This window comes from Cryptomeria japonica, chromosome 11, assembly GCF_030272615.1.
Source record: "Cryptomeria japonica chromosome 11, Sugi_1.0, whole genome shotgun sequence".
Taxonomy (NCBI): domain Eukaryota; kingdom Viridiplantae; phylum Streptophyta; class Pinopsida; order Cupressales; family Cupressaceae; genus Cryptomeria; species Cryptomeria japonica.
The window spans coordinates 46,762,515-46,834,603 of record NC_081415.1 but is presented as its reverse complement, the minus strand read 5'-3'; the positions used below and the strand labels follow the sequence as shown (position 1 = coordinate 46,834,603).

Sequence of the window (72,089 nt, the reverse complement as noted above, 5' to 3'; positions counted from 1 at the left end):
GATAGGTATTTCATGTTAATTATTGATGACTATTCTAGGATGATGTGGGTGACTTTTCTTAAGGAAAAGTATGAAGCTTTTGAGAAATTCAAGATCTTTAGAGCAAAGGTTGAAACAAAAAATGGATTGAAAATCAAATGTCTAAGATCAAATCATGGCGGTGAGTTCACTTCTCATGAATTTAATAGTTATTGTGAGACAAATGGAACAAGGAGACATATATCTGCACCTAGGACTCCTCAACAGAATGGAGTGGTGGAAAGAAACAATAGAACCATTTTGGATGCAGCAAGATCTATGATGATGGAAGCCAAATTGCCTCATATCTACTAGAGAAAAGCAGTGAGTTCAACAGTCTACACATTCAACTGAATTCACATCAAAGGTGAAACCGGTAAGACCCCTTATGAATTATGCTTTGGACATACACCTACTGTTAAGTATTTCAGAATTTTTGGAAGTAAATGCTATATCAAAAGACATGACTCAATTGGAAAGTTTGATCCTAGATGTGATAAAGGGATATTTATTGGTTATTCAATTCAAAGCAAAGCATATATATGTTATAACAAAATATTGCAAAGAATTGTGGAGAGTGCTAATGTGAAAGTGGATGAGCAGTACAAAAATCATTTTATATCATATGACAGGGAACCGACAGTGGAAATGATCATAACTGAACCAGTAATGCCTCAATTGGTACAAAAAACTGAGACAATTACACTAGCGCAATCAATAAATTCAACTAAGTGATGATCACAGTAGTGAACCTGAAGTTGAGAAGACACCAAGGTATGAAAGATTAAATCATTCTGAAGATCAAATCATTGGAAATAGAAACAAGGGAGTTATGACAAGAAGAAGACTGACAAATGAAAAGGTATACATCTTATCTCTCAAGTTGAACCGATGTCTTTTATTGAAGCTTGTAAGGATGAACATTGGTTAAAGGCTATGGAAGATGAATTAGATCATATAGAAAAGAATGAAACTTGGACTTTAGTTCCCTGACCTAAAAATAAGAATGTTATTAGAACTAAATGAGTTTTTAGGATAAACTGAATGAGGATGGTCAAGTTGTAAGAAACAAGGCTAGATTGGTTTGTAAAGGATATTCTCAAATGGAATGAATTGATTATGGTGAGACATTTGAACCTGTAGCTAGAATTGAAGTTGTTAGACTATTTCTGGCCTATGCAGCTTATAAGAACTATAAGATTTATCAAATGGAACTTAAATGTGCATTTTTGAATGGTGAACTTGAAGAATAAGTATACATTGAGCAACCTGATGGATTTTCACTAACAAATAATAAAGATATGGTTTGCAAATTGCAAAAAGGTTTATATGGATTGAAACAGGCTCTTAGAGCTTGGTATGCAAGATTGGATAAATATCTTTTGAAGCTTGGTTTTACTAAAGGTGGTGCTGATAGCAATTTATATTATAAGATCACTGATAATGATATTCTAATTATTGAACTATTTGTTAATGATATAATTTTTGGAGGAGAAGATAAATTGTGCATGGAATTTGCTAACAATATGAAGATTGAATTTGAAATGTCCATGATTGGTGAGATGAAATTTTTCTTAGGTTTGCAAATTACTCAAACTGACAAAGGCATTTTTATCTGTCAAACTAAGTATCCGAGGTAATTGTTGAAGAAGTTTGGTATGGATAATTCCAAACTGGTAAGTACTCCTATGGTGACAAGTGATAAATTATATATCAAGGATACTTCTACACTGGTAAATCTGACAAGGTATAAGTCTATGGTTGGTGGTCTATTATATTTAACTCAGACTAGACTAGATATAATGAATGCAGTAAGTATTGTTTCAAGATATCAAAGTAATCCTAAAGAAAATCATGAATGTGTAGTAACGAGGATATTTCAGTATTTGCAAGGAACAACATAATATGGTTTATGGTATTCTAAAAATGATGATTTCACTTTATGTGCATATACTGACTCAAATTGGGCAGGAGATACCTAATGATAGGAAGAGCACTTCTCATGAAGCTTTCTTTCTTGGAAAGAAACTGGTTTCATGGATCAACAAAAAATAGTCATACATTTCTTTATCTACTACAAAAGCTGAGTATGTTGTAGCAGCAACTAATTGCACTCAAGTCTTGTGGATGAAGCAAATGTTGAAGGATATCAGGGTAAATTGTAGTGAACCAGTAGTTATCTATTGTGATAACTCTGCAGCTATTGACATGTCGAAGAATCTGGTATTTCACTCTAAGACTAAGTGTATATAAATAAAGTACAACTTTTTTAAGGACAAGGTAGAAGGAAAGGAAGTCAAATTGGTTTATGTGAACACTAAAGAACAGATTGCAGATATATTTACTAAACCGCTATCTAAGGAATCATTTGAGTATATGAGAGACAAGTTAGGGGTTTCTGCCCCTCCGATAGAGACTTGATTGATACAGTTTGTCATCAGTCCAACATGCATTATCAGATATATTATTCATTCCGGCACTGATGAGTGGTGCTACTACTCAGGGGGAGTAGTCAGCTTTGAGATATAGAGATTTATATTCTTGCTTTGATATTTTTGTTAGATTTATGGCATTGATGTCAAAGGAGGAGAGATATTGATGTAAAAAATAAGAAAAGGAGTTGTATACATTTGGGGGAGAGTTATTGATATTCAGGAGATTGTTGATTTTCTTCCACAGGGGAGACTTGTTTGGCATTTCTTCCATCAATGTCAAAGGGGGAGATTGTTGGCATTATTGGATGAATTGATTATGTGTTGCATTGATGTTTTGTCATTGATGTCAATACTAGCTATTATGGTTTGTTACAAATAGACAGGTTTTGGTTGCCGGTAGAAGATCTAGTGTTACCAACAAAAGGGACTATCTGTTGGACACTTCCGGCATGTTTGGATCTATGGAATATGAATGGTTACATGTGGTATGTGATTCTGGAGCATGTCTTTCTTAGATGGTATTGACTTGGTAATCGTATGCTATCATACACTCTAGTAAACCCTTACCGACACTAGTTTAAGGATTTACTGCCAGAGCTCTCACTGAGGAATCTTGACAAGATGCATAATTGGTGTTGGTGCAACTTCTACATGGATTTTAGGATGCTAAAGATGTTCTTTGATCATGCTTCAACTTCTTGAAGACATTTCTTTGGCATGGTTGTTAACATATTATAACACAATTGACTATGATTTGTGGTATCCCAAGAATGATGATTTCATGTTATGTTCTTATACTGATGTTGATTGGGTAGGTGATGTTGATGACTGGAAGAGTACCTCTTGTGGTGCATTCATTTTTAGGAACGAAGTTGGTTTCTTGGGAAAGTAAGAAGAAAGATAATATTTCTCTATCTACTGTAAAAGTCGAATACATTGTTGCTACTAGCAACTATACTCAGATAGTTTGGATGAAGAAAATACTCAAGGACATCAAAGTTGTTTATGATGAGCCTATTATTATAAATTGTGATAATTCAAGTGCTGGAATGAATAATATATGGTAATTTGATTGATCTATGGATTCTGGTATGAGGATTGGTTTTTTGGTGTTCAGTGTTGTAGTGTTCTAGTATTTTATTTGTTGTGCTCCTGAATGATTATATCCTAAGATACATATTTGGAAGAGTGTTTGGGATGTTCATGTGTATCTTCAATTCATATGGTTCATGATTTGGTGCTCCACAAGTTATCTTTCTAGTCCCAATTGTCATTGTTGAATATTCTTAAGTATTAGTGTGTTGATCGACGAAGATTTGATTAAGTGGTGTTGGTGTAACTATTTCAGATGATTTTAAAATTCTTTTTGGTGTTTCCTAATCTTTTCCTATTTGTTTTTCTGGCCTACATTGATCATTATGCACGTTATTGAAGATCTTATGGGTCTGGTGATTATCTCCATGTTATGCGATATTTTCGGTGGTCTAGTGTGTTGTGGATGATCTTGGTGATATTTCTAGTGGTGTTGCGTGTTCATTGATTTTATTTGGTTCCATGCTATGTTTTCATGGTATTGTATTGGTTTGGTGGTTGATTTATGTATCGCATGATGTAATTTTGTAATTAGGTCTTAAGGGTTGAGACAACCTTGTAGTCAAGGTTGATGATTTGTACAAATAGGTGTTATATTCATATAATTTGGGTATCGCTATTGTGTCTGTATTATCAAAGAGTGGTGTGTGTATGAAAAAGTGAATTCATCTTTTGGTGAGAAGTGTAGAGAAGAGAGTGTTGTAGGGAAGATAAATGTGCTTAACTAAAACTGTCATTAGGCATTTGGAGATGCTATTCTTTCCCTTCATCTAATCCAGATTGTTGTTTGATCTTTATAACACAGGGTTGTATCTCTTCTTATTTTTTATCTATGAGCTCTAGACAGTGTACCTAAATGCATGTGCATTCCCCATTATAATATTTTCACATACTACTGCAGAGTATCATCTTATTGTGGGTAGGTTCCCACTGTGGTTTTTCCCTTAACTAGGTTTTCGTTGTCAAAATCTTGGTGTTATATTTATTATTGTTATTGTGTTTATTTTTGTTCTTGCTACAGTTGATCAAATAAGTTGTTCTTAAATTGTTGGATCCGGTGAAAATTGATTCAACCCGCCACCCCCCCCCCCGCCAGCCCCCCTCTCAATTTTCCTTCATTATTGTTGCCAATAAATACCACTCTTCTTAAAATGGTATTATCCATTGATAAAGATTGTTTCCCGATGGAACCCAAAAATTTTAAACATTTTTAATTATATATTTTTCTAGGTGTGAACTTTTCATGTTTTTAAATATTGAATCTACACTAAAAAATTGTAATAGATCTTTTATCTCATTACAAAGAACTACAATCGATAATAGTTGGCCTTGATCAATTGTATTAAGATTTTTAAATGATCAATTATTTTATTTGAACTTCTATTCATTGACCTTGTACCAATATGACTATGTTGTTCACCATTAAATTTCAATATCTTCATATCTCTCTAGCTTCATTTTCTCTAATATTTAAATCAGCCTCAACTTTTGCTTTAGTTTTTGTATGTTGAGCCCCTACACAAAAAAAAATTCATATATATACAAGAGAGGAATTTTCAATATTTAACAACTTATCAATATATTTTAAAGAGCCACTGTAACAAATTACTAAAAATAATGTGCATGAAGTAACTAATAAATGACCATGACGTATTGGGCCATGCAAACCTTAAATTTTACACATGAACATAAAATAGAGTTACCAACAAGATAACTTGAAAATAAAAAATAATTTCTTGCAATGTCTCCTTCTATCCAGTAACAATAAGATGCACTCAAAAAGTTTATGGCAGTCACATATAATTGCATACATGAACTCAATAGATAAGGTTATATAAATTTAACAATAAACATTTTTTTTATTCCTCGAGAGATTGAAATGTATCATTCTTAAATCTATGATAAATAATTTAAATTTATCAAGAGTGTAAGTTAGATAAGTAGCAAGTAGAACACATAAACTGAAGAATCATATATGTTTAATGTACAAATGATCATGTTTGTAAGATCTAGGAGTCTATTTATCTCTAGGCAATGATAACCTAGATATTTTAAAATAAATTACTAGAAAGTCTTACATGCGTGCCCATTGAGTACATGATTGATGATCTATATAGAAAGAATAAATAATTTGTAACCTTGAGTTCATTAAGGAAAATGATCTATATAAATATATAAAGCACAAGGATGCAATACGAAGACATTATGTATTTATAAATATAGCATAAGTTGGTGATCTTTCGTGGCATGTCATTTATATGTGATGTTTATATCAAGAACATCATTTATGTGTAATGGGATCTTGATCGAAACCATCACATAATTTATATTTGGTAAAATAAAAAACTTCACAAAGATCTAGATAAACCCTATATAAAGAAGCTTAGGTTTTAAAAATGTACATAGGATGTAATATTAGCTCACCAAATGTTTAAAGGATATTGTAACCTTTTCTTAGCTTAATATAGGATTTAATTTTTTAATAAGATACATACACGTACAGGGATAGAGGGGGAAAGAATATATCAAGGTGTGGAGGGAGTGAGACAAAGAGATAAAGAGGATGGGTGAGACATTGAAGATCTAGAGTTAGGTGGAGAGAGACATAGATTACTTTAGTGGCAAATTTTTCACATTGGCGACCTAGGAAATGGCGAATATTTTGTACCAATTGGGGGTGGCCATGTCACCAAAACATTATCAATTTCTGTCAAATTCACGGCCCGGTCGCCATATGTTTTATGTAATTAAATGTTTCTATGTGAGGATTTAGCCAATACAATATACGGTGGACACATGGTAATTTTAATTTTTCGCCTACACTCTCCGAGGTTGCCTTAATAGACGACCATAATTTGCCTATAGGCATATGAAGATTTGTTAGCCAAGAGGACCCAATTCGCCCGACATTTTGCTGATGCGTGTCTCCATTCACACCAAATCTCACCAACTATATTGTATTTGCCAATTATTTGGACTACCCATAATCGCCTCAAAAATTACATAAGTCATGTTATAGTTATGCGAGATTCACCAAATATTTGTATACCATATAAAATTCCCATGAAAGTCGCCATATAAGGATTAGTATAAATACATTCAAAGATCAGACCTATCTCTACACAGTCTGGTGGGTTCTAGGCTCTGAATTCAGATCAATAGCGAAGTTTTAGACCAAGGAAATTCATTGCTATTGATTGCATTGGCAACTGCTAGTGACCTAAAGGTGAGCGATCATATTTTTGAAGTGTTATAATACTATTATGAATTGATCTATATCTGTTTGTGTTGGTAATATTGCATTATAACAGACAATGAAAGATTGTTGGCATTTCAATAAGGATATTGAGAAGGTTGTTGATGATTATGGATATAACTGATGAAAAATGTTTACTGTCTTGATATTATTATTTTGTCATTGATGTCAAGAAATTGATTTTCTAATTCAGTATGATGTTGCCATATCTTGAGAAGTATGATTTGAAGAATATAAAGAAGTCGGTAAAAGACACAAGAAAGAATATGATGAATAAGGTATTCAATGGGCAACTATTACCAAGTCAGACAATGATGAGATCATGATGTTTAGATTGCATTAACATCATACATTTGTTGTAAGTTGTAAGGTTAATACTATACTATGTTACCAAGAAAAGAACCTAGTCAATAAACCCTAAGGAACCTAATCGGTAAACCCTAAGGTTATCGCTATCGGTTAATGAAGGCGAAATGTCTACCAAGTGAAGTTTAGTATTTACCGAGTTGTTACCGAGTTGTAACCAAGCTATAACAGAATGCATTAAATGTTTGCATGCATTATTTAATGAAGGAAGCTGATGAGCTGGAACTGATTAAATGACTAGTATGTCATGCATGGAGTTTGTTAATGAATCTAAGGCAAAGGAAAGTCGGCATGAAGATCTACAGCTTAGATTGAACCGCAATACCCTAGCACAAGTTTCAAGGAATGTATGCAAGTTCTGAGGCAGGCTAAAACATTTTTCAGATCGAAAGATGCATTGAACCTGGACAAGATCGAAGATATGATGGCTATGATTGATCATGGGAAATGTGATCAAGGAGATTAAGCGGTTACCTAATTGTTTATAAATAGCAAACTATTGATAAACAATATATGTGAGCAAGTGTATGCACAGGGATGCTACATAGTGATTACTGAGCACAGAAGCTTGAAGACCTATTTGAATAATAGAGTATAGAAGCCCAGCAGATAGACAAGATTAGTTCTATGTCTAGATTGTATTGAACAAATATGAATCTACTTTAGCATTTCAGATATGAAGTTGGAGATAGATTTTTATTACTGTTATTTTGTGAAAGTGATAGAAAATCTCTTAACCGAGTGGACTTAACAGTCTTATTTGTAAAACCCTCTAGCAAGGTGACATTCTGATTGAGTGTTTGAAATCATTTACCAAGGTCACTTCTAACAAGGTGAAGATCCTAGTAGATCTGAGGGAAATCCCTTAACTGGGTCACATCTAGCAATGTGTTTGTAATCTTTAACAGGATTTGCTTTTAACTGAGCATACTCTAGAAGAGTATATTTCTTAGTGGGTCCGAAATCCCACAGTGGTTTTTCCCTATTTGGGTTTCCCCGTTAAATCTGGTGTTATGAGGTTTATGATGTTTATATGCTTTTGAGTTTGCATGTTTAACAATTTTGGTTATATTATTGAAATATATGTTACTGAGGTTAAATCTGATGTTTTCATGAAAGATTAAGTTTGTATGATTCACCCCCCCTCTCATCTTGTTGGCTATTGGATCTGTATTTACATTAAGTACCAGAACTATCAATTGGTATCAGAACTTTGGACTCCGGAAGAAGAAAAAGTTTAAAGGCACTTGAGTTAAAGATTCAAAGATGTATAAGAGGGATGCACAGAAGCTGAATAAGTCAAGTTTCTCTACATGGCAGAAAAGGGTGAAGCTGCACCTATCAGGAGTTGGAGAATATGCTATATATTATCTGGAGAATGATTTCATTCCACCGAGCCCCTATCCATTGACTATGGAAGAGATAAAAGCAAAGCAAGAACATATCCAAGCAATGATTGAAATAACATCTACATTGACTGATTCAGAGTTTAATGATCTAGAAGGCTGCAATGATGCAAAGGCAATGTAGGATAAGCTCATATCAGTATATGGAGGAGATGAACATGTTCAAAGAGCAAAAGTAGATAGTCTAAGAGGACAACTTGAATCTATGAGGATAAATGAAGGTGAGAACATAACACAGTACAGTACAAGACTAAAGGAGATTGTCAATCAAATCAAAGGAGCAGGTGGAACTATTGAAGAAAAAGACATAACAAGTAAGTTGTTGAGAACCCTTCTACCAGCTTATGCAATTCGAGTCTTTGCAATCAATGAATTGAGGTCTGTACCTAATATGCCAATTTCTTTAGATGCTACTATTGGTAAGCTACATGCATTTGAGTTAAGTAACTTTGATAACAATGGATCTTCGGTAAATAAAGTTGAATCTGCATTTAGTTCTTTTCATCTTGACGAATCTAATGATTTAATGAAAGAAAGTATAAGTACTCTGAAGGAGATCACAGTGGAGAAAGTGAAAGATTTCGTAAGAACATGGAAGAAGTACACAAACTGTATGAGGAAATCAGAAAGCAAGAAGAGTTTGAAGCACTATTAGCCAAAAGGTTACCGAGAGGCAAAGGTAAGTATAAAGGAAAACTACCTTTGAAATGTTTCAATTATGATAAAATTGGACATATGGCTTCTAACTGTCCTGACAAAGAATCTAATGAAAAGAGAGATTACCGAGATGATAGGCAGAAAGATAATCATTACAGAGGACACCGAGATTTCAGAAGAGATAAGAAGACATGCCTAATAGCTGATGAAGAATCTAATGATGCTAAATCAAATGAAACTGATACAAAGGAAGTAGTTTATGTGGCTATTAAAGATGGATCAGATGAAGAAAGGTATGAAGAAAAAGCGCTACTATCTCATATAAGTAAAAATGATTCTTGGATCATAGATAGTGGATGTTCACATCATATGACAGGAGATAAACACAAGTTTGTTATGTTAGAAGATTATGGTGGAGGCTATGTTAGATTTGGTAATAATGCACCATGTCTAGTGAAAGGTAAAGGATCCATAACACTTCTTGACAATGCAAGATGCAATGATGTTTATTGTGTTGAAGGTTTGAAATACAATTTGTTGAGTGTAGCACAGCTAAACAACATAGGTTACCTAATAGAATTTCAGAATGGAATTGTCAAAGTTCATGACAAGCATGGAAAGTTAGCTGCTACCAGGACACAAACAAAAGGTAACACATTTCACCTTGACTCAACTCGGAATAAGTGTTTATATGCAAAGATAGATGATACCCAGTTATGGCATAAAAGGTTTTTTCATGTAAATTTTGATAATTTGATCAAAATAAGTAAGAAGCACCGAGTAAGAGGTCTACCGAGTCTTGAAAGGCCTGAGAATGCTATGTGCCAAGGATGCCAGATGGGTAAGATGACAAGATCCAGCTTTTCAAGTAAGTCCTACACTTCTAAGGGAATTTTAGATCTAGTGCACACTGATCTTTGTAGTCTTATGAAAGTTCAAAGTTATTATGGTGATAAATATTTCATATTATTTGTGGATGATTATTCAAGGATGATGTCAGTAATGTTTTCAAAAGAAAAATCAGAAGCTTTTCAAATGTTTAAATGGTATAAGGCAAGAGTTGAAAATGAAATAGGAAGACAGCTGAAATGTCTCAGATCAGATAGAGGAGGAGAGTTCACATCTGATGAGTTCAACCTATTTTGCAATGATCATGGTATTAAAAGACAAGTCTCTGCACCAAGAACTCCACAGGAGAATGGAATAGCTAAGAGAAGAAACAGATCTATTGTGGATTGTGCTAGAACACTGATGATTGAAAAGAAGGTGCCACAAACATTTTGGAGAGAAGCAATAAGCACAACAGTTTACACCTTGAACCGAGTACAATTGAAGAAAGGTACTTTGAAGACACCATATGAAATCTGGTATGATAAGAAACCTAATGTAAGTTATTTTAAAATCTTTGGAAGTAGATGCTATGTTCACAAAGATGATAGAAATGGCAAGTTTGATCAAAAAAGTGAAGAAGGAACATTTCTAGGTTATTCTTCTAGAAGCAAAGCATTTAAATGTTTGATCAAATCATCTAACAAAATAGTAGAAAGTGCAAATGTGAAAATTGATGAATTTGCAGAAAGAAATGATGAAGGAAATTCCAAGGAATTAGAAGACTATGATGAATTTGTCATATTCAACCGAGAAGTCTTACCGAGAAGACTGTTGAAGAAAATGAAGAGAATATTCAGTTACTGAGTGATGAAGAAGATCATATAGAGCCTACCGAGCCTATATTAGACAAGTATGTTAGAAGACATCATGCACCAGGTCAGATTATAGGAGATAAGGATGATCCAGTGATGACAAGGAACAAACTGAGACAGAACACATGTTTGATATCTGAATTTGAACCAAGAATAGTGAAAGAGGCATTTAACAGTGAAGATTGGATAAATGCTATGACAGAAGAGATTGATCAAATAAAGAAGAATGACACATGGACACTAATCCCAAGACCAAAGGACAAAAATGTAATCAATACAAAGTGGATTTTCAGAAACAAGCTAAATGAAAAAGGAGAGGTCATTTGAAACAAAGCAAGACTAGTTTGCAAAGGTTATGCTCAAGAAGAAGAAATTGATTATGGTGAAACTTTTGCACCTATTGCTAGACCTGAAGGAGTGAGAACATTGTTGGCATATGTTGCTTTCAAAAACTTCAAGGTATATCAAATGGATGTCAAATCTGCATTTCTGAATGGAATATTAGAAGAAGTTTATATTGAACAACCTGAAGGATTTGTTGAAGATAAGAATAAAGATCGGGTATGTAAATTGAACAAAGCTCTATATGGTTTGAAACAAGCACCTAGAGCATGGTATGAAAGATTGCACTCTTATTTGATTAAGATTGGTTTTACAAGGACAAGTGAGAAGAGTAATATGTACATGGAGAATGATGAAAATGGAATACTGATCTCAGCCATATTTGTTGATGATATTATATTTTGTGGAAATGACTCTTTATGCAAGAACTTTGGAAATGAAATGAGCAAAGAATTTGAGATGTCATTAATTGGTGAGATAAAGTATTTTATAGGTTTACAGATACTGCAAATGAAAAATGAGATTTTCATTACTCAATCCAAGTACATAAAGGAAATCTTGAAGAAATTTGGAATGGAGGATTCAAAACCAGTAAGTACTCCTATGACTACCAATTGTAAATTATCAAAGAATGATGAATCTGAATCTGTTGATGAGACACTCTAACGATCTATGATTGGAAAATTGCAATATGTTGTTCACAACAGACCAGATATAGCACATGCAATAGGTATAGTTGCAAGATTTTTTGCAGATCCTAAGGAAACACACATGACAGCAATCAAAAGAATTTTTAGATACTTGAAAGGCACAGAGGATTATGGCTTAGTATATCAGAAAGGAAATGATTTTAATTTAAAAGTATATACTGATGCTGATTGGGCAAGCAACATTGATGACAAAAAAAGCACAAGTGGAGGAGCTTTCTTTTTAGGAGAAAGACTAGTGAGTTGGCTTGGCAAGAAACAAGGATGTGTTTCACAGTCAATAGTAGAAGCTGAATACGTTGCTGCAACATTGAATTGTACCAACATTGCATGGATCAAACAACTGTTGGAAGGTATAAATGAGAAAGTTACTGAGCCAGTAACTATATTCTGTGACAATACTAGTGCCATTAATATTTCAAAGAATCTTGTTATGCACTCTAAGACAAAGCACATCTCTATCAAATATCATTATCTTAGAGAAGAAGCTCAAGAGAAGAAAGTGGCATTGGAGTATGTTAGCACAAAGGAACAAATAGCTGATATCTTCACCAAGCCACTACCAAGGGACACTTTTGAATATCTCGGAAGTAAGCTAGGGGTCCTACCTCTATCTTCTACTCATTGACCGAGTTTAGTGAAAGCATCAATCCAATGACTCTATCGAATATCTTTTAGGAGTTGATGCTGATTTACACACTTTAGGATGTTTTCTAAAGGTGTACAGGAATGATTACAGGAAACAATACAGGGAACAGGAATTGAAGACAAAATGCTCTAACTGAGATTGAATTGATACACAACAACAGGAAATCACTTCATACAGAAAGAAATTATGTTTTAGTTCTTTACTTTTTGGCATTGTTGTCAAAGGGGGAGAAGACTAATATCAAGGGAGAAGAGAAAACTAAGAAGACTGAAGAAAACAGGAGAAGTCTAATGTATGGGGGAGAGCATTTCAGCATTTCAAAATCACAGCAATCTGAATCTTTTAAGGTCAAATCAATTGGTTTTGCCATCAATGCCAAAGGGGGAGATTGTTGGCAATATTGCATTATAATAGGCAATGAAAGATTATTGGCATTTCAATAAGGATATTGAGAAGGTTGTTGATGATTATGGATATAATTGATGAAAGATGTTTATTGTCTTGATATTATTATTTTGTCATTGATGTCAAGAAATTGATTTTCTAATTTAGTATGATGTTGCCATATCTTGAGAAGTATGATTTGAAGAATATAAAGAAGTCACAAGAAAGAATATGATGAATAAGGTATTCAATGGGAAACTATTACCAAGCCAGACAATGATGAGATCATGATGTTTAGATTGCATTAACATCATACATATGTTGTAAGTTGTAAGGTTAATACTATACTATGTTACCAAGCAAAGAACCTAGTCGGTAAACCCTAAGGAACCTAGTCGGTAAACCCTAAGGTTATCACTATTGGTTAATGAAGGCAGAATGTCTATCGAGTGAAGTTTAGTATTTACCAAGTTGTTACCGAGTTGTAACCGAGCTATAACAGAATGCATTAAATGTTTGCATGCGTTATTTAATGAAGGAAGCTGATGAGCTGGAAGTGATTAAATGATTGGTATGTTGTGCATGGAGTTTGTTAATGAATCTAAGGCAAAGGAAAGTCAGCATGAAGATCTACAACTCAGATTGAACCGCAATACCCTAGCACAAGTTCCAAGGAATGTATACAAGTTTCAAGGTCGGGTAAAATGTTTTCAAATCGAAAGATGCATTGAACCTAGACAAGATCGAAGATCTGATGGCTATGATTGATCATGGGAAATGTGATCAAGGAGATTAAGCGGTTACCTAATTGTTTATAAATAGGAAACTGTTGATAAACAATGTATGCGGGCAAGTGTATGCATAGGGATGCTACATAGTGATTACTGAGCACAGAAGCTTGAAGACCTGTTTGAATAACAGAGTATAGAAGCCCAGCAGATAGACAAGATTAGTTCTATGTCTAGATTGTATTGAACACATATGAATCTACTTTAGCATTTTACATGTGAAGTTGCAGATAGATTTTTATTACTGTTATTTTGTGAAAGTGATAGAAAATCTCTTAAACTAAGTGGACTTAATAGTCTTATTTGTAAAACCCTCTAGCAAGGTGTAATTCTGATTGAGTGTTTGAAATCCTTTAACAAGGTCACTTCTAACAAGGTGAAGATCCTAACAGATCTAAGGGAAATCCCTTAACCGGGTCACATCTAGCAATGTGTTTGTAATCTTTAACAGGATTTGCTTTTAACCAAGCATACTCTAGAAGAGTATATTTCTTAGTGGGTCCGAAATCCCACAGTTATTTTTCCCTATTTGGGTTTCCATGTTAAATATGGTGTTATGAGGTTTATGATGTTTATATGCTTTTGAGTTTGCATGTTTAACAGTTTTGGTTATATTACTAAAATATATGTTACCGAGGTTGAATCTGATGTTTTCATGAAATATTAAGTTTGTATGATTCACCCCCCCTGCCTCTCATCTTGTTGGCTATTGGATCTATACTTACATTAAGTATTAGAACTATCAGTTTGCATTGTTGAGTTCATTCTTATTCAGTGGGGGCCCGTCAGTGCCAAGTGGTTAGCCAAGAGATTCAGACCTTAGACATCTATATTGTAGGTCACAGGGCCAATGAAACATATATTATACTTTATAGTCTATTATTTCTTCTTCAACAAATTGATATTTTTTTGGCAGCCTTTATTTCATTGGAGATGTCGAATAAGAAGAAGGGTAGGAAACCTAAATGTGGGGAAGGCCATGAGAGGCCAACAAAACATAGAACGTTGTCTTCGTACTTTGGCTTTGGAAAATATTGTGGTGAAAATCAGGAAGGTACATCATCACAAGTACAAGTACAAAATTCACAACCTAGACCACATGTTGAAGATAGCGATGAACTTGATATCTCAAATCAGGATGATCTTGAAGAAGATTATTTGGTAGATGCCCAAGTTAGCCAAAATGATATAATTGACTTGGGTGATAATGCCATTGATGATAATGCACGGAAGCGGAAAAGAAAAGCCAGATCAAAAAAGGATCAAGCACAATAAAAAGGATCAGGAGTGGGATATGTCAGTGAGGAATTTTCAAATTATTGGGCATCAAAGTATCCATTCATTAAACTAGTGAAAAATTCAATTGAAGGCGAGCCTCCAATAGAATGTAGGTGTAAGATTTTCACTTGGAAACATAACAAGGAAATTAGGTTACAACTAAAATTTGACACCATAGAAAAGCATATGGGTAAAGTTTATGAAAAACAAATGATGGAGTTGAAAAATTAGTGATAAGATGGAAAACAAAGGAGGAATATAAGAATGTGAGGAATGCCTAAGAGTATTATTTTCATGAGAAAATATAGACGAAGCCCATTGAAGTTAAAGATTCTATTGAAGCTAGTTTTGGAAAAGCAATGCAAATAGAACAACTGGGAAATGTTGTTCAGTTAAGTGTTGTTTTTTATATTTTGAGCAGAGGGCATGCTATGACAGATTTCCCATCAATTAGTGGTTTATTACACTTTTTGAAAGTTCCTAACTATCCTAATTTTTATTGGTCAGTAAATAGTGTTGGCATTGCAAACTCAAATGAGAATTGTAGGTGATTGAAGGTATTGCCACTGATGGAAACCTTACAATATTATGGCACCGGAAGGCATCGACACCGACAGACTCTACATTGGTAGATAGTTCACCGACAGCAACATGAATGTTTATCGGCACCCTAGCTGACAAGATTTTGTTTATTGTATATTGTATTTAACTGTAGTATCTTTTTGTAAGCTGACATGGCATATTGTAATAAGACTCATACAAGTATGAGATCTTGTAGATCATTTAGAAGAGAGACATGATATGATGGACATATAGAGCGAATATTAAGGCATATTTTGGAGTAAGGTTTATGGTTATTGTATGAGCTTCAACCGGTACTGAACCTGGCATAGCAGATGCTTTTTGTAGCAGTACATTACATTGGATTTCTATAATCCACTTTTGTAAGTCAGTGAGACTTCCTTTTGTATTTGAGTAGTGAGCTCTAGGTAGTTGGCCTTCCTGCATGTGTAGACACACACTATTGTAAGTAATATCCATTCATTGGCCAGTGAGTGAATATTGTGGGTCTCAAATCCCACTGAGGTTTTTCCCACACCGGGTTTACTCGCCAAAAATCTTGTGTTATGGTGTGCTTTCTATGTTGTGTTTATTGTTCATATTTACTGCATTAATTCTTCTTTACCGATACACTATTTTGGAATGCAAATTAATTAATAGTAAGAAAATATGTTAACCGGTTAGATACTGATTCACCCCCCCCCCCCTCTCAGTATCTTTGAGAATCCTAAAAATCGGTATTAGAGCCTGGTCCTCTATTTTCAAAAGCCTAATAGCTTGAGGGAGATTCAGGCACCGGTATAGATGGAAAACTTGAGAAAGCAATTGGAAACAGCTCTTGCAGATTATGATGTAGAAAAGTTGAAAAATATCAAACTTGAAGATGATTTGAAGACTGCACAGGAATTCATGCAAGGACTTCAAGAGAATCTCACTATTGCTAGGAACAAAAGAGAACTTCATGAGAAGATACAGAGTGATGATGATGAGAAGGAAACTCTTTATGACCTTGTGAACAAGTTGAGGCAAGAAAATAGTACTATGAGGAATGAGATGCAAGATATGACTATGAGGTTTTGTAAAGACATTTAAGATAGAAAGAAGAATGAAGATGACTTGACTAGGAGAATCAATGATGCTGGAAATGAAAATACAAGACTTAGTCATGAAAATGATATGTTGAAGACAAATTTGATGCACACACAAAATGATAAAACTGAACTTATGAGACAGAAGGAAATATTGGAAAATGAGTTAGCTACTTGTTGGCGGTACATATAAAAATTTTCATTCTATATGTCGCTTTATTGAGTCATGTTGTCATCTAGTCCTTTGGTCGAGTCATTTGCTTTGAATTCCCCATGTAATCCAGTCTTTGCTGTTTTCTTTAAGTTTCACTGTGTTGAACCTTGAACCTTGAACTTGAACCTTTTTGGTTCAAGGTTCAAAGTTCAATGGTCATTGTATTAAAAGTTTTTCCTCCCACGCGGCTTTAAGTCTTCTTTAGTTTTTGTCAGTGTTTAGCATTGTTTGAACCTTGAACTTGAACCTTTTTGGTTCAATGTTCAAAGTTCAAGTTTTGTCATGTTTATGTTTTTGTGTCGCGATTGTTCCTCAAGGTTCAGAGTTCGATGTTTTGATTTCTTGGAGATCATGTGACTTTTCATGAGGTGGCAATGTGGATTTTAAGATATGATTAAAAGTGATAGAGAAAAGGAATATTCTTTCTTTAATGATTTGAAAGTTGTCATTTATAGCAAGTATGGCGTAGAAATCCGTATTTTCAGATATGAAGTGTCTTGTTATTAAATTCATGCTCGATTGTGATCATTTCAAAGTGATGATGCACGAGTGAAGAGTAATGATGACAATTTGTGGTAATCATGGGTAATATTTTCTCAGCTTTTTAAATTGAGCAGTTGTCTTGTCGAGATTGTCATTTGTGAATTATTTTTAAGAAGTTTTAGAGCAGGAAGAAAATAGACTGCGATAGGGGTTTTGCAGATGACAAAGGAAGGAAAGAAGCAGGCTAAGATTAAAGAAGAAAAACTTGACTCTGAAGCTGCACATTCCATTGGTGGCCAAGTGACTAGGTCAAGATATAAGAAGAATTTTCAGCCACCTACCACTCATCTCATTCTTGATTTGGATGCCGAGGAAGTACAGTGCGATATGGAAACCCCTGTTTTAGATGCTGACAAGGTCTTAACTGATTTAGATGCTACTATCCAGGATTCATAGGTGCTTGATATCTAGTCTAACATAGACAATGCTACATTATCACCTTCAGGAGGGCAATCTAAGGAACTAACTCTGGCTCTTAAATGGCTAAGTGATTCAATTACCAGGAAAACAAATGTGGTGCCTATTTCGGTGTTGATGGAAGATGTTGTGAGTAGATGCCTAGGAAGATCCAGGAAGCCTAAGCGGCTAAAAATGGAGACCGTGATTGGTTTTGATGAAGGCACAAAACATTGGACTGCAGACATTGCCAAACCTACATATGATAAGGATGCTACCATCACTTCAGAGGCTGATTATACCATTGAGCGAGTTGATTTGGGGGTAGGAACCATAGCAGTTGATGTGAAACATTTGGAGACTTCGACCAAACGGATTATCTACCGCCCTTGGAAGGATGAAAAGGATAAGGTAGAGTTGAAGAAGAATTTAGTGCAAATGGCTCAATATATTCATGCTCTGCAGAACAGGCCGCTGCCATTGTCCCAAGATTTGTGCCCTTTAGTTCAAAATCCCCTGGTAATCAGAAGTTCTTTGATGAGGTTCAACGAAACAAGATGATTGCAGAGATTTTCTCTGAGTGGCTCACATCGATTGTGCATCAAGGAACTAATTACATATCTGATTTAGTTTAGATTTTTAAAGATGCTAATGAAGTTACCAAGGAATTGGATGCTGACTTAATCTTGTGGAAAAAAGAAAAGACTAAATGGGTGGTGATTTCAAAGCAAATGCGCGACATTCAATGTTATGGCTTAATGAACTTTCTTATCGAAGGACAAGTGCTAGGGTTAAATGAAGATATAATGTTTATATGCAAGGAAAGCATAGAGTGGCATAGCCAAATCATTGAACAAGGTCATAGCGAATCCGCTAGTTTGCGAGGTGAACTAACAACCTTAAGAACGACCATGCAAAAGGATTTGCGTTGCGTAGATGTCCAGTTGCTTAAAGAGGATAGTCAAACTTTGGAAGATATAGTAGAAATGATCAATCAATTTAGCAACCACATTAAACAAATTAAAGTGGAGAAATCCTTGGCTGTGGAATATTTTACAAGGATTTCCAAATTGGAGTCAATGCTCACAGTTCGTCTAGATCACTTGGATTCACATAGAGACAAAGTACAGATGGTAAAGAGGAAGAAAGAAATCTAGAAGAAAAGGGTAATACACATCAGCCTGTCACATGTAATAGTAATTTAGGAGTTCTCTAAGGTTCATTGAGAGTGGAGTGCGGAAAAAGCAGTTATGGTGTCTGTCCAAAATAACAGCCCGGGCAATCCGACCGAGATAGAATGAACAACATGACTAGTACTACTGGAAGTTGTTTGCTAGTGAGTCTAGTTGTTTTATAGTTTCAGTTATGTAGTTAGGGTAGTTTCTCATTAACTCTTTCGAGTTAATTTTACCTTTAGTTCAAACTATTGGTCTAGCGACCTATTTATGAGTTTTGTAATGACTTTGATGGGGTTCACTAAGTTTTTGAAAAACTATCTCTTTAATTTTGCTAAAAGACTTTGTGTCTGTGGAAGGTTGATGACCATCGATGAATGAAAATCAAAATGACAGTTATCTTTGACTTCGAATCTATGTGTTTGATGTTTGAAATTTGATTTCTGTAAGAATCTATTTCAAGAAAAGATTTGTTATAACTTTCTATGTGCATAGAAAATTATCAGTGAAATTCATCTTTTAAGCTTTTCATTTTGTTTTGGTGTACATGTGAAGTCTGTCGACTTTATACAAAGAGTTATATATGAATCAGTTCTTGCATTCATTTGGTGTTGACTGGTGAATGCAATCACCTTTCTGTGTTTTCTGGTGAAAAGTATAATATTGGTTGTGTGTAATTTGGAGCTAATTGAATATTTATTAAAGGGAGTTGTATCTTAATTCAGAGGTTAATCAATATAATGATTTTCTAACTGTTTGGTGAAATTTGTCTTTCATTTCCCGAGCTATAGGGTATAAAGATTAAATAAATCGTGAGAGACAAATCTATTTACCAAAACTACTGCAAATCAACACAAAGAAAAATTCAAGAAAAGTTCAAAAGAACTTGTAACATGCTGAAAAATCAGAGACCTAATGGACTTGGCTTTGAAGTTGGTGAAAGCTCCAATACTACAAACAATCATGATCACAGTAAACCAGTAAGACAACCTAATGCTTATAAATTTAATGGGAAAGTATTTAACTTTAACAAGTATGGTCATACAGGAAAATTAGTGTAGATCTAGAAACTATCAGAACACTAATACACCCACCAGTCAATGTTCCAAATGCAATAAAATTGGTCATAATTCTGAAAATTGTAGAATGAATGTAAGATGTTATGTTTGTGGAAGATTTAAACACCTATCTAATCAATGTAGAATACATACCGGCATAGGATATGGAAAGGCTATTCAAAAGAACAATGTGACATGTTATGCTTGTAACAAGATTGGACATATTGCAAAAAATTGTAGAAGGCATCACCGACAAATAACAAAGGACCCAGTTTGAAAGGCAAAGAGAAGGTTGATGAGGTAAAGAAAGAATTTTGAAAACAATGGACTAGAAAGAGAGATCAGAATGTTGATGAGACTATTCCTTCACCGGTAGAACAGAGTATTACTCCACCGGCAGAAGATTCTTCATCCAACTGAACTAAAACATTTTGGGGTATGGCATCAAATTGAAAATCATGCAAGTTTACCCTTGGTTGATGGTGAGAAGATGAACTTCTTCTTTACTGGCAGATGTGTTGTTTCACTTGACCGACATGCATTTATTGTGGTAGTTCAAGGTAAAGACATTATAAATCAGTGTTTTTTACTCTTTTTATTCACCGAGCATTCAAATTTCCTAAGAGTGTGAAAAATCTGAGTGAAGGCATACACAATGATAAGTGAAGGAAAATATTTCAAGCATCCAAACCTAAAGGTAGAATAAGGTATTTATCAATGGCTTCCTCCTCTACTCCTGAATTCATTGCAAACCCTACTGTTATTGAAGTGGTTAAACGCCCTAGGCCCATATTCAAGATTATTCCTGAAGTAGCAAAACAAGATGATACCCTAGGTGTATTCTCTAAAATCCCTAAAGGAGTTGCATACGCAGAAGACCCAAGGATATACATACATTGCCATATTGAGGAGCTAGGTTCATATGAAATCATGAAAATGTACAAGAATGTGATTTGTGATGAAAATGAAACTGTGAAACCAAAACATAAGGTTATAGAAACCCTAGGCTTTGTGGAAATCCTTGACATTCTGGAATTCCCTAAGGAAGTTGTGAGGATTGTAATCGGTAGAGTTCATGGATAATTCTTTTGGTTAGACTCTAACCATAAGATCACAAGAGAAGTAGTTAGGGTTGTGACTGGCTTACCTTCCACGAGTAGCAGGCTAGATAAGACAAAGAAAGTTTCAAACAACATAGTAATGACTTTAACTGGTGCAACCTATGACAGCAGATCCCTAAGAATTAATGATGTGAAAGATGACAATGTTAGATTCATTAGCATGATCTTAGGATACAAAACGACAAATGCTAACCGACTGAACTCAGTTTCCAGTCTATGTATCAAGAGTCCATATGATATGGTTAACAATGATGCTAAAATAGATGTATGTGAGTGGTTGAAAGATGAGTTAATTGATAATTTGAAGAAAATCATAGGAGATAAGAAAGGTACTTTCAGATTTGTCAATCTTCTTGTATGCCTAATGCTATATCTTACTAAGGAGGTTCCTGATATAGGCAGGAAAGACTTTGGTTATGACATACCGATAGGTAAACAACTGTTGGATATCTTCACCGACATGGGAACGGACAGGGAAAACAAAATAACTAAGTATTTCCAAGCATTTAAGGATAAAATGAAAACTAAGGAAAGGTTACCTCAGAGTATTGTTGACAAATATCAAAAAGAAATTTGTTTTGTAATCAAGAAAGATGAAATTTGGATGGAGGCAGTTCCTCCTAAAACTGTTTGGGTGACATAAATAGGTTATGAGGCTGATGTGAACATTATTGAAACATATGCCAAAGCCCTACTTGAAGCCCCTAGAGAACTAGAGGAAAAAGTGTTTGGTAATGCTGAAACCATTGAAAGTGAAGTGCAAACACTGAAATAGAGAAAGAAAAGGGAGAAATATATCAGGAGTGCAACTAAACAGGTGAAAGAAATCAAAGAAAACATTATGAATATCATCGGTATTAAATAAAGTGACTTGGAAGGGTTACAACCGGAAGCTCACATCTCACCGGTTGGAACTTCATCAGAAAGTGAAATCCTAGCAGAATTTAAAAGAGTAGAAAGGAAAAGAAAACCTTCATCGGTACCCTCTCCTACACCTAAAAAGGTAAGAAAGAAACAACAAGTAGTGAGGCCCCTAGCAAATAAAATGACACCAAGGAAGAGAAAAGAAAAATAGGTCATCTCTCCTCTTGTCAATCTATTGAATGAAACAACAGATGATGTAAATTTATCAAATGTTAGTAAATTGTATGATACATTTACCAATAAAGAAAAGGAAAGCATAGAAAATAGAAACATCCTATACCTATATATCTATAAGAAAGTTTTGATAGAGGTTGTAGATGATTTGTCCTGTGATCTTTATAGGTGGCTAGATGCTAAAAGGCTAGCTATTATGGAGTTAGACAAGAAAATAAAAATTGAGAAGCTACAAGCTGTTCACCCTGTGAAATTAGTAGAATAAATTGATGAGTTGATAAGTGAAGCTAACACAACAATATTTTCTAGTGGTCAATAGCATGTAAGTCTAATGGCCGACAGAGTTAATGAGATCACAAAAGAGACAACTGATAATTGGGACATCTTATTTGTGGAAAAAGAAAAGCAAGAAGAACTAAAGAGACCAAAAACCTTCAAGGTTTACCAAAAGGATAAAGATAAGGAAAAAGGCAAGGTGGGTGGACTACCAAACATAAAAGTGATAGACAATTTGCCACCACCTTCTGTTACTCCACCAATTTAGTTAGATGCAACACCGGCTACTGAGGACGTGGAGACTCCACACAAGGATACAAATCCTGAATCAGAAATCTTGTACATAATGAACATTGATACTCAGGAGGTCAATATTATTGTTGATAAGGATAACATTGAGGTAAAGAAAGATGTGGCTACTAAGCCACCGACTAAAAAATGTTGAGGTAGAGACACAAACAGAGCATACAAAAGTACACTTGGATATTGGCATGGATACCAACAACACCATTAACACAAACATTGAAAAAATGATAGATGAGATACCGACTGCTGAAAATATAGAGAAGCCTACTAAGATATCGGTAGTGGACAGTGCAAAGGTACAAATAGAGAGATCGACAGTGGATACCACTGAGAAACTATCTAAAAAACCGGCAGTAGAGAGCACAGTGAAACCCACTAAGAAAAAAATAGAGAAAAAGGTTGAGTCACAAGTACATACAGAGACAGTGCCACTGACAATAGTTGAGAAGCCCAAACCTTTGCTGATAGAAATGCAAACACAAACTAACCCACCAGAGGTCGAGGCAAGCAGAGTGATTACTCACACCGGTAGCATGGAGATTGTTAAGCTAGTTGGACAGTCATCTGGTACTTCCATGACAGAATTTAGACAAACTAATGTGACTAAGGTATTATTAGATTCAATTAAGAAAATCATAGATTGTAATGTATTGGCATACAAGGCTATAGATGATACCATCCCCATTCTTAAATTTAATGCACCCATGTGCAATGTAGAAAATAAAGATTCTTTGAGTCAATTAGACACATTGTCTAAGTGCATCACCAACAACATATTGGCTATTGATCAAATAAATGAAAAGACATTTAAAGACAAAATGGATAAGGAAAAAGAGAAACTATTTGATGAGACAATAAATATGTGCATGGGACACATTGATACCCTCTTACCAGCACTGAATAAAACAATAATGGAGTTTAAGGAACTACACAGAGATACATGTAAGCCTAATCTTTTGACACTGGATATCGATAAGGATATCAACAAAGTACAAAAACAAATAAATGATATAGCTGACAATATAATTGGTTCATCATAACCAATATCAACTATAGAAGAGGAGATAGCTAGATTTAAGGAGAAACTTGAGAAGTTGGAAAAGGAAAGAATAAAAGGTAAGGCAAAAGAACTTAAATGTAGACTCGGTCCAAATCTTGATAACCTCATCTCTTTGAGGAAATAGATCTCAGAGGGACTTGTTCAGGGACAAAAGACACCAGAAGAGAAATGCATCACCTCATCGGTACAATTCAAAGAACAGAAGAAACATTGAAGGACAGTGACAGGTTCACTCAGAGCCTGAATCTTATATTAGCAGATTTATTCCAGATTGTAACCAACCGGTTACAAGGCTCTAGCTAATAACTGCACTCAGTTGACATTTTGATAGCCTTTTTCATTGATGTCAAAGGGGGAGTAGTAGAGAAGAGAAAAATCCAATGACTTAGAGATCATCTACTCAGGGGGAGCACACAGTTTTGGTAAGATTTTTGGACTTCAATTTTTGGATACAATTTTGAATTTTTCTCATGGATGTTGTCATCAATGCCAAAGGGGGAGATTGTTGTCATTGCACACTCCAATGAGAATTGTAGGTGATTGAAGGTATTGTCATTGATGGCAACCTTGCAATATTATGGCATCGACAGGCACAAGCACTGGCAGATAGTTCACTGGCAGCAATAAGAATGTTTACCGACACCCTAGCCGACGGGATTTTGTTTATTGTATATTGTATTTAATTGTACTATCTTTTTGTAAGCTGATATGGCATATTGTAATAAGAATCATATAAGTATGAGATCTTGTAGATCATTTAGAAGAGAGACATGACATGATGGACATATAGAGCGAATATTAAGGCAGATCTTGGAGTAAGGTTTATGGTTATTGTATGAGCTTCAACCAATATTGAACCTGGCATAACAAATGCTTTTTGTAGCAGTACATTACATTGGATTTCCATAATCCACTTTTGTAAGTCAGTGAGACTTCCTTTTGTATTTGAGCAGTGAGCTCTAGGCAATTGGCCTTCCTATATGTGCAGGCACACACTATTGTAAGTAATATCCATTTATTGGCCAGTGAGTGAATATTGTGGGTCGTAAATCCCATCGAGGTTTTTCCCACACTGGGTTTCCTCACCAAAAATCTTGTGTTACGGTGTTCATTCTATGTTGTGTTTATTGTTCATATTTACTGCATTAATTCTTATTTATCGGTACACTGTTTTGGAATGCAAATTACTTAATAGGGTAAGAAAAATTGTTAACCGCTAGTTAGATACTGATTCCCCCCCCCCCCCCCCTCTCTCTATCTTTGAGAATCCTAACAAATAGTGGATAAGAATGGGCAAGTTGTCTTGCTGAGGTTGAAAAAGAAGATGTAAAGTAAAAAATAAGAGAGTCAAACTTTATTGCATTTTCTTTAGATGAAGTTACGGTAGTAGGCAATGCTTCATGGGTATGCATGCATGTTTATACTGTACATAATCATGCCCACGAACCTCATCTACTATCTGTTGCTAAAATGAAGGAGATTGCAACAACAAAAAATTTATTTCAACTAGTAAAGAGAAGTTTAATTAAATATGGAGGTGTGGATGACATGACGGTTGCCAAAAAATTGGTGTGTGTTGGAATAGATGGAGCTTTAGTAATGCAAGGTCACAGGAATAGTCTTTGTACAAAGATTGAAACTTCATTTGCATCGTACATTACTGCAATTCATTGCATGGCTCACTGAATGAATTTGGCTTTTGGAATTGTGACCAAGTATGCTTCGGTAAAAAAAAGAAATTTTAATCCGAGAGCTCTACTCACACTTCTTTCGAAATCCCAAGTGATTTATGGAAATTCAACACTTTGATGATGGAATAACTGATGGGAACAAGATTCTCAAGGATAATGATATCAGATGGATCTCTTTGGATGGTCCAATGCATCAATTTTTTTCAGAATATCCATCCTTGATCGGACTATTTCACATAACTCATGATGAATCAGAGCAACCAAAATTTTCAGACCTTCTTCGGAGGTTAAGTAATCTAGAAACACTCTTAACTTTAGCAGCTCTTCTACCCATGCTAGAGGAAATGAGGAATATTATGAAGGCTACCCAAAAAAGAGCTTTGTTTATTGCAAAATATGCTATGCTGCGTAAGATGGCATGCATGACCCTCGACAATCTCTATCAAAATCAACCAACACTATCTGATGAAAAATTTGTTAAGTGGAGGACACTCATAGATTTGAAAAATCCTGATAACTTTTTACAAATCAGTTTAAATAGGGAGGTATGTGCCAATGTATGGGGAGTTGAGATACCAATGCACTTCTATGTCATGATCGACCCTAAGGAACTAGGAAAGCGCCCTAGGAAGCAACTAGCAAGAGTTACAAGGGAATATTTTGGCAAGATTGTTGAGTTTGTAACTACTTCTGTGAAGAAAATTGCCTATGATCTTTCCTCATAGATTAGAAGTAGATTCCCTCCTGACAACCTACACGAAGCCATGTCTATTGTGTTTTCTCAATATTGGAGCCTCAACAGTGCAACTGATTTTCGAAGTAATCTACTGACTTTGATTAAATAATTTTGCATATCCAGAGTATTGAATGGAGTAACTATAAATGGAATATTAGACAAAACTCATCTTAGAGAGAAATCATCTCATTTTGCATACACTATGAGGGAACAATATGGCAGAATGGAGAACCTCTACGAAGAGGGATCAACAACAAGGCTTTGGAAATATATAGCTGAGAAAGAAGCGTTGCATGATTCAATTCCAAAGTATGAAGCTTGTTGATTCATGTCTTACCATGATATTGGGTTCAATGGAAGATAAGAGAGTTTTTTAGTTCTTTGGGGTTCCTAAAATCAAAGATAAGAAATAAACTAGGCAAAAATTTGGAAAATTGCTTGAGGCTCTATACATCTAGCTATGATGTCCACACTTTTCCTTACGATACGGCACTGCAAATCTGGAGGTCTAAATGTGAAAGAAGAGGTTTGGGCAACACTTCAAACCAAAATGCTAGTGGCACTATTGACTCATGTACTGGACCTACTGGTAGCATTGAGATTCAGTTCAACAAAGGTATGCAGACTCAAAGTGAAGAAAACACAGACAAGAATCAAGAAAGCTCTGAATTTGATGAGGATGAATGGCAACTGTAAAAGATTAGTATTTATTAATCTTATTATTGAATCTCATCATTCATATTATAAAAGAATATTATTATGGTGGATAACTTGATGATATTTTATGAGTCTGTCAACTTTTTGCAATTAGAATTTAATATTAATTGGTAATTGTATTTTTCAAATTTTTATTCCTAGATTTAAAATAGCATAATAAAGGACCATAATGAGTTTATTGATATAAAGATGTTTATTTAGACATGTTGGGAACATAGATTTTCATTAATTCTTTCAAAATATAGCCATATGATACAATTCATTCAATACACCACTCTGTGTGATTCTCCATGCAAAAGTCAATACAAAGTTTCAGAACCCTTTGCAAATGGCCCTGAATTCTCTTTTATAGAAACAAGGGAGCAACAACAACTTCAGATCGATTTGCAACATGTGAAGACTTAGCATAAATATCAATTACTAAGGCATCGAACATTGAATGTATCATCCCGAATGCCATAAGTATCACAAACTCAGCACAAATTTACATGGCCATCATAGGTTGGATTAGCAATTTAGCAATTTAACAACTTCTACATGTCTGATGTCTCTTGTTTAAAAAATAGAGTTCAAAATGAAATATTAATTCAAGCCATGAAAAATTAAATATAGATAATAGAAGTGCCCAAAACCTAGTAATCAGAAATAGAGAAATGTGAAAATGTTAAAACTTGGGAGAATTTGAGAATACAAATTAATAGGCTGAAGGTTTGCACTGTGCATCATAGATTCATAGGCTAAATTAGAAATAGTGAGTGCTGGTTTTTAATTGTTCATAAAACAAAGTTATTTCAAGCGATGCCAAATTCCAAACAGAAAAAACATAAAACCTTGAAATTAAGAGTAAAAGAAGAAAACTATGCAATACATACTATGATTCTTGAGATTTCTGTGCCAGTTTTTGTAGGGTGCTCCACTCTTCGTCTGATGGAAGGTCAATATTCTTTAAAGTATGGAAAGTCAACTGCAACTTCGTCAACAATCCATATTTAGAAGAGTGACTTGACATCACTGTTTCACCTAATACCGCATTCAGAGTTATAAATGGTTTGATGAATTCCAGAAATTTTTGGGGAGTTGTTTTCTTAGGAAGCAAGTCTAAATCAGACTTCATTTTTATCTCCATGTTTTTTTTGTAAGCTTCTTTTCCAATGAATTTATTTGATGGGTCAACGGTCTTAAGCAAACCAAGTTTAATCAAATTTAGTTGTCTTTTCTTGCAGCTTCAATATCTTTTTGCCACAGTTATCCATAACTTCTAATGTTTCCCTTAGTTTCTGGCATTTTTGAAGGATAGATGATGTCTTAACTATGGCATTAATGCGGCTATTAATTTGCTTGGATGCCAAATAGTTGATACTGGTACTGTAGACTACTTGCAAAATCTATTTCGCCATATCAACTTTTGAATAAACATGTATGATCTTCTCAATGTGCCCTTTGATTTTCATATAAATTAATCTGAAACTTTCATTCAATTCAAACCATTCACACAAATTGTCACTCCTTTGCATTATTTGCCCCCAAATGTTTTCTTATATATACTTCATTGTATTTTTCATATTATCTTTCAATCTATCATTAGAAATTTTAATTTTATCATTTGCATTGTGCGGGTCTTCTTTCATTTGTGCACATTTTTTTCTTTCTTCCTCTACTTCCTCTTCCAAATATTTTTCTTTTTCCTTCTCATGATCCAATAGGTCCTGTATTTTTCTTATTTCGGTAGTAGGAGACTCATAAATTTTGTATAATTTTTGAAAAGTGGCTCTTTCATCATCAATTTTTATACTGCTTTTAGCCATTTTTTCACTCAAGTCCTTCAATTTTGCACCCATCTTTTCCTGCTCTGCAATTTCTATTGCAGAGCCTAAATTTTTTATCCTTTTCTATAAATCATTTCACTTGTTATTTGTTGCTTTCCTCTTTGATTTTTTGTTTGCTAGGTCTGCCTGCAACTTTTCTATTTGTTTCTCCAGATTATTTTTTTCTCTCTCCACCTTTAGCAGTGAAGTGTAGACCACTTCATTAGTCATTTTTGACACACTAATTTTGTCCACATTTTGTACTTTGGAAAAATCTATTTGGAGGGTGCTAACTTGAAATTCAAAGGGATCTCGTGATAATCCAACGAGTTCTCCGGGTAAAAAAAGACTACCTAGTCCATTTTCCCAATTTTTATTTTCGGACCTGTCGACATCTACAACTAAAACTTTCGATGTACCATGAATTCCATCATATCTTTGTGTGGGTCATATGTTAGAAATACCCTATTCCTTGCAGGTTGTTCTTCTAAAACTTCAGTCAGGGAAACCCTATGCAATGCTCTTTTTTTTTTCTTTATTTGCATTTGTTGTGTGTTCAAATTTTTTAGAGTAATCACGAAATTGAAAATCTAGGCTTGTTGAAGCAATTGAATGTTTGAAAGGTGAAATAGCAGAGGCTCCAGCTCCACCTATGAATATGGTTTTAACTAATGCATTACGAGGAGTACCAACAATCATTCTTGATTCTGTCCCACCATCACATGCATGTGTAGTTTTTATAGTCTTTTGAGGGGTCTATTTTGAAGCTGCAAATGATAGATTTTTAGTGGCAATGACACTTGATATAAGATTCTGAATAGTATGAGTATCTACCACTAGTGACCTCTTGCGAGAGATATTTTGTTGTTGCACTTGTCCAACACCAAGACAACTAGTATCAGTAATAGTACCCATGCCAACCCCACCAATTGTAGTGGCACTTGACTGAACACTAATAAGAATATTATCCTCAAATTCCCCACCAATGGCAGTGGCACTTGATTCACCACCAATGGGAATACCATGATGTGGTGGTGGTTGTGGATTTGAACTTGTAACAAATCTAGGTGGACCCTGAGGGTACTGAGTAGTACCTTTCTCTGATGAATCAATTCCAATGACTGGTTTAATAGGAGTTTTTGATTTTGAATCTAATGGAATTTGTACCTCAAGTGGATACCAAATGCCTTCTCCTCTGGGACCTAGACCACCACCTTCAAAACCCATTTTTTCCACAATGTTTTCCCCTTTCCTATATTTTTCTTTCATGGAATCATTGAATCCACCTAATATTTTAGGGACTTTAGTAGTTGTTGGAGTGAGCTCAACCTCATACTCATTTTCATTATCACTCCTATCATATGTTGTTGTGGGATGCTCCATATTCCACAATTTGATAAAATCTACATCCTCATCGATGGACTCAAATTATGCACTGGTCTTTGGTTCACCAAGATTCTTCCTCATAGTCCAAAAATTATTTATTTTGGTTTGAGTCCAATAACTATATTTACATTCTTGTAGAATTGTTTTGGGAATAGATTTGCTAGATGGATTAGCATATTTTTGGTAGAAATTGTAGGACCTCCTATTTTGGATGCCCTCCTTTGGTGTCTTATGTGTGTGCAATTCCATAATTTGTGATGACAATTCTTCTATTGAAATGTTATTATCAACGGAAATTTTCTCCATCTCTTTTTTTACCTCATCCCAGGAGTCCATGTTTCTAAGATTTTCTAGAAATGGTTTAATTTCATGTTGATATAACGCTGAAGAGTTCCCATTTTTCTTAAGCCTTTCTTGAACTACACCAATTGGATCATACTGCCAAAGACCCTCATCACCAAAGCTAAAAACTGTCAAAAAATAATGTGCCACATTGAATGCTTTTCTCTCAAATGTGAACCCTCCACATGAGAAAGGAAAGGAAGGAAATATGCTCTTCTTTTGCTGACCATGAAAGTGCCTATTTGTGCTCTCCAACTGTCATACATATTATAATGCAAATACCCTCTCTGTCACATGTATTGGAAGTCTATAGGGTTTTACTACTGATCCATAAAACCTTAACACAGTGTATTCTTCCAAGAATAACTAGTTAGCCAATTTTATTTGAATTCTGAGATGAATGCAATCTCTACAAGACACAGATAATCTAGGAATTGGAGTGATTATAATTTCATTATATATTTGTGCCAAAAAGAAGTCTACAAAATGGTTGTAGTCCTTTTTGTTATCTTGCATCCTTATCTTTGGTGTCCATTCATATATTGGACACTCTGTTCTATTTCGAGTCTTCTCATCAATCTTATAGTTGACAATGTGAAGATTTTTGATCTTGAATATTGCATGATACTTGGATAGAAGAAGATAGCACAAGTAGGATGAGAACCTAAATGTCTTATAGGAACCTTTTTTTATCATTAGTAATTATTTTTGCATGGATTGAACAACATTCTCAACAAAATTATATCTTACTGGTTGACTTACACAATGGATAATAAAAATCATTTCAAGAAGGCTAGCACCCACTTCCCTATCATTTTCCAATCCCAAACAAAATGTTAGCAAGGAAATAGTATCCCGAACCCATGGAACAAAAATGTTACAATCATAAGGAGGCTTATGATTCCGATCCAATGGAGTACCACACATTATTAGAGCTCTGATAAATGAATCTCTATGACTTGGATCGAGACTCTAATAATTATCTGTCAACTTTCTTAGGTCAATGTGGACGTTTGAGTTTTGTGCTTCAAACCCTAGGTTCAACAAACAAGCAAATTCTACCATGTTTATGGATAGAATTTCCTCTTTTGTATTTTTATTGACAATTGTTTTTTTATCTTCATCATAATTTTTGGCCCAGACCATGACAAATTCAGGGCAAAGGAATACTTCAAGTAACATCATGCTTCCCAATCTAGCATCCCATGATGCAATTTTATTTGTTCTTTGTTTTAACATTGTGTTGAAAATAATAAATTTTGTCCTGCTTGGATCTACCGCCTTATTAGAAAATTCATATCTAATATCTATGATACACTTTTCACCATGGATAGCAAGATCCTAAATATCATGGTATTCATCAGTGAGACCTAGTGTTTTAACCAGTTTGGTTAGGTCTATTCTTTTTCACTTGGCTTCCTGTTGAACTATTGCTTCCCGATTTCTCCATCGTTGTTATTGTTAATAATTCAAAATAATGCTAGATACAAGCTTGAAAATGCTAACCCTCAAATTGAACCATGAGATTAAAAAAGGTAAAAAATGTGGGATGTAGGTGTTCTAGATTTTACCCAAAATTTCTATTTCACTAGATTGGCGCAGACAGACTCTGTTGCAACTTGCATTCTTCAATCTAGTAGTTGTTTCTGAATCTCCCTTGATTTACTAGTTTTTCCATGAAATGAAATACGATTATAATTTATGAGTCACTTATTTTCAAAACACTGAAAAGGTTAAAAAATAAATACTTAAAGGGCAAAATTTCTAGAATCCTCTTATAATTTTAGAAATTATTATTAATATCTATTCGCCGCCGAAGGACAAAATATTCATTGCTTGAGTCTAAATTTTGAGGATAGTGGACACATCACCTGACTTGAGTGACGAGTCACTTTTCCGGACTATTTTTTAAGTCTTTTTATTCATTTTCAACTTCTGCCAGAAATAGAGCTTAATTATAGATAATTAAATGTAAAACGTTCAATTCATGGTCAAGTTCTCAAAAATGTGTTTACTTCCCACATTCAGGCAGAAATCAACCATAAGTCGTTGATTTGTGCTCATCCAACGGATGATGGTATCTGTTGTCACTTGTCATGGGTCCCATGACTTTTACCATTTTTTGGACACATCACCAGGCATGAGTCACTTTTTGAGAATGGTTTTGAAGACTTTTTAAGTGTTTTCAACTTCTGCCAAAATAGAGCTTATTAAATTTAATTAAGTATACAATTGCAAATTTAGAATTTTACTATACTTAATTAAATGTTTATCGTTTATGGCAGTCTTATGTTATAAGTTTGCAAAAAATGTTTATCGTTTATGGAAGTCTTCCATTAGAAGTTTGCAAAAAATATTTATTGTTCCCACACTTGGCCCGAAATACACCTCACGTCGTTGATTCGTGTTCATCCAACGAACGAAAGTACATAAATTTATAATGAATTAAATATATAATTTAGATATGTAATTTCAAAACTTGCATGATATTTCATTTTTTTTTATTGATAATTTTTGTATTTTATCACTTGAAAATAAAATATTACAAATGTGCAAGTATGGGTGGTATAGTAAAACAGTTCTGCTACCACAAAAAAAACCCCCAAGGGCCAAAACCACCATTCTCAACAAAAAATAGAACCCTACTACATGCAAAAAACCCAGAATTCCAATTCGGCATACCAAAATTTGTAGCAGACATACCCCCATACATACAAAGTTGGGCTTGGCCCTGAGGAGAAAATGAAGATGGAATAAAAAGATACAAATAGATTAACCAAGAAATGGTCTGTACTCTGGGTCATCATAGAATTCAGAGAACCACTTCATTGCTTGGGTAGTCTCGGGTCTCGGTCGCAACTCTTGACCCACCTTTGCACATGCCACTTCATGAAGAACTATTAAAACCTCATCACACTGCATCAACCTTGCAAACAACTTGAAGGCCTTCCACCCATGCCAAGAAAGAGCTCTGCATCTTTCCTCCAAATCATCATCAACCCATTGAATGAGTGGTAGCGGTGCCACCAGAGCAACCACCCCTGCCTTAGGAACAATGCCCACCTTTGGGACCAAATGAGCACACACTCTATCCAAATTTAATAGGTAGTGCCCATCAATTACAACTCTTAGGGCATTTTTTACTTTGTCCACCTCATCCCCAAATTGGAAACCCCAAGTGGCAATCAATGAATATGCCTCCATGTTTGTCCTATAGCAATGAACTACATGGAAATTTTCCTCTCCCAATAACATTTTCACACTCTCATACAACCGCTCATCCTTAAAGAAGAGCAAACCTTTCAGCCTCATGTCCGTAAATCATCCAAGAAATGGGACTAATTTCTTATCAGTATGGAAGGAGAAATTGGCTTCCATGCTGATTAGGAAACCCAAGGCAATGACAAATGCTACAAATGTAGACAATATGATACTAAGACATCTAATCCACCCAATATTTAAGCACCTCTCACTTAATTCTAATTTCTGACATCCAACGGCAGTGGTCGTCGATGTCAATCACAAACTCTGCCATCATTCCTCTGCATGCACTAGTTCAAAACTTCAACCGCATAATTTGTACGCACAAGCTGACATTAAAGCCACATAAAGGCTAAATGTTAACCATTCACTTTCCTAATAGTGATGTACGTACCATAGGTCCATAAGGAAATATTACTACATATCCATTGTAAGTTCCTGTGGGTCCCATTATACATCGATTTCTGCCACCCAAATGCCAAGTCACCTAACGCTTCATCGTCCCATTGGCCATAGCCTTTGTTTTGTGTCGGTATTCAATGTACATGTATCTAGTTAGTTGGAATATTTTTTAATATTAAGTTGGACTTTTAATTCACTTGTTTTTCATGAGATAAACATCTTTTTTTTTAATTTATTAAATTATAATCAATGATAATCAATGTAGAAATAATTACTCGAATGAACTGGATTTTTTTATATATATATATTAAATATAGAGGAAGAAGCATTACATAAAAAAGATCACAGTATTAAATTTATTTTCATTGTTTAACAAAATATTGAAATAACGCAGCTCATAGACATTGTGATCCTTATTGGATGTTATCACTTGTAGCCAATCCCTGACATTATGTTTTTCCAAATACTTCTTTGTCAAGCACTTCAAATATCTTTTAGAAAAGGTCATCTCAGAAGTGACACTAAGTTTGTTCTTTAACTTTAGAGAAGAAATTAGAATAAACCTACTATGTTTTTTATGGTGAAAATTAAATCTTATATCCACACAGATTAATAACTATTTAAGCTATTTCAAAACGTAATGATTATGCTAAGTCTCCTGCCATGGCATGATGGAAGCAAAAAATAATAAAATGAAAAAGAAAGTATTTTTATATCCATAAGGGGAAAACTGAAATGAACTAGAATTCGCAAAATTATCATTAATATATATGTTTCGCAAATTAACAATTTTTACATGTCTGAGTCCCTCAAAAAATTTAAAGCCAAAATGAGTGAGCCTATGATGTTACGAGGAAATAGCAAAAAAAACAAAACTACTAGGGGGTCAAGGCTAGGGCACAGTAGTGGACACATTCATGATTTACCCTAAGAATCTCACCCTCCCTCCATGTAAAATCCTTCATACATTATAAGCTATGAGAATTATTCAAGCCAACTGGAGTTTGGAAAGTCATCCAGGATGAACCATTTCCAGAGAAAGTCCTTACCAATTTGCGCCCATTTCCTATGACGCGTCAACTGCTCCACATTCAAGTTCAAAAGAAATGGTTGCTTGGCCACTGGCACTTTTTGGTCAGGGAGGAGAATCTTGGTTAATTCATTTGCACAAGGGATCCCCACCCCTACTTTTGCAAAGATGACAACAATAACGTCATTTCCAAGGAAGTCATCTTTAAACACCTTCCTTAATAAAATCAACATATCCACCTTGTCTCCTCTGAGGTACAGAAGAGATGCCAAGAACCGGGACATAACGTATGTGTTAACATGGTATCTATTTTCATTACGCAGAAATTCTTTGCCCAACACCATCCTCACAGCTTCATTAGTGAACATCCCAACCTCCTTGTAGACTGATTGGAGGGGTGGGTCTCTAACGGAGCCCAAAAAGGCCCTCTATCCTCTGCATAAATGCTTCTTAAGTAGATAGGAGTGTCCATCTTGAGAAACCAAATTACCAAATTAAACAACCTGAGCCTATAGACCTAACCCAGAGGCAGAATTTAAATACAGTGACCTTCAACGATTTATCTACCAAAGGCTAATTGAAGATGAAAAAAGTAGAGATCGTATATAAATGACTAAAGCTCTTGATTGTAATAATTCATTCTCTAACCGTATTAATTCTTTTAATTTTTTTTAAATCTTTTGTATATCTGTGCAAGTCTTTCCCATAAATGTACTAGTGTGTGAAATTGGAAACAACTATAAACCAGTACCAAGTACGACATTGTAAGTCACGGTGACAAAGTAGATTGCAGTTAGTGACTAGACATATATTAAATGACCAACATTATCGATCATGACATTTGATACGTTTTTGTTGAATCCAATTACATTTTGGGCACTTTCTATTGAACTACGTTCTCTTCATAAATTTGGGCCAAAATTAAACTTCAGCCATTGATCTACGATCATCAAATGGTTCAAAATCATTGATGGATTTTAGGTACATGTCTTCCTTCACGTGTCAAAGTGGCCACACTTATTGATACATCGTTCAAATTTTGGACTCAATGTGATGTACTAATGTGATGTGATGTGCCTTGTCTATTAATGACAATGAATTCATGAAATCTCCAATAAAATATATATTTTTCCATAAATAACAAAATATTAGCCAAATAAATTAAATAATTTTCAAGCTCACAGACATTGTGATCCTTATTGGATGCTATCACTTGCGGCCAATCCCTGACATTATATTTTTCTAAATACTTCTTTGTCAAGCACTTCAAATATCTCTTAGAAAAGGTCATCTCAGAAGTGACACTGAGTTTGTTCTTTAACTTTAGAGAAGAAATTAGAATAAACCTGCTACTTTTTATGGTGAAAATTAAATCTTATATCCACACAAATTAATAACTATTTAAGCTATTTCAAAATATAATGATTATGTTAAGTATCCTCCCATGGCATGATGGCAGCAAAAAATAATTAAATGAAAAAGAATTTTTTTTTATATCCATAAGAGGCAAACTGAAATGAACTGGAATTTGCAAAATTATCATTAATATATATATGTTCCAAAAATTTATAATTTTTACATGTCTGAGTCCCTCAAAAAATTTAAAGCCAAAATGAGTGAATCTGTGAGGTTAAGAGGAAATAGCTAAAAAAACAAAACTACTAGGGGGTCAGGGCTAGGGCATAGGTAGTGGACACATTCGTGATTTACCCTAAGAATCTCGCCTTCCCTTTATGTAGAATTCTTCAGACATTATAAGCTGTGAGAATTCTTCAAGCCAACTGTAGTTTGGAAAGTCATCCAGGAGGAACCATTTCCGGAGAAAGTCCCTAGCAATCCACACCCATTTTCTATGATGCGTCAACTGCTCCACATTCAGGTTCAAAAGAAATGGTTGCCTGGCCACTAACACTATTTGGTCAGGGAGGAGAATCTTGGTTAATTCATTCACCCAAGGGATCCCCACCCCTACTTCTGCAAAGATGACAACAGTAACTTCATCTCCAAGGAAGTCTTCTTTAAACACCTTACTTAATAACATCAACATATCCACCTTGTCTCCTCTAAGGTCCAAAAGAGATGCCAAGAACCGGGACGTAACGTTCGTGTTAATAGGGTATCTATTTTCATTACATAGAAAGTCTCCGCCCAACACCATCCTCACAGCCTCATTAGTGAACATCCCAACCTCCTTGCAGACTGATTGGAGGGTTGGGTCTCTAACAAAGCCCAAAAAGGCCCTCATGTCCTCTGCAAAAATTCGTTTCAAGCGGATAGGAGTGTACATCTTAAGAAATCAGGTTACCAAATTAAACAACTTGAGCCTATAGACCTAAACCAAAGGCAGAATTTAAATACCGTGAGCTCCGACGATTTATATACCAAAGGCTAATTGAAGATGAAAGAAGAAGAGATCGTATATAAATAGTTGAATCTCTTGATTGTAATAATTCCTTCTCTAACCATATTAATTACTTTAGATTTTTTTAAATCTTTCATATATCTCTACAAATCCTTCCCATAAATGCACTAGTGTGCGAAATTGGAAACAGCTATAAACCAGTACCAAGTACCAAATTGGAAGTCGTGGGGACAGAGTGGATTGCAATTAGTGACTACACATATATTAAATGACCAACATTATCGATCGTGGCATTTGATACGTGTCTATTGAATCCAATTCCATTCAGCACACTTTCTGCTGAACTATGTTCTCTTCAAAAATTTGGGACAAAATAAAACTCCAGCCATTGATCTACGATCATCGAATGGTTCAAAATTATTGATAGATTTTAGGCACATGTCACCCTTCACGTGTCAAATAGGTCACGCTTATCGATACATTGTGCAGAGTTTGGACTCAATGTGATGTACTGATGTGATGTGATGTGCCTTGTCTATTAATGACAATGAATTCATGAAATCGCCAATAAAATATATATTTTTCCATAAATAACAAAATATTAGCCAAACAAATTAAATAATTTTCAAGCGATGGATAAAAATCGCCAATACACTTAAATAATTTTTCCTTCGAACTAAATATTTTTGCCCATACAATTAAATATTGTTCCTTTAAACAAAAAGTTTTGGCCTCCTATAATATATATTTTCCCCACGGAACAAGGTATTATTCGCTAGAATTTTATGTAATTTTCGTACCCTAGAAAAAAATCGCCAATACAAAATAGTTTTTTTTCCTACTTAGAAAAACAATTTCGCCATCAATCTGAAAATTTCCCCCCAAAAATAATGTCTGATTTGCCAAGATTTTACACTTTTGTCCGGGCGATGGTTTCTTAAAGTTATCCTTGGAGAGAGAGGGAGATCAGTAGGTAGTGAGAGTTAGATAGAGGGGTAGGGATATATGGGGAGAGAGAGGGTTGGAGGGGGAGAGAGAAAGAGGTGAGAGAAATATTAGAGAGGGAAGGAAGCATGTAGGGATATATAAGGAGGGACAGATATGTAGATAGATCAGGAGGTGAGAAAAAAGTAGAGATGGAAGGAGGGAGTGAAAGGTAGGGGTAGAGATAGATTTTTAAAGAGGATTGGGGATAGAGAGATATTTTGGGGGAAGGGAGAGGTAGATAGAGATATATAAGGGATTATTAGGTGGATAGATAGATTTCTAGTTGATTAAAAATAGAGAAGAGATTAAGGAAGATGCACATGAGAGAAAGGGAGAAAGTTGGAGGGAATAGGATACATACAGAGTTAAAGAGGAGAGAGGTATAGGGACATAGGATGGAGAAATAGGTAGTGAGAGTTAGGTAGATAGAGATAGAGGGAGAAAGAGACATAATGAGAGAGAGAGAGGGATTTCATCTTAGAGAGGGAGAGGGTAGGAGAGAGAGAGAAGTTGGAGACAGAGGGAGAGACCTAAGAAGTGATATTTAAACCATAGTTGAGAGAGAGAGAGAGAGAGAGAGAGAGAGAAAGAGAGAGAGAGGTTGGTTTGTGTGTGTGTGTGTGTGTGTGTGTGTGTGTGTGTGTGTGTGTGTGTGTGTGTGTGTGTGTGTGTGTGTGTGTGTGTGAGAGAGAGAGAGAGAGAGAGAGAGAGAGGGAGAGGTGGCTAGTGATCTATTTAGGTAGATTAGGTAGAGGGGTGGGGATTATAGCCCAAAATGAGGAATGACATAAACTAAATGACATCTTTCTAGATGCAATAACTGTGTATATATTCAAGCATAAATCAACCTAGATTAAATGATTTTTTTTCCCACTAAAAGCTTATATTTTTGGAGCAATCTTAAATAGAAAAGAAAAGATGCATACCTTGTTTTGTTTATAATATCTTTGCATTCTTTCTTCACATAATTTTTGTGATGCATTTTCTCTTGAATGCTTTTCTTGGTCATATTTTGCCTTTTCCAATGTTTTAACCACTACACCAAATGTCCATTGACCTTAATATATCATTTTTTATGTACCTTTTGATTTTGTATAAAAAAAAATCACACCAAATAATTTATTTACCTATCAATCAAAATATTTTTAACATCCCCTTCTTATATTTTTTGCTCACATTTAATAATATTAGAACTTTAATTTTTCATTTAATACTAAAAAAAGTTATAGATAAAAATCAACTTAGTAACATATTTGACTAGAGAGTATCATTCATGTATATCAATTTTGTTTTTTAATATAAATAAGTGTAATATATTAACCATTGCGTAAATCTTTATAATACTTTAAAAATATACAAAAAAAATTTTATGAATATGTGCTTCAATTTCTACTAATTTGAAAATATATACACATATCCACAAAAAAAATGTGGGAACATAAGGTCACTCAAAATCAGGAAAGAAAGGTATCAAAAATAACAATAAATAACAAGAATTATGAATTTGATTTTGTGTACATTGAAAAATTATATGAATGACAAACCAAAGAATTGTATATTTATATTTCAGAAAAATAAATAGCTTAAACTTTTAATTAAAATATTTTGTTTTTTAGATTTTAAAAATATAAAGAATTTAAATTTCCAAAATTCTTGAAAATAACAAGAAGACTGTGTATTCCAAATTTCTTGGAAATAACAAGAAAAACTGTGTATGCAAACTAAACAAAAGCTGTACAAATATTTTATTTATTTACGTTCTTTTAAAATAACCTTGATAGTAAAATAAATTATGTATTCCAAAATGCTTCCCTCATAACATCAGACCTCCCAATCCAAACTAATCCAAAACTCTGAATAAACTACCATTTGACGCTAATTGATTCCATCAAGCTCGATAATAACAAATTAACAATGTTACTGATTTTGGAATATGCTATTATCTTTTTCTCACCCTCGAAGAGAACGCAGAAGCTATCTCTATTCTAAGAACAATCATCCTATAATTTTAAAATGACCCACTAAATAAGTCTTAAAAAAATTCTTGTAGGGAGGGCTGTGAATTCAGATATTAGTGTAGGAAAATGGCTGATCCAGTGTGTAGACAAGAGTTAGAGTCATCTAGAGAAGAAAATATGAGTGTGAGATTCAAAAGCACAAGGCAACTCCATTACTCCTTGGATGGCCAATATGGTGTTGCAGATGATGAAGAGGCCCAAGAACTTCCTAGTGATGACAGAAACAGAGCTTCCATTATTAAGGAATATGATCTTAAGGGTGGCAAAGTCATCATAAACAAAAATGTTGTCGATGGGTGTCATCTCAGATCCTTGGAGAGGCACGCACTCATTGAGGAAATGATCAAGGACGCAGAGAAAGATGATGAAAAGTTCCTTACGAAACTCAGGTGGAGGATAGACAAGTAAGTAATAATATTTTCCGTGTTTCTCTGAGCACAAGCTCACCCACAATTAGATTGATTGAGCTCTTTTGTTTACTGAAAGGTAATGGAGGAATTTCTTAAGGTAAGGGAAACGATACAGGTTAATATAATTATAGCCATCTCAGTACAAAACCGCCATGTATTCCAAAAGACAAGGGAAAGAAGAAACATCAAAGGAAATATTGGTGAAATTTTTTATTTTTTAATATTTTTTAAAAGAGTTGATATTTTATTTTAATAAAAAATTGTATGTTATGTTTTTCTTATTCTTAAGTAAGTTTCTAGAATAGATTGCGTGCAAGTTTTTCTATGGATCTAAAAACTCACACACAATCAGTTCCAGAAACTTGCTTAAGAATTCTATGGATCTAAACACTCACACACAATCAGTTCCAGAAACTTTCTTAAAAATTCTATGAATTATGAAAATTTTGACATATCATGAATGTTTTTCTTATTTTATTTATTATTCTGATTTTACTAATAAGTTGATAGAAGGCTAGAAAACTTTTTAAAAAATTAAATGAAAAATTAACAATATTTTTCATAAGAGATTTATTAACAAGAAAGTTAAAGGAGTAGAAAATATATTTCAAAAAAGAGATGTCAAAATGAAAGAGTATAAGTCAAACATTTATAATTTCATGAAAATAAATTATTCTGTGATATATTTATTTGGAAAAAAAATTATTAAATATTCCAGAATCATAAAAATCTTTATGTTTGATTTGATAGATTTGTTTAATCCTTGTTTAATTTATCTTATTAGTTTGATGGTTACTTTTTGATTCTCAAGATAAAGAATTATAAAAAACCTAATATTTTTACTTCTAAATTTTATTAAAAACTATTACTATTTAAAAATCTTTACAAATATTCTAAAATTCTCTCTATATATAATAACCAAGCATCATTCAAATTCATTTTCATGTATCTTCCAATTGTACTTCTATATGTTTTTACATTGGACAACAAAAATCATGTTTTTTTGGTCAATGGTTTACAGTGTGGGCTTAGAGTTGCCAACAATTGAAATTAGATACCAAAATTTGACTGTGAATGCACATTGTCACATTGGTAGAAGAGCTCTTCCAACACTTTGGAATACTGCAACAAATATTTTGCAGGTATGATAAACCAACATAGTTAAATTCTTCTCTTATTCAATAATTTACCGTACTACTAGTGTCCTGAAAAGGATTCTGTCTTATTTATCTACGATCTTTGCTATAACAAAACTATTTCTTATAGACTTTTAGCATTTGATTCAGTTCCATTGACTTATAGAAATACTATTATTTGATGTTAATATTTGAACATGGGGTTTTCTGGAAATGGTGCATGTTTGTCCATCCAAGAAAGAAAAAATTATGCTACTAAAAGATGTTAGTGGTATCATCAAGCCTTCAAGGTAAGTATTCCGCGAATACTGACCATATTTCTTTTATCAGCAATCATGCATTTAATATGTAAGTTGCTCTTATATTCAAATTCGTGTGACACTGTCTTGAATCTCTATTGTTGGATTTTAATATTGTTACATATGATAAACATTTTATAGCATACTAGGCGCATTCCCCTTTGACTACTTGGGCACCTTTCTCTCCATGCCCACACAATGTAGGTTACTTATCCACAACAAAATAGGGTAGAAACTTGTATGAACTTTTGTTAGTAACTTATCTTATGTATCAAGTATTTTTCCTTCATCATGCATCCATTGTATTGGTATTGGTGTTCAAATAAACTATATATATGTCCTTATAAGAAGCTAATTGTTCTTGACTCAATAATTATACTTGGGATGAAACAATAGATTGGGTTTAGTTGTGACCATTTTGTTTATTTAGATCTTTGAAAATACCCTCTAAAATCTAAGATGAGATTGAAGAGTAGGAGATAAAACCCAAAGGTGGCCTTTCGACCTCCATATTATATTGATGATCAAAGTTCACCTTCCAAATGACAACCCTCAAAGTGAAATTTTGTTTTAAGAAATGAAATACTGATTTTGAAACCTAACACAATCTATGATATTAATTGTTGAAAATTCTTAATATGATACATTTAAATTTAAATGTGTGAGATACCTCCCAAAACTTGCATGCCATCATTTATATCTATACAATGCTCGCTTCCATATGGACCATGTCAAAAAAATCCTTCCATATGGACCATGTCAAAAAAATCTTGTTCCAACGTATTATTGATCTTGCATTGTTAATCATCTACTATCTTACACTTTGGCATCTTAATTATTTGATCTAGCTCCCTTGAAAACCCAAAGGTGGCCTTTTGACCTCCATATTCTATTGATGATTAAAGTTCACCTTGCAAATGACAACCCTCGAAGTGAAATTTTGTTCTAAGAAATGAAATATTGATTTTGAAACCTAGCACAATCTATGATATTAATTGTTGAAAAATCCTAATATGATACGTTTAAATTTAAATGTGTGGGCTACCTCCCAGAAGTTACATGCCATCATTTATATCTATATGCTTTCTTCCATATGGACCATGTCAAAAAAAACTTGTTCCAATGTATTATTGATCTCGCATTGTTAATCATCTACTATCTTACACTTTGGCATCTTAATTATTTGATCTGGCTCCCTTGGAGGAATTATGCATATTTTGAAAGCATGTGCATTGGGCTTGGAGCTCCCATGTAAGAATCATAAACTAATTATAGATTGTTAAAAATATTTACGTTCTTGTGGAGAAGATAGGATAGAGAAAAACATAAGCTCTAACATCTCATATTCATGTCTTACTGGATTGTCATCAATTCTATTAAACCCCAAAAATGATCCAAGTTTGAAAACAATCATTTAAAATTGCATGTTGAAAGGGGAATCCATGATGTCTTGCAATTTCAAATTTTCCAATTGTGTTGAAGAAGTCCATAATCAATAGTTTACCTTTTATTTTTAACATTAAAATATGGTAATGATGACAACTATTGAACATGATTTATGATTCAATACTACTACTTTCTTGTTTTGATTTGAAATGGGGCATAGAATATAGGGTCAAATAGATTTATCGTTAATCAAAATATGCTATGTCGATGAATTTCCAAATCAGCATCTTCATCTAGATCTAGAGTGGTGGTTATTCTATGAGATCAACTTTTAGAAGTGTTATGATTACTCCAATACCATCTTTTGATATAACTCGAAGGAATTGAATATGGATTGTAGCTCTGATAGGACATGTAGATTTTCTCTTATAGCAAAACTTGCTGTTGTTAGTGAATATCCAATCAATGTCCTCTCTTAGACCTAGAATGAGGGTTTGATAGAAATCAAGGGAAATTGAACAATGGATTGTAGCTCCGATGCCACATGTTGATTTTACCCTATACCAAAGTGAACTTCCAATCCATGTCCTCTCTTACACCTAGAGTGAGGTTTAGACCATAAGATCAACTTTCGGATCTGTGGTGGTTAGTTAAACTTGCTGGTGTCAGTGAACCTCCATTAATCAATCTCCGCTCTTAGACCTAGAGTGAGGGTTAGACCATGAGATCAACTTTCAGAGCTGTGGTGGTTAGTTCTTCAAGACATTTCTTATTTAGGTTATCCGATTTTTTGTGCGGTCTTTCAAATTCATCGAGTTTTTAAGGTGGTCAGTTTGTAATAAATCTTTTTGGAATTTTACTCTATAAGTGACAGTAACTTCTATTTGAAAATCTTTGCACGAATTTTTCAGATTTAAAAATTAATATATTTATTTTCTTAAAAAGAAATGAAACATATTGTGAGAGTTATGACGGTAAATGTTACATCAAATAACGGGAAATTTCCAGTTCGAGTCGTGAATTCCGTATTAAGCAGTTCATGTTTGTATTGTGACGTGTGAAATATGCAAAAGTGTATGCAAGGTGATGTCTATTTCAGTTCAACTGCTTCCCTCTTTTTAATTTTGGGTTCGATTCTGAAGAGTCATAACGATTTATATGTTTTGTGCAAATCTTGATCCATAACATGGAAACTTGGGCTCGTCCAAAAAGAATAAATATTCACATTCCGATAAGATACAGACATTGAACTCATGCCTATAAACATCAGAGCATCCCAACCAAACACAAAGTTGCTACAAAAATATGATGCAGTATTACTCCTTATAATGTCAAACTACTTATTTACAATGACAAATATGGTGCAGGATGACTCTTCTATTAGGTCCACCAGGGTGTGGAAAGACAACCTTGCTCCGGGCTCTTGCAGGAAAGTTGAATACAACATTAAAGGTCATTATTACTACCCAAGTAACATATGATGGAATATAAAAGCTCTGCATTTGATATAAATAGTGTTTACATTCAACTTGTAATGTTTATTAAGACAGGCAACAGGCAATATCTCATATAACGGATTCGAACTCGATGAATTTGTCCCTCAAAAGACGTCAGCTTATATCAGTCAATATGATATACATATCGCAGAGATGACTGTTAGAGAAACATTTGATTTCTCAGCTCCACATTTGATTTCATTTATCTGGTTATAAACACTGCTGCTGGTTTTGCCCCGTGTGAACAAAATTGAAATATTCATTTAAGATTTCAACCTGTGGAAGGTGTAAAGGCTTATTCTTTTTCCTTCTAAATGCAGAACTTCTCTTGGAAATTGAAAAACGAGAAAAAGAAGGTGGGATACTTCCAGAGGCCGATATAGACACGTACATGAAAGTGAGAAGTCATGAACACTGTTCTATTTAACATATAGTTAACGCGTAGGAGGCTACGAGTGATTTTTCTGGTTTTCTCTTTTCTATACTTTTCATCAGCGAAGTATTCCAATGCCATTTTCAGGCTGTTGTAATCGAGTGTTTGAAAGGAAATCTTCAAACGGATTATGTTTTGAAGGTGAAAACCTTAATATTTTAAATATATTGTTTGTAGAAAAATACTACGTGACTGCAATTTTCTGGTCTAGCATTCATGATTATTCTGTTATACTTTGAAATGTATTTATTATATGCTTGCCTTGTTATAGGTCCTCGGTTTGGATAGTTGTGCAGACATCATGATTGGTAACAACATGCTAAGAGGAATTTCCGGTGGGCAGAGAAAAAGGGTGACCACTGGTAATGAGTGTGATTATACTTCTCGATTAGTTTGTTTTTAAGTCAAGATATCAATATATCCTAGCATGTCAAGGTAATTTCTATGCATTCCATCTCCAGGTGAACTTATTGTATCTCCCACAAATAGTTTGTTAATGGATGAGATATCAACTGGCTTGGACAGCTCCACTACGTTCCAGATAGTGCAGTACCTTCAGCACTTTGTGCACATTATGGAGGCAACGGCACTTATATCACTCCTCCAGCCAGCACCTGAGACTTTTGATCTATTTGATGACATCATATTAATGTCAGAAGGGCAGATTGTGTACCATGGGCCCCGTGATCATATACTTGACTTCTTTGAGAATTGTGGCTTCAAGTGTCCCGATCGTAAGGGGATTGCAGACTTTCTCCAAGAGGTAAATATATCGGGTCGTGGTTAAATTGGTTTTAAAATCGTACTGTTGTATCATAGAGAGTCAATAACATGAAGTTAGTTGTGCATACAGACTGTTGATTGTGTAAATTATGACTGATTTTTTTTTAAATCAATAATACGAAGTTTATAGTACGATTTTAGAACCAATTTAGCCATGTCCAAAATATCACTACCTCCATGCTGAAGATAATTGATGCGATGGAGATTCCTGCTTTTCCAACAAGGAAAAATCTGCTATGCATGGCAAAGATAGCTTTGACTATTCTTAGCGAGTTTTTTGTTTTAATTCGTAGTTTTTTCCCTCTGCAAATAAAGCATGTGTTGCATGCTTATTATAGAAGATACGATTTAGTTTTTTTAATTGTAATTTGGGTAAAACATCTGTTTTATTGTTTTTTTCCTTTTGAGGGCAGCGTACTGTTTCTGAGGCTGCATCTTATATCTCTATATATTATCCTCTCTGTATTTAGTTTTTTTAGCTGCTGAAGCTGCAATAACAGAAAACTCTGTTTTGAAAACAGAGCAGATTTTTTCTGGATCTGAATAGCATTGTATATCTTTGGATCATAATTCTTTATGAGGTTTTGAGTAGCGTAATTTATGAACTATTTTATATAACTGTTTTTTTCTTCTTTCTGCTGTTCAACTCATTTGTATCAGCTGGTTTTAGAGGAGAGGCACTTTGTTTTTCAAATCTACATTTGGTATCAGAGCAGGTATTTTTGTTTTGGGTTTAAGATCTAGCTGTTCGAATTTCGCCAAAGATTATCATGTCGAATTCTAACAGCTTGCCCATTCCAGAATTTGATGGTAATGAGTATGATTATTGGTGTATAAAAATGATGACATTTTTAATAGGAAAAGACTTGTGGGAGATTGTTGAATCAGGTTACCAGGAGCCAGTTGATTGGAATGCCCTCCCAGTCAATGAAAGAACAGCAAGGAAGGAAGCTAAGAAGAAGAATTTTCAAGCATTGTTTCATATTCAAATAGCTCTAGACAAGAGTTTATTTCCAAGAATTGCAGGTGCAAAGACCGCTGAGGATGCCTGGAAGACTCTAAAAGAAGCTTACCAAGGCAGTGATCGGGTCCAAGTTGTTAAGTTACAGACATTGAAAAGAGAATTTGAGAATTTAAAAATGCAAGAAGGAGAAAGTGTGAGTGAGTATTGTGTCAGAGTAAAAGATGTGGTCAATAAGATGGCTACACTTGGAGAAACTGTGAACACAGAAGTTCTGATAAAAAAGGTGTTGAGATCTCTCACACCAAGATGGAATCACGTTGCCATAATAATGGAAGAAAGTAAGGATTTGACAACCCTTCAATTCGATCACCTTGTTGGATCGTTGATCTCACATGAAGAAAGATTAAAAGATTATTTTGAAGAAAGTGTTGAGAAAGCCTTTTCCTCCAAAGTACAAATCACAAAGAATGATGATGGCAGCAGTAGTAGCAAAAGCAATCAAAGCCAAGGTAAAAGTCAAAATCAGAATAATTCAAGAGGTAGAGGCAGAGGTTTTTCAAGAGGAAGAGGTGCTTCAAGAGGTAGAGGTAGAGGAAGATTTGATAAAAGGAATGTTCAATGTTACCATTGTAATAGGTATGGACATTTTGAAAGAGAATGTAGATTAAAAGAAGGTAAAAATGTTAATTATGCTCAAGAAAGTTATGAAAATCCTCCAGATAATTTATTCTTATCTTATTCTAAAAGTGAAAATACTAGTAAAGATGTTTGGTACCTAGATTCTGGATGCTCTAACCATATGTCAGGAAATGGGAAGTTGTTTTCAAAAAAGGATGAAAGTTTCAAGTCAAAGATTCAGCTCGGTGATGATAAATCATTAGTGGTTGCTGCAAAAGGTGCTATGGAGGTCCACACAAAAGAAGGTATGAAGAGTGTTAATGATATTTATTACACTCCTGAGTTAAAACATAATTTGTTAAGTGTTGGACAATTATGTGAGAAGAACTACAGAGTTGTCTTTGAAAATAAGAAATGTACAATTTTTTATAAGAGTCAGGGAAACAGAGTAGTCACAGTTGTTCCTATGACGAAAAATAGGATGTTTCCATTGAGATTTGGTGAAAATAATAGCAGCCTTGCCAATATGGCATTTGAGGATACAAGTTGGCTATGGCATTTAAGGTATGGCCATTTAAACTTTCACAGTTTGAAGCTTCTGACCTCACAAGCATTAGTTGCTGGTCTGCCCAAGGTTGAAGAGCACAAGGAGGTTTGTGAAGGATGTGCAAAAGGAAAGCATGCAAGGGAAAGGTTTCCAAAAGGCACTGCATGGAGGGCCCATTACCCCCTTCAACTTGTTCATTCAAATATCTGTGGACCAATGCAAACAAAGAGTTTGGGTAAGTCATCATATTTTATCACTTTTATTGATGATTACTCACGAAAATGTTGGGTGTATTTTTTGAAGACTAAGAATGAAGCCCTTGATACATTCAAGAGGTTTAAAGCACTTGTGGAGAATGAAAAAGGGTGCAAAATCAAATGTTTAAGGACTGATCGTGGAGGAGAATTTTGTTCAAGAGCCTTTCAAAATTATTGTGATATGAATGGCATCAAGAGGTAGCTCACCACTCCATACACACCTCAACAGAATGGGGTAGCTGAAAGGAAAAATCGCACTGTGGTAGAAATGGCAAGGAGCATGTTGCAAACCAAGGGATTGAGTAACTCTTATTGGGGAGATGCAGTTGCTACAACAGTGTATATTCTCAATCGAAGTCCCACTAGTGCACTTGAGAAGATGACTCCTTATGAAGCATGGTATGAGAAAAGGCCTAATGTTAATCATTTTAGAGTTTTTGGATGTTTAGCTTATGTTCATGTACCTGATCAGAATAGACAAAAGTTAGATGCTAAAAGTGAGTCATGTATTTTTGTTGGGTATAGTGAGGAAAGTAAAGCTTACAGGTTATATAATCCTCTCACTAATAAGCTTATTGTTTCAAGAGATGTGATTTTTGATGAAGGGGGAGTTTATGGTCATCAAAAAGGCCAAATGGAGAAGTCAAAATCTGTTATGAATGATGATATTGATCATGAGCAGCCCACTAATGTTGTTGTCCCAATTGCTATAAATCCACCAAGCAGCCCCTCATCTAATTCTTCAAGTCCATCTTCAACTCCAAGTTCTAGAAGGAAGGTAAAAAGTTTGAGTGATATTTATCAAAGGAGTGCCAATCAAGCACATGAAGAAAATCCAATAGGTGAGACAGTTAATTTTGCTTTATTTACCAAGGCTGATTTTGAACCATCATGTTTTGAAGAAGCATGTACTAATGAGGTTTGGATGCAAGCAATGCAAGAAGAGATGGATTCCATTCATAGGAATGATACTTGGGAGCTTACAGAGCTTCCACATGACAAGAAGAAGATTGGCACCAAATGGATCTACAAGACTAAGCATAACAGTGATGGAAGTGTTGAAAGGCATAAGGTAAGATTAGTTGCTAAAGGCTTCACACAGAAGTATGGGATTGACTATGAAGAGACGTTTGCACCAGTTGCAAGACAAGAGACCATTAGAATGCTGATTTCATTAGCAGCTCAAAAGAATTGGATCATACAACATATGGATGTGAAAAGTGCCTTCTTGAATGGGTACTTAGAAGAGGAAGTATATGTGGAACAGCCACAAGGTTTTCAAGTGGAAGGAAAAGAGAATCATGTCTACAAATTGAAGAAGGCTTTGTATGGCCTCAAGCAAGCACCAAGGGCATGGTATGTAAGAATTGATGGATACTTTCAGGAGAATGGCTTCAAGAGAAGTAAGAGTGAACCTACCCTTTACTACAAACAAGAAGGTAATGATATTCTTATTATAAGTTTGTATGTTGATGATTTGTTGTATATGGGTAGCAGTTCTAAGATGAAAGATGAGTTCAAAATTGCTATGATGAAAGAATTTGAAATGAAAGATCTTGGTCTCATGAAATATTTTTTAGGAATGGAGGTTTATCAATGTAAAAATGAAATTTTCATTTGCCAAACCAAATATGCAAAAGATATGTTGAAGAAGTTTGACATGGTTGATTGTAAACCATACTCCACTCCAAGTGCTCATGGAGTTGTGTTGAGTAGGAATGATGGTGCTGAATTAGTTGATGAGACTACTTACAGAAGTATTATTGGGAGTTTGATGTTTCTAACCCACACAAGACCTGATATAGCATATTCAGTTTCACTTGTTTCAAGGTATATGACCAATCCATCAGAAATACACATGAAGGCAGCTAAGAGAATTTTGAGGTATGTGAAAGGTACTCTAAATTATGGTATTCATTACTACTCTTCTAAAAGATTCAATCTTGTTGGCTTTAGTGATTCAGATTGGGGAGGTAGTATGGATGATCGTAAGTCTACATCTGGAAATTGTTTCTCCTTTGGGACTGGTTTAATTACTTGGAGTTCCAAGAAGCAAAGCATGGTTTCTCTCTCATCCATAGAAGCAGAGTATGTTGCAGTTACTTCAACAGGTACACAAGCTCTTTGGCTTAGAAAAGTTTTAGAAGAAATTGGAGAGAAGCAGATTCAACCTACAGTGGTTTATTGTGACAATGTAAGTGCCATCAAGTTAGCAAAGAATCCAGTTCATCACAGTAGAACAAAGCATTTTGATTTGAAGTATCACTTCATCCGTGATTTAGTACAAAAGAAGGAAGTTGAATTGAAGTACATCAGCACTAAGGATCAGTTAGCAGACATCTTCACCAAAGCAGTTGCAAGAGATCAGTTTATGTTACTTCGAGATCAGATTGTGAGCCCTCTTCGCATCAAGGGGGAGTATGAAGATAATTGATGCAATGGAGATTCCTGCTTTTCCAACAAGGAAAAATCTGCTATGCATGGCAAAGATAGCTTTGACTATTCTTAGCGAGTTTTTTGTTTTAATTCGTAGTTTTTTCCCTCTGCAAATAAAGCATGTGTTGCATGCTTATTATAGAAGATACGATTTAGTTTTTTTAATTGTAATTTGGGTAAAACATCTGTTTTATTGTTTTTTTCCTTTTGAGGGCAGCGTACTGTTTCTGAGGCTGCATCTTATATCTCTATATATTATCCTCTCTGTATTTAGTTTTTTTAGCTGCTGAAGCTGCAATAACAGAAAACTCTGTTTTGAAAACAGAGCAGATTTTTTCTGGATCTGAATAGCATTGTATATCTTTGGATCATAATTCTTTATGAGGTTTTGAGTAGCGTAATTTATGAACTATTTTATATAACTGTTTTTTTCTTCTTTCTGTTGTTCAACTCATTTGTATCAGCTGGTTTTAGAGGAGAGGCACTTTGTTTTTCAAATCTACACATGCTACCTATTTTCATAATTTAACATCACGTTAGTTATTGAGAATATATATATATATATATATATATATATATATATATAATTATGTGGAAAAGGATCTCAATTCATTATAGTTTCAAATCAAAAACTATTAAAAAAACTTGAAGATGAAGTCAACAGAATGTCATGCATCAAATAAGTTTATAAACAATACATACAATAAATAAACTGAAAAAATACCTAAGTTGCATGACATTGTGCAGGTTATTTCTCGAAAGGATCAAGAAAAATATTGGGTTGACAAGGAAAAGACATATAAATATGTTACAGCAGACCAATTTTCGGAGAATTTCGAAGGGTCCCATGTTGGACAAGATCTGTCAAATCAACTTTTGAGACCTTATGACAAGTCTAAAAGCCACAAGGCTTCTTTGTCTTTCAGCAAATACTCGCTTAGCAAATGGGAGTTGCTCAAGGCATGCTTTAACCGAGATTGGCTACTTATAAAGCGGAATTCATTTGTTTATCTTTTCAAGACAATCCAGGTGAGCTATCTCGTCCTGATCGTCCAAGTTATTGATTGGAATAAGCAACTAATTCATTTATGAATCAATCCTTCATTGCAGCTTATTATACTTGCATTCATCACAATGACAGTGTTCCTTTGGAAACATATGGAAACGGATCTGGAGCATGGAAACTATCTTCATGGAGCTCTTTTCTTTTCAATCGTCGTCATGATGTTCAATAGCTTTCAAGAGGTACCCTTGACATTGTCGCGGCCTCCAGTGTTTTTCAGACAAAGGGACCTCTACTTCTTCCCAGCATGGGCTTACACTCTTCCGGGATTTCTTTTGAAGATCCCACACTCACTTTTGGAATCGTTTATTTGGACCTCAATGACTTATTATGTGATTGGTTACTCCCCGGAACCGGGCAGGTCTGTATGAAACTCTCCTCCTCACCCCTGTCTTGCTCTGAATCACGAATAGTTATTTTGAAACTGAAACTAAAAGCAAGGTACATTGGGGCCCCCTCCCTATCCTTCTGCCTCTTTGTTTTCTCTTTATTTCTTTTTCTGCAAGACATTTTGAATGCTTATATGAAGGCAATGGATTCTTTTAATGAAATTTGTGTAATTTATCAAGAAGATCTAGACACCTACAAGGTGACGAAATGGACCTTATGTTATGTTTTTTTTATCCCGCTCTAAAATTTGAGAGGTAATTTACTTCCTCCCTCGCTTTATATAGTCGAAATTTTGTTCATCTAATCTTTTTCTAAAAGATTAAGAAATTCAATAATTCCTTAAGGGAGGGCATTGACCAAAAGAAAATTCAAATCATCTATGTTTATCCTACATAACTTATTTAAGTCTATGATATTTTTGTTACTAGACATTATTATGGATTGTTATTGGCAGTGTCATACTTAACTTTATGAATTAAGAATGACCACAATATTCCTTGATTTGAATATGGTTTTGTCATTTATCCTTTTATGAAGTTGCAAAATTAGAGCAATATAGTGTTAGATGACCAATCTATTGGAGGAGGGCCAGAGCAAGAAATGCTCCCCTCAAATTATGTTGTAGGAATAATGGGGTCGATCCGGAGGAGACGCTAGGGTATTAGTAAGATTAGAACACTCATTATCTTGCTCCATTAACCCCAATCAATGATCCTTGATTTCCACATGTTTGGTAAATGGCCACTATTTGACAATAAATTTTTTAGGGAATACATTGAACTATCAAATTAATTACTCACCTTCTTGCATCCTATTGTAATCTATAATATTTACTGGAAGTGTAAAGTATCTTTGGAAAGCTTGAGTTACCCACAGAGATAGTGATAGATCAATGAGATGGTGTCCCACTTAGTTGTACCCTTATCTCACATTTCATGCTATGACGTAATTCTTATTTTATGTAAGACATCTACCATCTACATTCCAAAAGATTGATTCAGTCATGTATTATTGACATTATATTTATCACTAGTGGGTAATTGATTATGGGCTTCATGATATTTTAGTAAATACCTTCATGGTATTTTAGTAGACACGACCTCTATGCACCTCTCCTCCTCAAAATATATCAACCAAGTCATTTATTGCAAGCCTTTCTCTTATGAGCACTAGTAGGTCTTGAATTGTTACTTTTTGTGATGATTGGTAAGGATGGAATTTCCTCATGAGATCGAAAGAGGGATCGAAACCCACATTCACCTTCATTTATGCATCTCATCACCTTTATCATCATGGTACCTTATTTTCTTTCATAATTGGTTTTTGTCTTTCTTAATTATTTTCAATGTTTATAGGTTACAACATATTTAGGGTCTCCCTAATCTAGGAAGCGGTTAAGTTTGAACAATAGTTTTGAAAGATAAATAAAAGGTTTGCTAATTTAAGTAATCACGTTCCATCATAATTACACCAATGGGTTTGGGTGATCTATTTTTTCATGCAAATGGTGATAGATCAAATAGATTACATTCTCCTATATGACCATACTTTTCTCAAATTGGACATGGCATGTCCTTTTTTCCTTGTTAGAAAGGATTCTACTACCCTTCATTTACATTCAAAGAGATCATCTATTCAAGAATGCAATATCGACATTCTTTCTACCATTGGAGGACCATTGACCTTGGATGTTATGAGATTTTCTTACATACATAATTTGCATGCCTGACAAGATTACTCAACCAAGCCCATTTAGTTTGAATTGTATGAACATAAAAAAATATATGCATTCTATTAGATATAATTTTAGGCCTTTATACACTCTTTATCTCACATATTTCTCTTCCTGATGATGAATCACTATGAGTGATTCAAAACATCGAATTACAAATTATAAACATAATTTAATCCAAAAGTTTACTTCCACTATTCATAGACTGTGGAAAACTTATACCATCAAATTTTATGATAGTTGATGAATTTAACATTTCTTCATCACATCCCAAAAGAGATTCAAGAAACCATTCACATACATCTATGGTTACTATTAACATTATCATGTCATAGTATATTAATTTTCTTAAAATTAGTTCCTTCTTTCTTAATTATTCACAATGTTATTGATTATAATGTATGTGCTCGATGAAAGCATAGAATAGTAAAAAACTTGATTGCATATCATATTGCATGCGTAGCAATAAATAAGAATTGCAATATGATTGTAGAAGAATGATTACAACATAATTTTAGAACCATTATAAAATGAAATGTAATAATATTTACGCCAACATTCCCTCCTCCACCCACCCTACCTACCCCCACCGCCTATTACATTGTTCATACAAACCTACCATTGAGACCTCAAATTTTTGTCACCTAGCCAAAGGACCCCTCTTTAAGGCTAACATCACAAAATTTGTTGATTACACAAATATGAATACATATTTTTTAGAATATCTTTCTTTGAAGAACAAACGTTGAATCAAGTGGAACTCCCCCAAGTTGCCTCATGACCCTCATAAAGGTGTGGCTTGAAGTTGAATCTTTGAGATCTTAGTCCCAAACTCTTGGATCATAGACACCAAATTATTATGGACAAAAATCCTCCAAATTGTTTCTTGAAACTTGTAAGGGTGATAATTATCAATCACATCCTCGCGAACTTTCTAGACAACCATCCACACTTAAGCTCTTCACCAAACCCCAATTTTGTCTTCAAATATCAAACTTCATAATACGTGTATTCTTCAAATCTATCAGAATCAATAGAGAAGGCATAAAACAAAACATAAACCAAAAATGATAAAAAATGCTTCTTATGTAGAACACCATCTCAAAGTGAGAAGCTAACTTGAAATGATAGAAATTCCTCCTTCCTTCGATGCCACTAGCCTCCAACATGATCCTATTTGATGAGCATTTGGAGGCCTTATCACATATAGCAAAAATAGCCTTGAATGTCCAATCATAATTATTTGAAGATGTAACAAACAAGTAATGCTTCAAATCAAGAATAGCTTCCCCCACTTTCAAAAATTGTTCATCCATTTCCTCCTGATATATCGAATTTCTATGCCCAAGAAGCTCATTATCAAGCTTCAAGAGAAGAATTAAAAAATTTAAGTATTCATATATATATATCAATTGATATGAACAAAATTTACCCTCAGTCAAGTCATCAGCAAGCGCGCAGGTAAACGATGTCCCACAAAGAGCTACTAATATAGCTCCAGCGCACGGTCCACCTTATGAGATCATATAGTGTCCTTCAATTTGCTATTAATTTCACCTTCTTATATGCAATTTCAAGAAAAATGTTACATGTATGTGCATGCTGGAAATGTGGTAACAGTATGTATTAATGGGCTTTGAATAAGCATGCACCAGATGAATTGGAAAGGAAATCTTGTACTGGTTTACAGGTTGCCACAAGATAAAAGAAAGAAGAGAATGATGGCGCCATACTAAATGATGATAGAAATTTGGCTCCTTCACATGTTTGAGAATTCATATAGCTCACACCAAAATAACCCTACAAACATTAATAAGAAATATATCTCACACGGTACCTCCTTTTCTTCCCATGTGCTGATGTAGTGAGATTATCAACCATGGTTATGTGCTGATGTAGTGAGTGCATCTGTGCACGTCTCCCCTATCTACCTGAATGCCTCTCTCAGACCCAGCAAAGGGCAGTAGCAATTGTAGGAGATGGGTTACAACTGCAGAACAATTATATAATCTAGTGTAATAGACATGTCTAGGATCAGTCTTAAATTTCATACATTTAGCGATATATTAAGTATAGAGAATGTAGTAACATATTAAATTTAGAGAATATCAATCAATTCTGAATATTTTAAGCCCAAAAATCAATGCTTAATGTATGTGATTTAAGTCATCCCACGCTTAAAATCTTCTTCTTTTTTATATTTTTCTTCAACGTGAAAACTACTAAGATTTCATTTTGATATTATCAAAATTAATTTATTTTAATCTTGTCCTCCCTGTAGGTTTTTTCGTCAGTTTCTTATGTTATTTTCTATACATCAAATGGCAAGCTCATTGTTCCGTGCACTTGCTGGAATTTGTCGGTCCATGGTCATTGCTAACACTGGAGCTTCACTTATAATAATGATCAGCTTGGTGGTTGGTGGATACATAATTCCACGGCGTATGTTCATCGTTTCCTCAACACATACAATTTAGATGTTAACAAGTATTGTAAACGCTTTTCTATGCAAGAATGTTGACAAAATAATTTGATATAAATATAATGGTTCGGGCTGCAGCTTCAATTCCAAAATGGATGCGATGGGCATATTGGATATCACCTTTGTCTTATGGAGAAACTGTAGTTACAATCAATGAATTTCTTGCTCCACGCTGGAGAGAGGTAATATGTAATATGAGATTTTGTTGTTTGTAATTTTAAATTTTTTAACGTTTGGGATACACCCTTGCTTTGACATTTTTGAATTGTAAGTTTGACCACAAAGAGAATTTGTTGCATAGCCTAAATTATTAGTTTTTATCATGAAACCAAATAATTGGATTTTAACACAAGAAACTATATTGTACTTATTTTGGATGATATCATGAATTAAGCACCAATAGACAACTCACAACCTATGATTTATGGAGAAAAGCTAGCTCATGCGAAAGACAGTGCTGAAGATAATACTGTTGCTCCGAACAATAAATCAAACCCAATGAAAATGTCCAGAATTGAAGCCAAAAGTAGAGGTGACACATTTGTTTCTTCTAACAAGCAATTGCCATTAGTAATAGATTTTTATTTTTTTTTGTGGCATTTATTAAAAAAATCATAATAAATATTTCTATATATATTTTTATTTGAATCAATGATGACTTTTTGCAGACATCAGTCTTTTAAGGATTTAGCACAATATATATTAAAAATCATAAATATTTTTCAAGGTAAGTATAGTAGATATTACAAATTAACGCAATTAAAACTGCAGATAGTAATTATTTGCATCTCAAGGATGTAGCACAATAGATAGTACAAATCTTGTTCAAAAGATTATATTTCCAGTAACAAACAATAAGACCAACTTTTCTTTTAGACAGCATTTTGTTGTAAAAAATTTCAGGTAACTTCAAAATCTGTTTTACCTCTAATAAAAAATAGTAAGACTCATGATGCTTGAATAATCTCACATTACATTACACAAAAAAGGGTTGAATACTTTCTTAGAAAAATATGTACGCAAAATGTAAAATCATACATGAGACATGATCTTTTAAAAAAAAATCTCAAAACTATAGAAACATGTATATGGTACATGAATATTTGAACATTCTTCTTAAAGAAACATAAACCTACACAATACAAACAATTTATTTGAAGACACGTCTTCATATAAAACTAAAAAAATTTACATAAAATTTTGTATTATCATTTTAATTACGTCATGAATGTTATTTAATTTACCAAACCAAATGTCTCCAAATACAATAAAAATTTAATGTCTACCTAACTATGGTAAGTCTTAGAAATTTAATATTTTCCTACCTAAATATGACAAGTCTTAATGAGAAATCTTATATAATGTTTAAAATCTTAGTGACTAAAAGGAGTTCTTATATAAACTGAGTTACAGCTCTATAAACCATCCCATTCTTTACAAATCAATATTGCCATTCTACTTCGAATGTGTCTGACTTTATTTATTTTAATTTTTGCAGATGAATTGAACGTGAAGCATGTAACAAGTGCACTTGATAGAGTGAAAAGGTGTCAAGACGAATCTACTATTTCCATGGATGTAAAACTTGGGATGACATTAGCTTTCCAGCCATCAGTACTCTGTTTTCAAAATGTCCATTATTTTGTTGACATGCCAGTGGTAAGAAATTCAGTGATGTCATCGTTTACATGAAATTGAACTTTTCTACAACTGGTGAACATTTCCAATCAATGTTGCTACAGGAAATGCAAAAGGCGGGAGTGACAGAGAAAAGACTTCATCTGCTGAGAGATGTGACAGGAGCTTTCAGGCCTGCAGTTATGATAGCTTTAATGGGTGTGAGTGGAGCAGAAAAGACAACACTGATGGATGTCCTTGCAGGACGATAGACTGGCGGTTATATTGAGGGAGACATACGAATCTCAGGATTCCCAAAAGTGCAACAAACATTTGCCCGAATATCAGGCTACTGTGAACAGAATGACATCCACTTTCCACAAGTTACAGTGCACGAGTCGCTGCTTTATCCAGCTTGGTTACGCCTTGCGGCTGAAATAGATTCCGAGACTAAGAGGGTAAAATCTGTGTAAACAAGTCATCAGTACAAAGCTTCGTTTTTTTGGGTCTCTAGGGTGCTTTTCTGACAGTGATTTTATCTCTGTACAGCATTTTGTGACTGAAGTCATGGAGCTCGTTGAATTAGATGATTTGAAAGATGCTCTTGTAGGGAGTCCTGGTGTTAGCGGTTTATCTACAGAGCAACGCAAAAGATTGACAATTGCAGTAGAGCTTGTAGCGAATCCTTCAATCATATTCATGGATGAGCCCACCTCAGGTTTAGATGCTCGTGCTGCTGCTATAGTAATGGGGGCAGTGCGGAATACAATGGATAGAGGGCGTACAGTAGTTTGCACTATTCACCAGCCAAGTATTGATATTTTTGAAGCATTTGATGAGGTAATTACATGGGGTATGGCAAGAACTGTGAGTGTGCTGAACCCTAAATGGATTCATAAAAGATAAAAAAATTTCAAACACAGAAATATAAAAATGTACCCATAAACATAAAGAGATGTATAAATGTACATTGACTTTATATACTCTTTTCTAGACTTATATAGTAGCATCTGACTAGATATTTCCGTGGTCATTCTACTGACGATAAATCTGTGTGAAATATAATTGCAGCAAATTCCTGGTTGGTGGGTATGGTACTACTGGATTTGCCCAATATCCTGGACTCTGAACGGTCTCATAACTTCTCAATATGGAGATATGACAAAGCAGATTAGAATCAATGGCAAATCTCAGCAATCGGTAGAAGACTTCTTGAAAGATTATTTTGGATTTCACCGTGACATGTTGGGTATTGTGGCTGCAGTTTTGGTCATCTTCCCTGTATTTTTTGCAATCATGTTTGCTGTTGGCATCACCAGATTGAATTTTCAGAGAAGATGACAAAAATATCTGAAAGAAGCAGTGTCCATTCGGAGAAATTTTGTTGGATACATTTAATACTATTTCCTATCTCAGCCTACCACCTATATACCTTAGGACATTATAAAATTACTTTAGCATATATAACCTAAATGATCTATATTTCACTTTAAAATTGATTGTGGACCCTGCATGATGATTAGGAACTATGAGGCTCTATGTAGTGGACGGCCTATATATTAAATTTCTATGTACATCTTATTGTTGATAAAAGTGCTGTAGCTACTGTCAATCAGATTGTCTAATTTACTTTGTTTAGCTTTTGTTTTTGTTATCTATCGTAGGCTAATGGTTGTACTCTTTAAGTTCACGGAACTACTTTTGGTCCCACATGGACACTATTTAAATAATTACATTCGCTTTGTCTATGTAAGCTGTAACAATAGATATCTCAACATTTCTGGCAGAAACAAGTCATCCCCTATTAAAATCGATTAAGTTGCTTCACCTATTGAAATCGATTAAGTTGCTATATTTACAGGTAGCCCAAATCATCAGCAAATCTTCAAATACTGCCCCTCAAAAACTTGTTGAATCCAATCAAATTTCAAAGAGATGTAGATGCAAATTGCAGCGCCCAGTCAAGGAACCTAGAGGATCTAACTAAACTAATTCAAATAAGAGTGAAATATTTTTATTTTTTTTAATATTAAGTGTGCATCTTATAATAATTTAAGAACAAATCAACTTTAATTGCACATGTGGAAGGAAACTCCTAAACTATCTTCTAAGGTCCCTCAACAATGTTACTAAATCACCCATAACACATAAATGAAATCAAATCTAATCATAGCTAATATTTAATCCATTTAAAAGCATAAACCAATAAACTATCCATACACAACGGAATTTAGGAAATTGAATTGTATTCAAATAACTTCTAATGCTAAATTCATTTAGAACCCAATATCAATAGTTCCTATAACAGACAAGATACCGAACAACAAATATAAATGCATTTCAAATTACATAAGATCATTATTTCAATTTACTAACATAGGTCCTACCAAATCACATCACCTAAAAAACATTATATTTACATCATGATTACATCATGCGCCTAAAAGGCATGTCCATAATACAATTACATTAGATATGACATAAGTACAATAAAACTAAATATAAATGCATTTCAAATTGCACAAGATCATTATTTCAATTTACTAACATAGGTTTTACCAAATCACATCACCTAAAACACATTACATTTACATCATGATTACATCATTCACTTAAAAGGTGTGTCCATAATTTATGATTACATATGACATAAGTACAATAAAAAGAAATATAAATGCATTTGAAATTGCATAAGATCATTATTTCAATTTACTAACATAGGTCCTACCAAATCACATTACATTTACATCATGATTACATCATTTGCCTAAAAGGCGTGTCCATAATACGATTACATTAGATATGACATAAGTACAATAAAAAGATGAATGAATTCTTCACCTAATCCAATAAGTTGACCAAATCCAATAGAGGCAAATGGAGAATGAGTGAAGTCAATCCATGCATGAGTAGGTCCAAAATCCCTAATGGAAGAAGGCATCTTCCACCCAACCATGTGGACCTCGAAGGACCACCCCCCAAGCTAGGAGATAGACATATGACCCACAAACACACAAACATAGGACGAACAATACATGGTCTAAACTCACTTTCACGGGGTAAGGTCAAACAATCAAGTTACACAAAGATGAATCTCATAACAAGGGTACTCTAGAGGCTTACAAATAAAACACAAGAGCAGTACACTAGTGCTCAGAAAGGGAGAGTGCCATCGCATAGCTTGATATGGGTTGTCCTGACAGGGCAAAATGTTAAAACCCTAAAATCCAAAACTACAACCAAAATTTTACGGTAAAGGAAATAATGTATGGCCTGAAACAATGCAATTCAATTATACTTTTGATTATTGAACCAAATCCCTTGTATCTAATATGTACAACGAAAGAATTAACAAGATATCCATAATTACATATTGCTAGACACCTCCAATCTCAAATGCATTCTTTTTATATATATTATAATATATTAATAGATTCACAAGTAAACCCTAAAATTAACTTAAAAACCAAACAAAACATAGCACTATAACAAAGCTCCAACTTGCAAAATTGATGAGGACAAAATGAAGCATCTAGCATTTGGAAATAATTTCTACTCAAAAATTCATGCCAGCCACTCATATTTCCACGCCAAAAGCAAAATTATGCCTTACAATGTTCTTTAATGCCTTGCAATAAAACTCTAAAGCAAGGAAAGAGCTAACGATTGACAGTGTTGCCTTTTGAATCAGATTTACACACCTTCGACACAGATGATGTTTGCTAATTAAATTGGCCTTGTTGTGCAAGGATTTCACATCCACCACACACAAAAGGGCTCAATGCACAATATCAAAATTATCATTTTATGCAGATTGACATCTGAGATTCTACCAAGAAAATATAACACAAATAATGTCTCTACAAATTGCAATCTCTTCTTTATGCAAACAAATAAGGTTTTTAAAATTACATGCAAAATTATCAAACCAATTTTTTATCCAAAAACATCACTATGATACCATGTAGGCACCACAGATCAATTACTATTGGCAGAGCTACATTACTTAGGCTAACACACATGTTCAACATAAGAAAAAAATAAAAAGAAAAAAAATCTTAAATACACAAGAAATCGGATAAGATAACATTTTTCACTAATTTTCATATTTTAAAACATAGAAGACTAGATTCAACTCATAGTGTAAGGGAGCACAGTTAGAATAATAATTCCTAACTACAATGTAGGTATGCAATAGAACAACTCAAATCTTAAACAGGATTAAATCCATCAAAGTAAGATCTAAGCGATGAACTAGAAATGAAAAGATTCAAACACTAACAATAAAATAGCAAGTAAAAAAAAAACATGGACCTTTCTTTAAAAAAAATCATATATTCCATGCAACAAACTAGCCAAACACTTGAAGTACAAGAGATCAAATCTTATAAATGGGAATACAATAAATAATATTACATTAAATTAATAAAATAATATTATATTATATTATTAACCTATTAGATGAGACAAACTTCTAAAGTATACTCAATACAATATATCCATTGATTACTCATTCTTCAATTAAAACCCTCCATTTAAACTAATTCTACTAAAGATAACTACTAACGCCCATGCAGTGGGATAAACTTAGCAAACAAGGATGAAATACAATGCATATGCATGCAATGCTTTATTTAATTCTGTTTTAATATGGAAATAATTAATTAGGAAGAAATAGTTAGGATTGCATACCTTCTATTAGATAACATGTTCTTTAGCAATTTTCTTAAAGTTCTAAATGTATTAGGATATTGTCAATCTAAATAACAAGAAAACATAGATAAATTTGGTGAATCAAGCATAAGCACAAAATGAATATGATTAGATATGAGTAAGGAAGCACAAACCTCTTGACACAAAAGTAATCTAGAGATGCAAAATCAACTTAAGAAATATATGCCATAAATAAAACTTGATGTGAGATACCATTCCCAAACTCAAAACATTATAATTCTAAAGTTATTCATATTGATAAATAATTATATACCTCTATATTTCACATCAAATTTCCTAAAATAATATCAATTTATCTTATCCACTAAAATTATCAATTAATTGAACTTCTAAGCTAAATTATGTATTTTATTAAATATGTAAATTAAATCTAAAATCATTTATTATCTTGTATAAATGTACAAATCATTTCACATTTCAAGTAATTTTACATTCTATTAAAAATAAAAATATCATATCCAAACTTACACACAATTAAATTGAGGAGTTGTTTATCATAATCATGGATTGTGGAAATCTAATAGAATTGAGAAATATCATTATCAATTTAAACAAATTTCATTATCATTTTAAAATCTTTACCAAATCATAAACATATTCTATAAAATTAATAATTGAATACAATCAAATACATTTCTTCATATATGTTTTTTTTAAAGAATCTGTCTCATCTAAATATTTACATTTCATAAATAAAATTAACTTTAATATATAAAAAAAAAAAAAAATCATTAATATTGTTAAATAGCAGTAATATTTACCTGGGGATTTATGGCTTTGATTTTTTTCCAGTATTCTCCATCTTCATATAAGGTCTTCCACCAGTTACTCATCATCCCAGAGTCGTAGAAACTAAACTCCTCTAATCTTTTCAACTGCTCCAATCCCTCCACTTTTTTTACTTTCGGACATAAGAATAAAAGAAATTGTTCAAGACATACCATCGCTCCCTCCTCCAATGTTGGCAACTCCTCTAATGAAGAGAAATTAGTAATTTGTAAGAAACGGAGTTGTGGAAACCCTCCAGACTTTCCAAAGGCCTCCGGCAATTTTCTGCAGCTCTTGTCTTTATTCAAGTATAAACCCACAAGATTGGGCATTCTTTCCAACTCCGAATAATCGCTACACTCTTGTAACCACAATTCCCTCAGATTTGTCAACTTGCATATCCATCTTGGTACCACAAACCTCTGTAGTAGAAGATATTCTAGCTGTTTCATTGCTGTAATATTCTCCGGAAACTGTGGAAGCTCCGTTCCCTTGATGTTATTCCTGATTGCCAGACGGCGCATCCTCAACAGCTGTGCAAGGATACCTTCTTCCATCCTCTCCAACTCCATGTCATGGTTAAGAATTAACCGTAGTTCCTGAAGCTGGGTCATACTAACCACATCACCTAGCCTCATGAATTCATCCTCATTTATAGATAAATTAAAAAATGCTCGCAGTGTTCTCAAAGACGCCAGCTTTGATATTCCTTTTGGCATGGGATCAATACCCCAGCCTTCGAAATGTTGAAGAGATTTTAGTTCACTTATCCATACTGGTAATGACCTGCAGCATAAAGGGAGAGCAAGAAACAGGAGGCCTTTTAGATGTCTCACACACTTGGGTACCTTGGTAATGTTTGTCTTCTTCAAATTCAAGAGTTTAAGAAGAATCATCTTTCCAAGTGACGCAGGCAATGTAGTTATGTCTGTGAAGCTCAAATCCAGAACGCGCAGTCCTCTAATAGTGGTAAACAAGTTATCTGGAATGCTTGCAATCTGCTCATTCTGGGATAGTGTGAGTGTACGGAGATAAATAGGACGGCTCTCCGAGATGGGATTGACATGTAGACCTTTCTTGGCCAGTAAAATCCGACACCAGCCTGTGGCACCACTTGTATGTCTAGAGACTTCCTCAACTGAAAGAGCACATCTATTTTCTTTCGAAATGTGTATGGCCAAATCATGCAATAAATCGTGAATTTTGCAGTATTTGGTTAAATAACTGCCATCGCCTCTCTCACACACCTGAATCAGACACAGCTGGTCAAGTTGATCTAACCAATCCCAGCCCAAATCCCACTGATCCTCTCCTGCTGGGATGAATCCTTCCGCTATCCATAGATTTATCAAATACTCAGAATCTATCTCTTCATCCTCAGGAAAGAAGGAAAGATATGCAAAACACGCTTTAAGGTATGCAGGCAAAGCGTCGTAGCTTAATTTCAATATTTCCATGACAGGGTCATGACCACCACTGGTAGTAACTACTCTTTCGAGCTGACGGCGCTTCAACACCCATTTGCTGAGAAGTCGTGTGTTAGCCAGAGATGCTGCTATCGTTTTGATAGCAAGAGGTAAATTTCCACATTGCTTCACAATCTTCCGACCCTCCTCTTCCATAAGCAGTGGCGCTCTATTTTCTACACAATTCGGAAATGCATAGACACAAAACAGCCTCCAGCTGTCTTCATCAGACAAATTTTTCATCTCATAAATTCGAGCATTTGAATTTAGAGCAACCTGCCTGTTTCTTGTGCTAATCACAACTTTACAGTCTTTATCAGTTGGTAGACCAAGTTTGTCAATCAGACTATTTTCTGTGGAGAGCGTCCACAGATCATCCAACACAATAAGACATCTTTTCCCTAGGAGATGGTCATGAATCAGTTCAGCTGCTCTCTCTTTAGATACTTTGTTGTCCACAATTTCACGTTGCTTGCCTATGTGGGAGGCTATATCATGTTGCAAATTCTCGAGAGAATAAGATTTAGAAATAGAGAGCCAAATGGAATAGTCGTTCTTGGATTTTACGGCTTTGAAGACATTTTGGAGGAGAAATGTTTTCCCCGAGCCGCCCATACCAACGACGGCTATGACTTGAACTCCTGGGTCTTCTAACAAACCTACCATGTGTTCAACTTTGGATTCTATGCCCACAGAATGTGAATCTCTGGGCGGAAGACTACATACCTTAACTTGTGCTGATGTACTTGTTGTTGATGTTGCTGCCTCTGCATGAAGATCTGACCTCTGAGTTATGCTTCTGATTAAATATCCAAGTATTTCACACACGCAGCTCGATAGGCACAGTTGCTGCGCATTTCTCATCTTTCCATCCTCTTTTTGCACAGCAAGGGCAATTTTTGTACACAGCCTCTCGACATTTCTGGCAATTTTAAGGGTTTAAAAGCGTTCAAAATCAGAATGGAAAGGGTAAGTAGGAAGATTTAAAACACTGAATCGTAATGAATTGAAAGAAAACAATCTAAACAAACTAGAAATATCTAAATGGCATTTTAACCTAAGCCTTACTCATTAGATGTGCTGAATTCGTAGCCAGAGATGAGTGAAGAAGAGTGGAGGGCTTCTTTCCACTGGTGAAGCCTCTCGTCGCTGAATCTCCCCTTTTCTTCATGTTGAGCGAATGCAGGAGCATAAACTCCCTTGTCAGGATAGCGAAGATCAGAAGGCTTCACGTCACAAAAGATGGGAATAAACTGAGCCTTGGTTTTCAGCATGAGAAGAAGCTCATCTAAACACCAAGACGACTCCGCATATCCCGGTGAGAAGATGGCTATCTGCACTTTAGAAGAGTAAATGGCATTTTGTATGGCAGAGGGAATTAAATCTCCCAATTGTAATTCTTGATCATCAAGAAATGTCCAACATTCCTTTTCCTCCAGTGATTCGTAAAGTGCAAAAGCAACAGTGTCTTTCACGTCAGGGCCTCGGTGGTTGATAAATGCATCATATATTTTCTCAGATACAGTTAACGTTTTCCTTTCCAATTCAGTGAAAGAACTTTTGTTAGATGAGGAGGAAGACGCCATGAACTCAGGAGCCACAGAGGAATGGAAATTTTAATCTTCAGTTTTGTACGAGTTTTCATCCTCTAACTCTACCTTTTTTTTCTGAGTGACACCTGACAACTGACAAGAGCCCACAGAATTATTTTACGCGGTTTCTCCCCCAATGAAATTTACAATAGTACATAAAACTAGTCAAATCTATTAAAGAAAAGATGCTTTCTCCCCCAATGAAATTTACAATAGTACATAAAACTAGTCAAATCTATTAAAGAAAAGATGCTTTCTCCCCCAATGAAATTTACAATGGTACATAAAACTAGTCAAAAGATGCTTTTCTCTCCACTACAAGTGGTCTCCAAATGATCAGAATGAAGGGACCCGTCATCCACTAAAGTAAATGATATCACCGATGGGAAAAATCCCAAATTGTAGCGTGACCAATGAAAATACAACTCGATATCTTTTAAAGCAGGAGTAATTCACTCTAACACGCTTTCATCAGTTGTAGCGTGACGAACAAGACAAATGTGTACGTTCGAATAAGCTTTCTTCTGCATGACTCAACTTCGTTTCAGAATACACATGGCAAGTGGTCAGTTAATGATTAAATAATGAGGCCCACTCTGAATAAATGTTGAAATGGGCAACATCATGTATGTGAGATTCTGTGACACCATTTATTGTTTGGCTGTAGCTATTCTGGCTCCAAAACGGCAATGGCTATGCAGCGGACAAAATGGCCCGCCCATGCCATGCCCCTCATGGCCCGTACAATACCTTACATCCGCCAGTCAAATCCGTCCTGCATCCGTCACATCTGCTAGTTCCGTCCTGCTCACTTCAGCTTTACGTTTTTTTTCATTTATTATGTTTTTATTTTTTTAAGTTATAATGAATAAAATAATTAATATTATAAATAATAAATTATATATTTAAAATTATGTTAAAATTATGTTAAATAATAAATTATGATAAAATTATTTAATTATTTTTTATTTTAAAATTACTTATTTATTAGGATAGGTTAAAATCGTATAGTTATTTCTTATGTTAAAATCATTTAATTATTTTTTATTTTAAAATTGCAGCAATATATATCAAACACCATTTTAACCTAACAAATAACTAAGTGAGTGATTTTAATTAAGTGATTTTAACCTAACAAATAACTGAGTGATTTTAATTAAGTGATTTTAACCTAACAAATAACGCAACAAATAACTAATTTGATACTTACTATTGATTTCCATGGCAATATATATCAAACACCATAATTAAATGATTTTAGCATAACAAATAACTAAGTGATTTTAACCTAACAAATAAGTAAGTGATTTTAACCTAACAGATAACTAAGTGAGGGATTTTAACTAAGTGATTTTAACCTAACAAATAACGTAACAAATAACTAATTTGATACTTATTATTGATTTCGATGGCAATATATATCAAACACCATATAATTATTTCTTATGTTAAAATAATTGAATTAATTTTTATTTTAAATTTACTTATTTATGATTTTAACGTAACAAATAACTAAGTGAGTGATTTTAACTAAGTGATTTCAACCTAACAAATAACCTAACAAACAACGAATTTGATACTCATTAAACACCATATAATTATTTCTTATGTTAAAATCATTTAATTATTTTTTATTTTAAATTTACTTATTTATGATTTTAACCTAATAAATAACTAAGTGAGTGATTTTAAGTAAGTGATTATAACCTAACAAATAACTAACAAATAACTAATTTGATACTTACTATTGATTTCAATGGCAATATATATCAAACACCATATAATTATTTCTAATGTTAAAATCATTTAATTATTTTATATTTTAAATTTATTTATTTATTTTTTATAATAAAATCTATCAAGTATTTTAATTTAAAAGGTGAATATATTTAGAAAAAATAAACTATTGTTTACTTATATTTGTAAAATAATATTATTAAAATTTACATATAATATATATCTTACAATTAATTATATATTGTAATATACTTTCTATTAAAATAAATTAAAAGTCTAAACATATAAATTATTATAAAAAAATTAAATATATAATTTATTATTTATAATATTAATTATTTGATTCATTATAATTTGTAAAAAATAAAAATATAATAAATGGAAAAAACAAGATAAAGTAATAGAAATTAAAAATTTAAACATATAAATTATTATAAAAAAATTAAATATATTATTTATTATTTATAATATTAATTATTTTACTCATTATAAGTTTTAAAAAATAAAAACATAATAAATGAAAAAAACATAAAGCCGCAGTGAGCAGGACGGAACTGGCGGATGTGACGAATTGCAGGGCGGATGTAACGGATTGTACGGGCGTGGGAACGATTGGCCTGATGAGGGGCATGGCATGGGCGGGCCATTTTGTCCGCTGCATAGCCATTGCCCTCCAAAACGACATGCCTCTATATGATGAAGACATATCATTATGATGAAGACATACCATTCAAGTACGACAAGTCTATGAGAGCGACGTTCCTGGGACCCACAGATGACATGGAGGAATTCGTGGCTGTGATGACGTGGATGATGTTGTCGTTTAGCGTTTGATGGAAAAGCTTGCTCGCAGTTAACATTTTCTCGGTCGTTGTCACCACAATGCGACGGTTACATCCGGCGAGGCAGTTAACATACCACCAGGCAAGCGGTTTACATTTTCGGTGACTGCCAATTTTGATTTTTTTTTTTTTTGAATGGCCATGCGGCCATTTTTTTGGGTAACCCACTTTATTGCGTCCACGAGTCGACTAACATCGGCATGCACGTGTTATGGGCACAATTTTCAATTAATTTTTTTAAAAATTTTGAATGAAAACTCGATTTCGCAAAAATTGAAAATATATTTCGTCTGGTAGGTGCATGCAGAACGCACTGGTGGAGGCGAAACAAAATATTCGACTGTGTAAATTCATGTTCCCGGTTGAATCACTGAGCAAAGGAGTTGCACTTCAATTGGAGTTATAGGTATGCATTCTCAAAATATCTGTGGCTCCGAAGGGGAGGAGAAAATTCGACCGTATGCATAATGCAAGTTGTCTGGTATATTGTTAGTCTTATTGTTATCACCTGTTAACACGCGGGTTTTTTTCATGTGCAGGGAGGAGGTATCGTAGCGTACAGGGGGTGGTACAATTGAAGATTGTTGTGTAGGGTTATGGCGGCATCAGTAAATTCAAACCCTAACAGATAAAGATAGTTTTATGATTCCTTCGTCAACCTTGTGTTTGAAATTGTAAATTTTTATATTATTTTTGTATCGCAAAGGTGGTTGTGAGTGTGCCCTCGGGAGGTGTCAAGAGGACAACGATTTGGGTGGAGGCTTAGGCGGCTGCGGTAATTTGAAACCCTAAGACATTCAATAATTTTTTTTTATTTCTTGTGTCATTTTGTGTTCTGTCTGTGAAAATTAGGCATCATTTTGCAGCATGGTCGTGTCAGGATACCAAGATTCCCTGCTTGATTGTTGACGGCTCCTTGTTGAGGGTTGATTTTTCGGATTTTGTTGAAAACCGTCAAGGTTTGCATTGTTTGTTTGCGGTTTGGTGTGTGTTAGTATATATATATGTCAATATGAAGCAATACACACACACACACACAGACACTCACGAAGAGACACACAAACACACAAACATGTCTACTGCAATACAGAGGAAAACGACAGAATAAAACATAGATAAAAGAAACTATGGAAATATTATGCTTTGTTTCCATTATTCTTAGGTGCTCATTAGATAAAAAAAAGAAAACCTACAGTCCCATAAATCCCCCTTCAACAATGAGGCAAAATAGACGAAGGTTGCCTCAACAAGGAGCCCTTCAACAATAATGTTTTCATTCGCGCATTAGTCTTACTTTTTCCACATTAGGCAAATGAAAAAGGCACCATGTTTGCTATCATTAAACAAACAATAGATCAACTCCTAATTGTCAGCAAACAGCAGATCAACTCCTAAACAAGAGCAGGTCACACACAGTCAAGGAATGGTTGCATCAACCAGTCAACAACTTGATTTTGAGGAGTCTGTTTGCATCAAAAGGCAAACCATAACATGTAAACAAGGTCAAGACCATGTAAAAGAAACTCAATTTGAAACAAAACATTTTACCTCACTTTGTCTTTCATGTAGCTATTAGGTGCCTGCCACTTGTATTTGCATATATATTTATTCTTCGACATGTATGTTGATGCATGTCATTGGTACGATATGTCCTTTTTAGAGCCAGAATAGACGCGTGTCATGTATGTCCATTCATGTCGTTGTTACAATCTCATTTTGAAGCCAGAATAGACATGACATGAGTTGGAAGCACCTAATCACACTCGAAAAGTGCAGAATAAACATATATGCAAATATATGTGGGAGGCTATGTGTATTGTGGCTCGACAATGGACGTATCGTACCAACAACATGCATTGACATACATTTCCAAGACATGCATACCTTGCCAACTTCTCGTGGTGCTCTAACCCATGGTATGTGATGTGGAGTTGTTGTCGAGTTCTCGGTTTCAGTCCTCGGCGCCCACGCAAAATTATGTGGACATGCCAGAGGATGGTTGCGACATGCTTCGTGTTTACCGTCGGTTTATTGTGCATAACATGTACATTAAAAGCTTGCGAATGAAGGAATCACATTCGAATGGCATCCCGGTAGGAAGAAGAGGTCGCATGCTGCAAAACTTGGTACTTTTGTCTGAGAAAACACTAGCATGAAACTCAAGTTACTCTCGTAGTGGGATGCCTC

At 34.3% G+C, this 72,089-nt stretch overlaps 1 protein-coding gene and 1 pseudogene across 1 annotated transcript; one reads left to right on the top strand and one right to left on the bottom strand.

Annotated features, from left to right (window-relative positions):
• The first annotated feature begins 40,780 nt into the window (after positions 1-40,780).
• Positions 40,781-59,927, top strand: LOC131076812 (ABC transporter G family member 42-like; annotated as a pseudogene).
• A 4,127-nt stretch (positions 59,928-64,054) lies between these two features.
• On the bottom strand, positions 64,055-67,397 carry LOC131076782 (probable disease resistance protein At1g61300). The gene is made up of 2 exons (XM_058014100.2): positions 66,800-67,397; positions 64,055-66,653 (listed from the first exon to the last, which is right to left on the bottom strand). Exons 1-2 carry the CDS (start codon positions 67,315-67,317, stop codon positions 64,238-64,240), a joined length of 2,934 nt encoding a protein of 977 aa, XP_057870083.2. The 5' UTR covers positions 67,318-67,397; the 3' UTR covers positions 64,055-64,237.
• Between the last annotated feature and the right edge of the window lie 4,692 nt (positions 67,398-72,089).

Bases quoted from the DNA above. Each gene is read 5' to 3' on its own strand.
- LOC131076782 (XM_058014100.2), bottom strand. From the start codon at position 67,317: ATGGCGTCTTCCTCCTCATCTAACAAAAGTTCTTTCACTGAATTGGAA. The intron at 66,654-66,799 runs GTAAGGCTTAGG...TAAAATTGCCAG, and splicing joins GAATTCAGCACATCTAATGA to AAATGTCGAGAGGCTGTGTA.